Source organism: Calonectris borealis, unplaced genomic scaffold, assembly GCF_964195595.1.
Source record: "Calonectris borealis unplaced genomic scaffold, bCalBor7.hap1.2 HAP1_SCAFFOLD_40, whole genome shotgun sequence".
Lineage (NCBI taxonomy): Eukaryota > Metazoa > Chordata > Aves > Procellariiformes > Procellariidae > Calonectris > Calonectris borealis.
In genome coordinates, this window is record NW_027441454.1 from 259,342 (window position 1) to 330,155 (window position 70,814).

Genomic DNA, 70,814 nt, shown 5'->3' on the forward strand with positions numbered 1-70,814 from the left:
ACACTGCCAGGACATCCCCAAACCCCACAGGTCATGCACCAGACAGGGACAGGGCACCCCAAACCCCATGGGTCAGAGCCAAGATGGGGACAGGGCACCCCGAAACTCCAGAGGTCATGGACCAGACAGGGACAGGTTACCCCAAATCCTGTCTGTCAGGGCCAGGACAAGGGCAGGATATCCCCAAACCCCACAGGTCATGGACCAGACAGGTATAGGGCACCCCAAACCCCAGGGGTCAGGGCCAGGATACGGTTATGAGACCCTCAAACTCCACAGGTCATGGGCCAGACAGGGACAGGGCACCCCAAACTCCATGGGTTAGGGCCAGGTCACAGGCAGGACATCCCGAAACCGTACAGGTCATGCACCAGACAGGGACAGGACACCCCAAGCCCCATGGGTCAGCTGCAGGATAGGGATAGGCCACTCCCGAAAAAAGTTGCATATGGCAAGAGCAGAGGCAGAGAACCCCAAACCCCATGGGTCAGGACTAGGACAGGGACAGGCATCCCCAGACTCTGCAGTTCTATGCCAGGAGAGAGGAAAGCCACCACAAACCCTGATGTTCATGGCAGTTCACCCTAAAATCCAGTAAATGTCGGCAGCAGCAGGGAATCTCCAATCTCCAGAGGAAAGGGCCAGGACTGGGCCAGGGCACCTCATAACCCCATAAGTCAAGGCCAGGACAGGTGAAGGGAACCCCCAAACCCCATGGGTTGGTCAGTGAAGAAGGAAGGGGAGGAGGTGCTCCAGGCGCCAGAGTGGAGCTTCCCCTGCAGCCCCTGGTGATGACCGTGGTGAGGCAGGCTGTTGCCCTGCAGCCCATGGAGGTCCACAGCAGAGCAGATATCCACCTGCAGCCCGAGGAGGACCCCACACCACAGCAGGTGGATGCCCGAAGGACGCTGTCACCCCATGGGAAGCCCGCGCTGGAGCAGGCTCCTGGCAGGAGCCTCATGGAGAGAGGAGCCCATGCTGGAGCAGGTTTGCTGGTGGCACTTGTGACCCCATGGGGGACCCATGCTGGAACAGTCCATTCCCGAAGGACTGCACCCGTGCAAGGGACCCACGCTGGAGCAGTTCATGAAGAACTGCAGCCTGTGGGAAAGACCCACCTTGGAGAAGTTCGTGGAGGACTGTCTCCTGTGGGTGGGACCCCACGCTGGAGCAGGGGAAGAGTGTGCGGAGGAAGAAGTGGCAGAGACAATGAGTGATGAACTCATCGCAACCCCCATTCCCCGTCCTCCTGTGCCACTCGGGGGGAGGAGGGAGAGAAAATGGGGAGTGAAGTTGAGCCTGGGAAGAAGGGAGGGGTGGAGGGAAGGTGTTTGAAAATTTGGGTTTATTTCTCATTACCCTGCTCTGATTTGACTGGCAATAAACTAAATTAATTTCCCTGAGTCGAGTCTGTTTTGCCCGTGACGGTAATTGCTGAGTGATTTCCCCGTCCTTATCTCGACCCACGAGCCTTTCATTATATTTTCTCTCCCCTGTCCAGCTGAGGAGGGGGAGTGGTAGAGTGGCTGGGTGGGCACCTGCGTCCAGGCAGGGTCAACCCACCACACCACACTTCCTGAAACAGCAATGTAGGCACTTGCTAATTAATTGTACTATCACCCATATTATGTCATAATGAAGTATTTGAGCTCTACAAGCAGTTGGTAAGCTAACTTGAAGCAAGTGCAAAGAACTCCTGGGTGATTTCACACTTTCCCAGGAGCCCAGATGGGAGGATCACCAGCAAATGCTGCACAGTCAGGTGCTTTTGCTGCAAGAAAAGCAGCCCTCTCCCAGCCACGGCAAAGTAGAGCTTTGTAAGGAAAAAGGGGGCAGGGAGGGGTGGGGAAAAGGGAAACGGGTTTGTAGCTGATTTTACCACGGGTGTCCTCAACGTGCCGTACACCTCTCTGATCCTCATTTTACCTGGTGTTGCTGGGACTGAGTATTTGGGTGCAGGGCTGGTGAACTGGGCCATGACAGGGTCCCATGGGCGATGAGGTCTCTAGGGCCCCACCCAGGCTCCGTCCATGCTGGGAGATGCTTACAAAGCCTGAGGAAAGAGCGGAAGAGTTACTAACGGGCTTCCCTGAAAGCGGCCAGGTTTTGGTTTGTTTAGTTTTGTTTTTTTCTATTTCAGTTAAAATTTCTCCACTTGGTCTTGGTCCTGTACCATCCGAGTCCTGTCTTACCAGAGAATACCAATGCTCTTGGTAAAAGAACATTTTTACGATGAGGGTAACCCCTGGAACAAGTTGCCCAGAGAAGCTGTGGATTCCCCACCATTGGATTTGTTCAAGGTCAGGTTGGACAGGCTTTGAGCCACCGGATCTAATGAAAGATGTCCCTTTCACTAGGCAGGGAAGAGCATCTAAAGGCTAATTGGCTTGTGCTTGCCTCAGACCTGGATGGGTCATTTGCTCTGTGCACCCTGTAATGGGAGAGGAAGGAGAGTGATTGCCACCATTTCAGTCCTCCCTCTTAATAAAGAAGAGTCTGAAATTATTTCTCATCCTATAGAATAACATTCAAGCCTAGTGATGAAATTCCCATCAGGCACAATGGAGCTCATCATTGATGCTAAACTATGGCGAGGAAGGACGAGTCTCAGTTCTTCACCCAGCAGTTGAAGGGATGAGGACGACCTTGTCTGCGGCTTCTGCTCTCCGTCACTGAGCATGGGGAGTGGTGAGGGCAGGCAGAAATCCGGCAAGAGAGGTTGTGGTGTCAGCTGCCAGGTGACCTTGGGGAGAGCACGGGATCCTCACGGAAATGCACTATGACATCTGGAGCCTGGGTGATATAATCTGTGCTACTGCATCACCGGGCTGATGCGGGGCTGGGGATGTCCAGCCTGCAGGGCCAGACCTTCATGAGATCTGCTTGTCCTGTCTCAATGCATATTTTCAGAGTGCCCGCGAGACAGAGTTTGAACGTCAGCAGAGACCGAGGGAGCTTTCAAAAGCGCCTGGTTTTTGCACTGTCCTTGCACTCAGTGACAGAGGTGACAAGTGACGAGCAGTCGCAGAGGACAGCTGGGCGGCAGAGGGTTCGCCTGCTGAGTCTTCTGAGGAGACAGGCAACCCACAAACTGAAGTGAGGGAGGAAGGGAACCCGCACAGGTTTTTGAAGAAGAGAATGAGCACAGTAGTGCTGGTGCTGGGAGAGACTTTTCTGCAGGTGCTGGGTTGTGGAGAGCTGGTGCGCGGCAGCCAGAGAGAGATCGCTGCAGGGCTGAGAGCAGCTGAGCCCAGCTGAGCAGCGAGCCCAGCTGGAAGCTCCACAGCAGCATCCACTGGCAGTGTTGGAGGATCTGAAATGGGGATTTGCTGAGCCCAGAAATTAGAAGAAGGGAGAATCGGCGTAAAAGAGGTAGTGGCAAAAGAGCTTAAAGGAAAAGTCCTGAATCAGCAGGGAGTGGTGCTTCGCTCGTAGAGAAGGTTGTGAAATATTTCAGGAGAAACATGAGCAGCAGCTACCAGCAGTTTGTGAATAAGGAGGACAGGCCAGGAGTCAAAATGAAAATGCCTGAACACATTGATCTGAAAATCGTCTGCCACTCTGGCAGAGTTTCACATGCATGCCATCCCATGCTGTAAAAATAACGTGGCTTTTGGGGAAAAGGAGGAAAAAAACCGCACCAAACCTAAACCAGGTCTTTTTTTTTCAGACCAAACCTGCTGCCTGCCACACAAACCTCTCACTTGTGCTCTGGTTTTCCCTGTTGAAAGGCTTCGCTTATGCGGTTCTCTTACCCTCCTGCAACAACCACCTCTCCAGGACTAAAGCACTCCTCCTCTCATTTTACCGTCTCCCTCCTCTCCAAAAGCCTTGGCTTATCACAGGCGGGATGTTTCCTTTGGCCTTGCCCGCGTACCAGTTAGGAACTCCTTTGTCCTGGATTGACTTGGGTCTGGATCTGCAAATGGCCTCTCCTGTCCTGTGCTCCAGCCGTACCAAACCGCTAACAAAGTCCTACCGTAGCTGGAGGAGGAGCCTTTTTCCCAAGGTTGGGGAAGACTGTGCAGTGCAGGTGAGTAGGAAAGGAGGCAGCAGCGACTTTGGTTCTTGCTTCTGCTCCTCTGGTAAGATGGGGCAGTTCCCAACTCTGCTCTCACCTGGGCTGCAGAGGGAAGGGCCTGGGGGGAGCCTGGACTTGGATGATTTGCGATGGCAAACCGAACATTTCCACTTGAGCGCTCCAACTACAACGTCACGATCCCAAGCCTGTAAGATTCGGAAAGACTTAGTTGAGAAAATAATGAGCCCAAATGAACAGTAGCTCCACGGTCTGAGCACAGCACTACGCTGTAAGCTTTACTGACTGAACCTCCACTTTTCTACACAAATGCTAGTGATCTCCATAGAAAGAAAGCTGGTTTCGCCAGTTCTCCTCCAAAGCCCTCACATTGGTAAATCCAAACGAACAGGAAGACCCTTCTGCAGATAGCCAGAGCAAGCAGAAAGGCAATCCTTTGTTACATCCATCTGGAAACCCATTCCAGCAGAAAACAGAATCCTTACCGGACTGTTAGCAAAACTCCCCACATCTCCAGGCCAGAGGGACATCAGCAACAAACCTTTGACATTTGGGGTTGTTCTGGTTTTGGCTGGGATAGAGATAATTTTCTTCCTAGTCGCTGGCATATTGCTGTGGTTTGGATTTAGCATGAGAATGATGTTGATAACACACTGATGTTTTAGTTGTTGCTAAGGAGCGCTTGCCATGAGTCAAGGACTTTTCAGCTTCCCGTGCTCTGCCAGGTGCACAAGAAGCTGGGAGGGAGCATAGCCAGGATAGTTGACCTAAATTGGCCAACGGAATATTCCATACCATATGATGTCTTGCTCAGTATATGAACAGGGCAGAGTTGGCCAGGGAGTAACGATTGCTGCTCAGGGACTGGCTGGGCATCAGTCAGCGGGCGGTGACCTGTTGCATCACTTGTGGTTTTTTGCCCCAAGTTTGGATGCTCGCTCTCTCTCCCTCCCTCTCTCGTTGTTTTACTTTTCATTACAAGTAGTTGTTGTTGTTGTTGTTGTTGTTGTTGTTGTTATTATTATTATCATCTTTTATTTCAAGTGTTAAACTGTTCTTATCTCAACCCATGAGTTTTCTTACTTTTGCTCTTCTGAGTCTCTCCCCCATCCCACCGGCGGGTGGAGGGGGAGCGAGCGGCTGTGTGGTGCTTAGTTGCCGACTGGGGTTAAACCACGACAGGGGTCCACCACAAAGATGGTTTCCACTCTGTCACATCCTCTGAGTTAAAACTGTCGGCAGGAGCTGGCTCATCCTGGGACTTTGTGTCACCCACGCACATGACCTGCAGACCAGAAGTACCCCTGAAAAGACCTCAACGGCCTGCATTAACACACCAGCGTGCACCCGAGATGTAAACACTGCCAAGTCATCTCTTAGTTGCAACAGGTATAGAGGACCAAACTCAGCAAATCTAGCCTTACTTCTACTGAAACTTTCCTTACAGACAGCTCATCTTGTGTGTTTGTAAACTGTAGTAAAGACCTGTTCTAGAGCAAAGGTTTGAACCCTGCCTACGGTGAAGAAGCCCCAGTTTTCTTTCCTCCCTGCTGCCTTGCCTCCCAGAAATCAATCAATACCCAAAGCTCTGGATGAACACTGCATAAAAAAGCCAACTGCAAGTGCCTTTACTCGCTACTACTTTTGTGAGGCAGCATTCTAGGAAGAAACTAGCTTTTCCCACTAGTTTTGCTACAACTTCATTGCCTTTAAAGACGACACTTCTTACCTCCGCTATGCCAATACAGCCTCACAGCTCAGCAAAATCGTACTGCAGGTAGGAACCCTTCACCGTACAAAGACAGGCAGGCTACAGGAATATGTCACTCTCAAAGAACAGACTCTTTCAATCACTCTTCCCTTTGCTTACCAAATTTCAGAGAGCATTAGAAAACAACAACAAAAAAGCAGGGTTCTCTCTCACCTTTTACGGAGTCCATTATATCGGCTGTTCAACATTAAGTCCAACTCCAGCCTGAACCCCCGAATAAGAAATGCCATCTTAAAATTTCCAGAATGTGCTGGTGCATTTCCCCCCTTCTAGGATCTCAGGAACTCCTGTTAGGCCTTAGCCATTGTGTAACGAGTTGGGCAGCTGAGCGTCCCTTGACCGTAGCAGGCACTCTTGCATGGCTAAGGTGGGGAGCGACACTGATGGCACCAGGAACACCAGGTACCTGATCAAGGTAGGGAACAAGAGCAGGGGATAATTCGTCATCTCTGACAGCCCTGAAGCGTTCCCTACCTGGGTCATAGCTCAAGTGGAACAATACCATGGTTACCGTGGAACAATACCATAATTACTACCCCGGACCATCTCGGATAGTGGCCAAGATGGAAATTTACTGATGACTAAAGCCAATCGTCTTGCAAACCTATGAACAGCGGTCCCAAGCGAGACCCTTTGAGTTCTCCTGGACCGCAGCGGGCTGCGCCTAGAGCCCCCCCCTGAGTGGGACGCCTCTCAGAGTTCACAAACTCTCCAGTTTGTGATATTCAGAGGACGACTGGAACCTGGGCTGAAACACTCCTCGGCCGAGACACTCCTCAGGGTTCACCCCTTCGCCCACTGAGAAATGCCAAGGCATTTAACGTGAGTATTTCACAGACTCGAGGGGAATTTTTAACCGGTATCTTTATCTAGCTATAAGCCTTTGTCTGTCATGAATTTACCTAGCTATGGACCCCTGCGTGTGAATAGATCTATACTGTGTGTGTGTGTGTATTGATTTAGATAACTAACAATACGCATAATCTGTAATTTAGTAATTGTAGTAAACTTGATTAACTTGCTTTGTAACTGTTAAATTAGGCAATGATTAAGTGCTGTCAAAATCTTATGATCTACCTTAAAACTGTAAATGAACTTTAGATTGCTGCTGGACACTTTAAATTGCTGAACATATATAACCCCTTAGGCATAAACCGTTGCCCAAGTCTGAGACTAGGGGTAGATCCAGCCGCACCTGGACTCCTGTCTGAGAAGGAGTTTAGAAAGCCAGGGGGTCTACTCTGAACCTCGTGACTCAACGGGAGGGTCTTCCTTACCCTTTTTGTTCTTGGTCTTTCTATCAATCATTCCAACGTAATTCTGACGCGATTTTCCCTGTGTATACTTAATCCATGTAATGAGTAATAGAGTGAACCTTGCCATTGAATTCTGTTAAGTCGCGCTTTTACAAATTTCTATTAAAATCACCTTTTGCTGATACCTTTGCCACTGATTCTTTAAGTGGCCTCAAAACCACTCACTCGCAACAAATTGGCATAGCCGGCAGGATCCTAAATCAGTATTTCGCAACACGGAAAACGGAAGGGCTTTGAAGTGGCAAGACCAGAGCATGTTCATGAAAGCACCGTCATGCAAGTACACATCCCTTATCACAGACCAACTGCACCGTTACCTCAGTAAGTGACGTTGTCTGCTAATTTGCAGCTCAGGGTCTCTTCTTCATCAGCGCCGAGCAGTAGGTTGGAATTGGAGCTGGGAAGAAAACCATATGCAGTCAGTCTGGTCTCGTTCAAGTTCACATTTACTAGGAATCACAGCAGGTCCCATCTGTCTCTCCAGACCCCAACACCACTTCTGTGCAGCGTCCCGAGGAGCAATAAGCGCTCTTTCAACAGGACGCACAGAGCACCAGCTGAGAACAACCTCTGCTTTAACTATGCCTAGCTCCGCTGCCTACGTAAGGAGACCAGCTCCTAAATGATCCCTAGCCCTAAAACCACAGATCTTCCCTAGGGCAATGCTAAGGAAATACCAGAGCCCAGGGACACCTGGTCACTCAGCTTAAGTTGACGGGGAGAAGGACAGTGGACTAGAAAGAGAAAAATATGGTGAGAGAAAAGATAGAGGAGCTGAGAGAGAAAGAAAGGTACAGGGGAAAGGCTAGAGAGCTGGAGAAATCAAGAGAAATAGGGATGAGGAGCCCTGCAGAGAGATGGAGGAAGAAAAAGTAGGGTCAAGGAGCAGGACAGAGAGGCAGAGATGGGCGTGGGGAAGGAGAGGAAGAAGGAAGGGGGGGCTAGGGAAAGACAGGGACAGGGAGCAGGACGTCCAGATGGAGAGAGAGAAGGAAGGACAGGGAGCAGGACAAAGGGACTGAGAAATAAAGAGAGGGTCAGATCCTGATGAAGAGACCAAGAAGGGGGAAAAAATCAGCCACGGGCTTGAGGACAGAGACAGGGGAAGAGGAAAAGAAGGCTGAGAAGCAGAAAGAGGAAGAGAGGACAAATAAAAGGGAGAGCCAGCTGGACGGGGCGGCAGGGTATAACAAGAAGCAATGGGACAGGCAGCGGGACAGAGAAATAAAGACAGAAAAGATGGGGACAGGAAGCAGGGCAGAGGGACAGCGAGAGGAAAAAAGGGGCAGGGAGCAGGACAGAGGTGGAAAAAGAAGCAGCAGGAACAGAGGGGGAGAGAGAAGAAAAAAAAAGGTAGGAAGAAGGATGGGAGGCAGAGAGGGAAAGACAAGGAAAGGGAGTAGGACACGGATTGTCAGGGAAAGGCAAGGACAGGGAGCAGGACAGGGCGATACAGAGAGAGAAGAAAGGCACAGGGAGGCAGGACAAAGGGAAAGACAGGCAAAACTAAGGGACGGGGAGCAGGACACAGAAGGAGGTAAAAGAGCCTGGGCTGGGCAGTGGGACAGAGAGATGAAAGGAAAAAACAGCACTGGGCTGCAGGACAGAGATGGAGTGAGAAATAGCCGCGGCAGGGAGCAGGACAGAGTGAGAGAGAGGGGGGGAACCTGAAAAGGGAGTAGGACAGAAAAATAGTGGGGGGGAGAGACAGGGAGCAGGACAGAGAAACAGAGAGAGACTTAGAGGGCCAGGGAGCAGGACAGAGAGATGGAGCAAGAAGGAGAAAGAGATGGGCAGCAGAACAAAGGGAAGGAGAGACAAGAACAGCAACTGGGAGCAAGAGAAAGGGATGGGAGAAGAAAAAAATAGTGACAGGCTGCAGGACCGAGATGGAGGAATTAAAAAATGGACACAGGGAGCAGGCCAGAATGACTGCGAGATAAAAAAGGAACGGCGGACTGGACGCCATTGGAGGGCAACGCCAACTGTGATGGGCAGTGGGACAGAGAGATGAAGAAAGGAAAAATACAGAGCAAGAGAGAGAGGAAAGAAGGCACAGCCAGCTGGGCAGGGCGGGTAGTGAGAAAGGGTGGGACAGGGCATGGGACAGAGAGACAGAAAAGAGAAAAAGGACCGAAGGACAGCAAGAGAAAAAAAAGGACAGGGATCTGGACAGAGATGGAGAAAGAAGCAGCAGGGAAAGAGGAAGAGAGGCAGAAAGAGGGGGAGGGAGCAGGAGAGAGTGAGAAATAAGGACTAGGGGCAGGATAGAGATCGCAAGAGATGAACAGGAAGGAGGACAGGGACAGTGGGATACAGAATGGAAAACCGCAGTGACAGTGAGCAGGACAGAGAGAGAGAGAGAGAAGCAGAAGGAAGGAGAGAGGGGGGAAGACAAGGGCAGGGAGTGGGACATACAGGCAGAGAGACAAAGGACAGGGAACAGGCCAGAGAGACTGTGAAAAACAGAGCAGGATGCAGATCAGGACAAAGAGAGAAGAAAACAACAGCAATGTGCTGCAGGGCAGAGACAGAGGAAGAAACAAAGAGGGGCAGGGAGCAGGGGAGAGGGACAGCAAGAAAAAGACAGGGGCAGGTAGAGCGACAGGGAAAAGGGACTTGGGGAAGAGAGGACGGGGAGCAGAACACAGCAATAGAAGAAGAGAGGTTCAGGGAAGTGAAAAAAATGAGACAGAGGGAAGTGGGAGGGGAGGGCTGGGAGGGACTGAGATGCAGAGGAGGAGGGACATGGCCCCAAGGGCCTGGGACTCACCGCCTACACTTTTCCTTTTTTCCACCTTTTCTTTCTTCCCCTTTCTCCCCAGTTGCATTCCTTATTAAAAGTAATTATGATTTGGCTTTCTGGACAGATCATAGAGTAGGTAGCTACAGGATGTAAGTATAGACTGGTCTATACCTTCAGAGCAGTAGGCTATAGACTAGAGAGATATGGGCTACGAGTAGAGTTCCTGTTTGCTGATTATAATTTCTTTTCCATATTCTAAAATAGGTAAGCATGGGGACAGCTGTGCAGCCCTCCTGCTGAGAAGCTGGGCTCAGTCTAGAATGACAAGAAGCCCACCCTGCTGATAGGGTAGGAAGCGAGACAGAAAAGGAGCACAGCAGAGAGAGTCGTCAAAGTAGCAGCTGCAGGCCGGTCACTCGGGCATAGAAGGTGGGAAAGTGTGGGCTGGAGAGCCAGAGGGCTCTGCTGCTAACGCTGGCAACAGGTAAGCAGCAGGTCCTCTTCAGAGAAGGTGACATGCATGTGAGTCGTTCAAAAGGGACTTCATAATTGCTGAGAACTGGGGTCCTGCGACAGTGATGGTAAGGTCGTCAGCCTGCAGCTCTGCAGCAGTTAAAACCACCACTGAAACAGTTTTGCTGGTGGATGCTGGTCTGTGTTTCGTTGTGGGTACTCATTTTATTGAGCCAGAATTATTTCTTTGCAATTAGGTGACAGGGATCTTCTTGCACTGGTCTTCTCGTTCTGGAGCACGTCCTGACATCCTTTGTCATCCAGAACCTTCCCCTCTGTTCCCGAGAGGAGCGGTGGCCACAATGGGGAACGACTCCTGTGAGTAAGGGCTTCAGCAGCAGGCTTGGATTTTGTGAAGCCCAAAGGCGACGGACGTGGCTGGTGCTCCATCCCTGAATGTTGATGTGCTGCCAACCTAGAGTGAGTTCTGGGGTGTTTCCCGATAGCACCCAGACTGACCCAGGTGTTTTCTGTTAGACACAGAACTTAAAAATGACTTAAAACTGGAGAGTGTGAACACAAGAGAGCTTGGTGATGGGTGGGAAGTGGAATGGATTGTGTCCTTCTGCGGAGGCCATGGCAGTGGTCTCCCTGCAGGTGCTGGCTTGAGGCTGGACAAGCACACATCATCCTCTCTGCACCCTTGACGCACTCTCTTCCTTCTTTCTCCCTCAATACTCGTGTGACTCCTGGGCTGACGGGTTGTACTGTTGTCATTATGGATGACCCTGCACACCATCGGTAGCTGAACTGTGTGGTGCCACAGAGAAGTAGCTCTTGATAGCCCCGGGGATCCCTGGGAATGAGGGAAATGTTGGAAGGTGTTTCACCCTCCTGCTGGGAGCAGGCACCAGGGCTTTATTGTCAGAGAGGCCAGTGGGGAGTGCTCCTGGTTGGATGCAGCTCCCTCGGCAGATGCTTGTGCTCCTCTCTCGGCCCCCAGGTCTGATACGAGCCTTTCCCCACACCCAGGCTGTGCTGCCGGCTCTTGGGAAATGGGAGTACCGAGGGCGGATGGTTTTACCACAGCCGGGAAGTTCCCGTCAACCCGTCAGGGATGTTTTCTTGCAGTTACAGGTTTTAAAACAACCCAGCAAAGACTTTTTCCAAGGATACTGTCCCAAGGGAAGTGCAGGGTTTAGCTCTGATTGCTCTCTGTGTGAATTGTGCCTGTCCTCAGCCAGTTAGAGAGAGTGCCTGTTTGGGGGTTTTAGGAGTTTGAGGACTGTGGTGGTGCATTCCCCCTCCCCTCCCCTTCCTGGGCTGCTCCCCGATCTCAGAAACTCCCATTAAACCTTGGCCTTGGTGTAATGAGTCAGGCGGTGAAGCGTCCCCTTACTGTACCAGGAACTCCTGTGGAGCTGAGGTTGGGGAATGTACTCATTGTACCAGAATCTTCCGCCGCCTGGCCCAAGCGGAGGACGAGGGCAAGGGTAATTGTCATCCTCTGATACCCTTATCTGAGTCATAGCTCAAGTGGAACGATACCACTGAGAGTTTTGACGGATGGCTGAAGTCAATCATCTTGCGACCCTATAAACAGCGGTCCCAAGTGAGGCCCTCTGAGCTCTCCTGGACGGCAGCGGGCTGTGCCCAGAATCTCCCTCTGAGTGGAACGCTTCTCAGAGCTCGCGAACTCTCAAGTTTGCGATATTCAGAGGACCGTCACGACTGGCATGGGACCTGGGCTGCAACACTGCTCGGCCGAAACACCCCTCGAGGCTCAACCCTTCACCCGTTGAGAAATGCCAAGACATTTGACGTGAGCATTTCACTGAACTCGAGGGGAATTTTTAACAGGTATACCTTTGTATATTTATCTATTTTTTGTGTCTGTGTGAATTGATGGAGGTACCTACTAGCAAATATAGTTTGCTTAAATCTTATGATCTATCTTAAGATTGGGAATGAACCTTAGACTACTGCTAAACACATATCATCCTTTAGACATAAACCGTTGACCAAGTCTGGGACTAGAGGTGGATCCAGCCGGGTCTACTCTGAATCGTGTGACTCAATGGGAGGGTTTCTTTACCCTTTTTTTGTATTAGATATAAACCGTTGTCCAAGTCTGAGACTAAGATTGGATCCAGCTGGGTCTTCTCTGAACCTCGTGACTCAACAGGAGGGTCTCCCTTAACCTTTTCATCCTCAGCCTCTGTCTAAGTCATTCCAGCTCAATTCTAACACGATGTTCTGGTTTTGGCTGCGATAGAGTTAATTGTCTTCCTAGTGGCTGGTATAGTACTCTGTTTTGGATTTAGTATGAGAATAAGGTTGATAACAGACCGATGGTTTAGTTGTTGCTAAGTAGTGTTTACCCTAGTCAAGGACTTTTCAGCTTCCCATCCTCTTTTCCTTCGTGTGCTTCATCCGAGTAGTAAGTGATAGAGTGAACCTCGCTATCGAACTCTGTTAAGTCGCGCTTTTATAATTTTCTATTAAAATCACTCTCTGCTAACACCTTTGACAGTGATTCTTTGAGCGGCCCCTAAACCACTCATTCGTGACACCTCACCATGAGCTTCTGAACCACATGACTGCTGCTGGCCTTTCAGCTTCTCTGATGGACACGACCAAGGCACGTGCCTGCTACTGTCGCATCATGGACGCAGGTGGAATGGACGTGACAACTCGCATACAAGCCCTTTTCCTGGAGAGGGCCTATGGGTACTTTGGCAGAGGTACTTTCCCAGCCATGTTCCTGCTGCTGGCCTATCACCTCCAGAGACAGAACCGACCTCACAGTCCCCTTCACAGCCATGTGCTGGATTATGGGTTTCTGAGACACAGCTGACTTCATAATACCATACCCATCCATCACTCTCCTTGTGGCCCAGGACCTGACCAGATAAAAGTATGCTTGTTTGATCAAATCTATCAAATATATTTCCTACCAACGATTTGAGTGGAGAAATTTTCTTCACAGGAACTGCTGTATTTATGTTGACACATTTTATATCTCCTGTCTCTCTTTTTTTTTCTTCTTCCTCTGCCTATTCTGTCTTCAAAAATCTCTCCAAGGGAAAGATTCACTGAAGCATAGAATAACTCAGGAGGGGATCCCTGAACATCATCTTGTCCGACTCTCATGCTCAAGGCAGAGTGAACTAGACGAGGTTGCTCAAGGCCTCTGCCCAGCTTTGTATCATCCACAAAGGAGCTGAAAGTGCACTCCGTCACATCATACAGGGGGATAGTAAAGACGTTCAACAGTGTTGGCCCAAGTGCTGGTCACTGAGAGATGCCGACAGTGACTGGCTTCTAGGAGGACTTTGTACCACTGATGGCATTTGGGCCTGGTTATCCAGCCAGCTTCCCACCCCTCATAACATCCACCTCTTCAGCCCAGATAGCACCAATCTGGCTATAAGGACACCATGGGAGACCAGGTCCAAGGGCTTGCAAAATTCCAGGTACACAACATGCTCTTCTTTCCCCCGGACCATTTTGGTTCAGCAATCCCTTTCTTGTCCTTCAAGTGCCTGGAAATGGCTGCAGGAGGATGTGCACCATCACCTTGCCAGGGACGGAGGTAGGCTGACCAGTCTGTAATCCTCCCAATTCTTGCTCCTGCCCTTCTTGAAGATGGGTTTGACATCTGCCTTTTCCAAGGACCCCAGAACCTCTCTGATTGCTTCTGGCACTTCTGAGGGCATAGTCAGGAATCCCAGGCAAGGGTGACGTAGCAGACAGGAGCACTTGCAATGAACCTGTCCAAGGCAGCTGAGATGAATGTCACTGGGACAGTGGGGGTTGTTCCTGGAGAAACCCACAGAAATGTCAGGATTCTGTCAGGTGTCCACATCTGAGCTGCCTTTGTGCACTCCTTATGTACACAGGGGTGGTCAGAGACAGAGTCTTTCCCTTTTACACACAGAGGCAGTGCACTGCAGGAGTCACAGTGTCTCTCTGAATTCCTCCAGAGGATAGGAGACATCTCAGCCCTGCGGTGTATCGCCCTGCTCTGCACCCATCTGAGATCCCCCAAGGCATGAAGAATGGACACAGGGACCTCAATTCAAGGGATTTCCCTGGTTTCCCAGGGAAAGTTACTCTCAATGTGAAGTGACCTCAAGGCACTCTCTCTCAGGCCTTCATGGAACCCCTGGGAATAGCCGGTGGCATTTGTGCTCACTGGGGTTCATCTCACCTCACATACATGATGTGCATGCTTACGTCTCATCCCTACAATGCAAACAGGGACTTCTGACCTAGTCATTCGGTGTCCCTCCGTGGAGGGACAAAGGACCTCTCCGGGCTGGGGTGAGAGGCCAGTGCTGGAAATGGTGCTTTTGAGGGGCTCGTCCATTATGATTGCCCTGGGGCAGCTTCCCCAGGGTGTCCAGCGAACACGGGCACAGAGCATGCCCTGCTCTGCTGGTCCTTCAGGTCTCTCGCAGGAGGCCTGGCTGTGCAAGGACATTGCTGCATGCCCCAACCTTGCACACTCACATTGTTTAGCTGTTCACTGGTGTTTTCATCTGCGGGCCACTTGCTTGGGCATGTTCTTGAGCGCAGCTTTGGAACAAGACCTAAGCCTTCAGGCAGTGCCCTGAGAAGATCACCTTGCTTTATGGAAATGCTGTTGTGGAGGCCAGCTCTGTCCCAGAAGTGCCCATTGCCTGTCCCTGCCTGCAGTCACAGGACTACCACGCAGCAGGACTGTGACCAAGCTGCCAGAGCACTCAGGCCTTAACCAGTGCAAGAGCTGAGAAGGACAGAGTAGAAGTGGAAAGTGAGCAGCTCTGGAAAGACCAAGCACCGGTGCTCCCTGGCAGTGCTGCTGTGCTGGGACTCTTTTCCCCTCCACCTCTGCACACAGGCACTGCCCCTGTAGCTCCAGAGAAGGTCTCGAAGGAAGGATCTCAGACAAGACACTGTGGGGTTCATTGTTTTGTTTAAACACACAGACAGCACAGCTCCTTATTTACACAGACTCTGGGTAACACCAAAGTTGGATAGACACGTAATTAAAAATGGCACAAATAATGACATATCTTTAGGGACAACATTCTGTGAAGTAAAACAAAGCAAATAAACCCCAACCCCACAACCAAAACCAACAAAAACTACAGAAGATGGGCTTGGCCTGTAAGGAGTTACATTATGAGTGATTTGCAGAAGATGAAAAGCAGTTTATTGCTTTTGAAAATCATCTGGTCACCAGTCTCCACACTGCATCCTTGAGCTCCTTGTTCTTCGTGCTGTACATGACAGGGTTCACAGCTGGAGGCACCACTGAGTCCAGAACTGCCACCACCAGATCCAGGGATCGGGAGGAAATGGAGGGAGGCTTCAGGTAGGCAAACGTGCCAGTGCTGATAAACAGGGAGACCACAGCCAGGTGAGGGAGGCACGTGGAGAAGGCTTTGTGCCGGCCCTGCTCAGAGGGGATCCTCAGCACAGCCCTGAAGATCTGCACATAGGACAGCACGATGAAAACAAAACACCCAATTCTACGCAGATACTAACCACAATGACCCAAACTTCCCTGAGGTAGGCATCTGAGCAGGAGAGCTTGAGGATGTGGGGGATTTCACAGAAGAACTGGTCCCCAGCATTGCCTTGGCAGAGTGGTATTGAAAAGGTATTGGCAGTGTGTACCACAGGAGTGAGTAAACCACCACCCCAGGCAGCTGCTGCCATGTGGACACAAGCTGCCCAGGAGGGTCCCGTAGTGCAGGGGTTTGCAGATGGTAACGTAGCGGTCATAGGCCATGATGGTGAGAAGATAAAACTGCTGTAGCACTGAAAAAGAAAAAAAAGACCTGTGCAGCACATCCCAAGTAGGAAATGGCTCTGGTGTCCCAGAGGGAGTTGGTCGTGGCTTTGGGAACAGTGGTGGAAATGGAGCCCAGGAGGGAGAGGTTGAGAAGGAAGAAGTACATATGGGGGTGTGGAGGCGGTGATCACAGGCTACGGCGGTGATGATGAGGCCATTGCCCAGGAGGGCAGCCAGGTAGATGCCCAGGAATATCCAGAAGTGCAAGAGCTGCAGCTCCCGGGTGTCCGTGAATGCCAGGAGAAGGAACTGGGTGATGGAGCTGCTGTTGGACATTTGTTCACTCTGGGCATGGGGGACTGTTGAAAGAGGAGAAGACATTGACTTCTTTGAGCCAATCCTATGCTTGTTTCCCAAAAAATCCCCCCCAATTACTTCTCTTTCTTTGGTGTAACTTTGTTCCGCTCCTTATGGTGATCTCAGGTTTGTGCTGCTGAGTGCGGGCACTTTCTCTGAAGGGGCAGAAATCATCATCTTCCACATTGCTCTCAGCCTGAACGCTGGTGAGCCCTGAGGGACAAAAGGGTTCCCTGTGCCCCCCAGTGCAGAATCAGGAGAGCGGCTCTGCCCACGAGTGACCTCCTGATCACCACACGGGTGCCCTGTGCTTACACCATTCTCTGCTGCAGGATGACATCACTAACAACATACTTGAAGAAGAAACTGGACTTTTGTGAGCGTGGAAGAGTCCAGTTTCAAATTCCATTACTGTTCTCCTTCCCTGTGCAGCTGAGCAGAGAGGGATGCAGAGGGGTGGCATGGCTCCCTGCTACCTGGAGCTGTCCCTGATGGGAGCTGTTTCTCTGTCGCCAGCTCTCCTCCCTGTCAGTGCATCCCACCCGCTCTGTGCTCAGCTCTGCCCTGAAGACACCTGGCAGCAGGGCACTGCCCAGGGGCATCTCCCTGTTTTCAGGTCCTAAGGAGCAAATCAGACAAAACCTCAAGCCTCAAGCAAAGGCGATGTCGGTGCTGTCTGTAGGTAGAGAAGTGGTTGAAGGCACTTTCTGAGGTTTCTGGCAGATCTGCTAATCCCTCAGTGTAACAGTTCAGGAGTCTCGGAGACTTATTCAAACTTGACAGCCGCTTTCCCCTTTTCCTTAGAAGAAAGCTGAGATCACAGACCCTGAAAAGGTCCTCGTCTTTAAGGTAGCCCCTGCCTTGACTTTACTCTTGAAATGCGCAGCTTGAGGCCATTTCCTCTCGTCCTATCGCTGTTACTTGGCAGAAGAGACCAACCCCCACCTGGCTACAACCTCCTTTCAGGTAGTTGTAGAGCATGATAACGTCTCCCCTCAGCCTCCTCTTCTCCAGGCTAAACAACCCCAGTTCCCTCAGCCGCTCCCCATCAGACTTGTGCTCCAGGCCCTTCACCAGCTTCGTTGCCCTCCTCTGGACACGCTCCAACACCTCCATGTCCTTCTTGTCATGAGGGGCCCAGAACTGAACACAGGATTCGAGGTGCGGCCTCACCAGTGCCCAGTACAGGGGCACAATCACCTCCCTACTCCTGCTGGCCACACCAGTTCTGATATAGGCCAGGATGCCGTTGGCCTTCTTGGCCACCTGGGCACACTGCCGGCTCATGTTCAGCCGGCTGTCAACCAGCACCCCGACATCCTTTTCCTCCAGGCAGCTTTCCAGCCACTCTTCCCCAAGCCTGTAGCGTTGCCTGGGGTTGTTGTGGCCCAAGTGCAGGACCCGGCACTTGGCCTTGTTGAATCTCATACAGTTGGCCTCGGCCCATCGATCCAGCCTGTCCAGGTCCCTCTGCAGAGCCTTCCCACCCTCCAGCAGATCAACACTCCCGCCCAGCTTGGTGTCATCTGCAAACTTACTGAGGGAGCACTCGATCCCCTCGTCCAGATCGTTGATAAAGACATAGAACAGGACCGGTCCCAGTACTGAGCCCTGGGGAACACCGCTCGTGACTGGCCGCCAACTGGATTTAACTCCGTTCACCACAACTCTCTGGGCTCGGCCGTCCAGCCAGTTTTTTACCCAGCGAAGAGTGGACCTGTCTAGGCCGTGAGCCGCCAGCTTCTCTAGGAGAATGCTGTGGGAGACAGTGTCAAAGGCCTTACTGAAGTCCAGGTAGACCACATCCACTGCCTTTCCCTCATCCATGAGGCAGGTCACCTGCTCATAGAAGGAGATCAGGTTGGTCAAGCAGGACCTGCCTTCCATGAACCCGTGCTGGCTGGGCCTGATCCCCTGGTTGTCCCACACATGGCTCATGAGCGCCATCAAGACGAACCGCTCCATAATCTTCCCCAGCACCGAGGTCAGGCTGACCGGTCTGTAGTTCTCCGGATCCTCCTTCCGGCCCTCTTGTAGATGGGCGTCACATTGGCGAGCCTCCAGTCATCCGGGACCTCCCCAGTTAACCAGGACTGCTGGTAAATGATGGAGAGCGGCTCGGCAAGCTCCTCCGCCAGCTCCCTCAGTACCCTCGGGTGGATCCTATCCGGCCCCATAGACTTGTGAACATCCAGGTGGCGTAGCAGGTCATGAACTTCTTCCTCTTGGATTATGGGGGGTTCATCCTGCTTGCCATCCCTGTCTTCCAGCTCAGGGGGCTGAGTACCCTGAGGATAACTGCTCTGACTACTAAAGACTGAGGCAAAGAAGGCATCGAGTACCTCAGCCTTATCCTCATCCTTGGTGGCAACGTTCCCCCCCGCATCCAATAGAGGATGGAGATTCTCCTTGGCTCTCCTTTTGTCTTTAATGTACTTGTAAAAGCATTTTTTGTTGTCTCTCACAACAGTGGCCAGGTTGAGTTCTAGCCGGGCTTTTGCCTTTCTAATTTCCTCTCTGCACGACCTAACGCGATCCCTGTACTCTTCTTGAGTTGCCTGCCCCTTCTTCCAAAGGTGGTAAACTCTCCTTTTTTCCTGAGTCCCAGCCAGAGCTCCCCGTTCAGCCAGGCCGGTCGCCTTCCCCGCCCGTTCTTCTTGCGGCACATGGGGACAGCCCGCTCCTGCGCCTTTAAGACTTCCTTCTTGAAGAATGTCCAGCGTTCCTGGACCCCTTTGCCCTTCAGGACTGTCTCCCAAGGGACCCTCTTGACCAGTGTCCTGAGCAGGCCAAAGTCCGCCCTCCGGAAGTCCATGGGAGCGGTTTTGCTGGCCCCACTGCTTACTTCACCAAGTATCGAGAATTCTACCATTTCATGGTCGCTAAGCCCAAGCCGGCCTCTGACCACCACATCTCCCACCAGCCCTTCTCTGTTCGTGAACAGCAGGTCAAGCGAGGCACCTCCCCTAGTGGGCTCGCTTACCAGCTGCGTCAGGAAGTTATCCTCCACACACTCCAGGAACCTCCTCGACTGTTTCCTCTCTGCCATGTGGTATTTCCAGCAGACGTCCGGAAAGTTGAAGTCCCCCACGAGAACAAGGGCTAGCGACTGGGAGACTTCTGCCAGCCTCTGGTAGAATATTTTGTCTGCCTCCTTGTCCTGGCTAGGTGGTCTATAACAGACTCCCAGCAGGACATCTGCCTTGTTGGCCTTCCCCCTCATCCTTACCCACAAGCACTCGACCTCATCATCACTACCATCGAGCTCTAGACAGTCGAAGCATTCCCTAACATACAGGGCTACCCCACCGCCTCTCCTTCCTCACCTGTCCCTTCTGAAGAGCTTATAGCCATCCATTGCAGCACTCCAATCGTGAGACTCATCCCACCATGTTTCCGTGATGGCCACTAAGTCATAGCTGCCCCGCTGCACAATGGCTTCCAGCTCCTCCTGTTTGCCGCCCATGCTGCCTGCATTGGTGTAGATGCACTTGAGCTGGGCTGCCGATTTCTCCCCCGACATTGGCGTGCGGTCCCTAGGCTCTTCTCTAGTGAGCCTGGTTTTACCCCCTTCCCCCTTCGAACCTAGTTTAAAGCCCTCTCGATGAGCCCCGCCAACTCATACGCGAGAATCCTTTTCCCCCTGCGAGACAGCTGAACTCCGTCCGTCGCCAGCAGCCCCAGTGCCGTGTAAACCTCCCCGTGGTCAAAGAAGCCAAAATTCTGCCGATGGCACCAGCCCCTGAGCCACGTGTTGATCCGATGAGTTTTCCTGTTCCTTTCAGTGTTCTGCCCTGCCACTAAAGGGATCGAGGGAAACACTACCTGTGCTCCCGATCCTCCCACCAGTTTAAACGTGTCTGCTTAGTGCTGTCTTGTCAGTGCATCCTCTGTTTCGGGCACCCTCTCCTGGTATTGTAATGCTACCCTAAAATGAGAGGATAGATGCGGCTAGCATCAAAGGTCAAATACATACCTGTATGTATAAGGGGATAAGGAAGGAACGGCACCGCTGTTCTAGCGCTGAAAATTAACCAGGCAGATTAGCTTTCTAGTCTTTCAGCTGTGAACATTGCAGAAACAACTGGTAGAGTGGTGGATGTTTGGGAATGATGAATGTACGCGGTAATGGTGGAGAGGCCTTCAAAAATGCGTTACTCTCCTTTTAGTACGCTCTTGAAGGTCAATGTATGAAGAATCCATGCTGTGGTAATCTAAAGGATGTCCTTGTACTTCCTCAACTTCAGGAGGTACGTGGCTGTCATTGCGAGCCTGGTGGTGTTCTAGCAGTGGCAGGGAGCATGCGCCTTTCTATTTGTACACCAGTTGCACAGCAGCCTTTGAATTGCCTCTGCTCATAGGACACTTTGGATGATGTGTGAATTGTTTGTTAACGATATCAATGGTTGCATGGCTGATTCATGATGAGTAGCGTGCAGATACAGACCTATGAGTATGTGGAATCTCAGCAAGTTTTCAAATTTAATAAATATTTCCTAAAATATTGTAGCGTTTTCAAGATTATCTTGAAACAAATACTGGCAAAGACCTTTTTTCTTTTGTCACAGGTCTCCTAAATCGCACAAAGGCCTAGGACCTGCTTTCAGGTGACATTTCTACCACTGTTTTTAGTCAATATAGCATATGTAACACATTTAGTATTTTGGCACTTTCATGGCTAAGCCAACAGTGCTTGGGCTTCCACAGAGAAACCCTGTTCTAAAGACGATGCTGCTGACATTGTTGTTATTTGTCAGGTGACTGGTTTATTTCACTTAAGTAAACGTGCACTTGGAAGTGTCTAGACTATCACTGTTCTTTCTTAGAAACTAAAGGACTCTATCTGGTACCTATTTGTAATACTAGCGATAGACAGGTTGGCTAAAGTTACCTTCGTATTTTGATGGTTATTTAAGAACACAGAACTGTTGTACAGACTTCATATTTTTGATACTTACATAGCAGAGACAAAATATTTGAGGACTTCCTCTTGCACTGTTGTGTTCTATATCTGTAAGTCTTAGAGTAATTGGTGACAAAGTCGAAATAGGATTTTGGGGGTTTTTTTTAGTTGCACTGAATGTACCAAGAGAGAGCAGGTTATTTATACGAATAAATTTCCACATTCACTAGACTATCAGAACATAATGTTTTGATGTTCAGGTTTTATAATCTGTTTTCACTGCTTTATGTTTTTGGTACAAGTGCTTTATTTGAAGTTCTGATCACCTTTATTTCTTCTTCTAGAAGTCAAACTGAGCCAGGGAGTGGAACACCAAAAGCAGTAGGTAAAAACACAATCTCACCCTTTTTTCTGCACACTGCACTTAATTCTAAACAATGTAGCCTTGGATTAATTTTCCAAACATGAACTTAATATATGTTCCAGTAAAACATAGTATATGTTGTAAATACAATGTATTTGATTCAGCATAGTCAAAACTGAGTAATGCCATCATTTGCACAGTTCCAATGTGGCTATTGGTGTTTGTGCCTAGTAATGCATTGTATTTCATATTGGATACGCCAGACTATTTCCTGAATGACTTTGTGTTCTGCAGGTAATGCACGATCGTTTTTAGATCACGCAGGTTCAAGGTTTGCACAACTGAACATGGTGCCATGTCCTACATCTGCCCGTGTATAGCTAGGAATAAGTATGTTTGTGTAGCTTGTTGTGTGCTTTTTGCTCCTTGCAATAAAAATTGTTTGGAGTGTATTTTTTGCCATTCTGACGTTGTATCACTTAGGTTTTGTTTTTAAATACTTTTTTTTGCCTACTGGTTTTTGAAAATGTTATCAAAAACCACTGAGAAACCATTATTGTTAAACTTGGTACTGTTTCTTACTTTTGACTTGGGGGTTCAAACAAATACCAAAACCAACATATCCCATACGTTCTGAGGACAGTTCCATGCAGCTGAATGCTTCCTTTTCATGTCCTTAAAGACTTGGGTATTTGTTCCTAAAACTGTATTAATTGAAGTGATATTGTTTGGGCCCCTCCGAGTGCATAAATGTCTTTAATATATTGCCGTGAATGTAAATATCGTTGCTACACAGAGTGGTATGCTAAAGTTCTGCATTTGATCTTTCCACTTTATCGGTCGAAGCAGTTTAGTTTAATAGTTTGTTTGCAAATGAGAACACCTAAAACCCAGTGTACAAATTTTGGCACAAGGTTAGAGCCTGGTGCACTTGTAAAGGGTAAAATCCCTGTCATTTTTCTTAACCTCCGCCTGCAGTACATTTTTGGATCTGGGTGACTTCAGGGCTGGATGCTGCTTTAATTTCCCAAAGGCTAAGCTTTTCTTTAGGATACTGCCACTTTGAATTTACATTTGGAAAAGGGGCAGCATTTTTCTACAGGTTTGAAAACACTGCCGTTCTGCTGCTAAAATAGAAATAAGTAACACAAGGAAATACTTGGCTGGTAATGGTCTAGATCTTGATTTGCCACTTGGGTCAAATACTATCTGTAACTACACATTTCAAAATAGTCCTTATAGGATAAAAATTACTATGTGGTATTTTTTATTTAATCTTTAAGTATAACTGCTTTTTCTTCACTAGAATAGCGTGAGGCATTACACTGACCCTGGATCACTGGATCTGATCACTTGATAAGCTGTTAGGATAACTTAATCTAGAAATTCATGAACTCTGGGTCTGTGTTCTGTGAAGAATACAGCCTCTGATTCTCGTGGAATGGTATACAATCAACTTAAAATCAAAAACTTTTCGTAGGTAGGTCTGAAAGCACTAAGTCTAAATCTGGCATCCGTAATTCCATCACTGACTGGTTTGAATTCCTTTTTGGACATGACTGCCTCTCATTGGGAGTTTGAGTTAGTTTAACAGTGACCCTAGCAGTTAATGTAATGCATTTATGTAAACCGCATTTAAAGTATTTGATCTGATTCAGATGGGGTTTTCTTTCTTGACAAGTTATTTTTCTCTTTGTTTGCTAGCATGTGCATAAACACAAATCACATGTTCATAAATAAAGTTAACATTCCTTTAGTTACGTGTGTTCCCTGGCATGTCTGTATTACATGTCTAAGTGGCACCTTGCCATAAGCTAACATAGATGTCTCAAAAAAAAATTAAAAAAAAGGAAAAATCCTGGAATGGGAGGGAAGACTTAGTGTTAGTTAGAACTAATTAAAGTAAAGGAAAGACAAAGCAAAAACATTCCTTCTTGTTTGCTGTGACTGTACCTGATTTGGGTTGTGGGTAGCCATAGGGAGGGTGGAAGCCTTGCATCTCTCTTTACACGTCCTCTCTCTCTCTCACTGTAGAAGCACTGCGGCCTCAGGTGCTTCTGGTGTTGGAGACACAATTAGCTTTATTCTTAAAGCTAACTCAGGTCTTGGTCTAAAGTGTGGTGGGTTTTTTTTTGTTGTTTTTTTTTTTTTTTTAAATACACATATTTCTGTATGTATTTCAAAGCAGAACCTGGATCTTAGTGTGGTAGGAATAAATCACTGCAAAGCTCGCCAATTATTGTTGAACAGTAAAGCAGCAAAATTAAAATTAGTTGAGATTTTTTAAAAAAGGATGCACAAAAGGTTATACTTTGAATATTTCTTCATTGTCTTGCTCTTCTGTTAGCTGTCATTCTACACTTCCAAATTTGTGCTGCTGTCCTACTGTTACTACAGCCAAATCAAGAAAGTGGATCCTTTTTGTTTTAGTGTTACTAGTTCAGTAACTGCAAGGGTCTCTGGTTGGTATTTGTCCTTACAGGCTGCAGAAATGCAGAGTCATGCCCGTTGTTTTAGCGCCGTCCAGCACCACTGTGATCCTTCCTGGCTGAAGCTTTAGTTTAGCCAAGCTATCGGGTTTTAGGAAACCACTGTAATTTAAATGTAGCACTCCAGCAGTGAGACCAGCTTGTTCCTCCTATTTCCTGTCCCCTTTCCCACTTGCTTTGTGTTAGTTTCTGTTTAGTCTTCTGTTTGAAATGGGAGTGAATACATTGACTGTCGATGCTGGGGTTTTGGGTTTGGTTTTTGGTTTTGGGGTTTGGTTTTTTTTTTCCAATTCTTCTGCAGTATTATCTGAGGGCTGTATACAAGTTCCATGGAGATGTTGTTTCTACTTGACTGATTGGAGGAACTGGCAGGAAGAAATTCTACTTCAGTAGAAATTTAAAGGGAAAAAAAAGACACAAGAATGTAGGATCATTGGAAGATGGCCTTTGGGCAAACGTACTAAATAGTACATTAATTATCTATCTGCTGCTTTTGATAATTGTTGTTATGCAATCATCTCCTTTAAGAAATTAGTCTGTTGCCTGCAGGCCATATAATAACTGCTTCCTAAAAAAGACAAGAACTAGTTAATAGTTTATGAACTGTTCTGTTTCAGTTACTGGTCAATACTAGACTGTTTCATGCTAGACTTCAACAGAGAGCTTTCCTAACTTCTTGTTTGCTTCTGAAAAACCACTAAATGACAGTGGTTGTGCCTGCCATGAGGGAACATAGGCTGTTTTTCCACATGTAAAAAGGAGTGGCATATGGAGCGTGAAGCTGCAAAATACTTGATCAGCCTTCCTTTTTATCATAACTAGGTACAAAACATTCTGAAAAGAAGGAAATTTGAAAGAAGGTCTTTTTTTCCAGATCTGGGTGCTCCTCTCCAAAGGCCCATTTTCAAGAACTCTTGAGTTCGTAATACAGTACTGTTGGATGTGCTTTCCTAAACGTATAGAGAAGGCGTGATGAACTGGAGTGAGGAATCATCTTCTGCATGTAGATTTTTTTTTTCCCCAGAGTCTGCAAAAACTGCTCCCTTGAATTCTTCCACTGCATTAGGTAATAAAGGACAAGAGCTTTTTCCAAGGAAGGGTTTTAATCTCTCTTCTGATCAGTTTAGTGACCTCTTGAGGAGAGCAGTTGCATTTACATTCTATGTTTTTGAGGCATAATAAGCAGTGATTCAAGTGTCTTTCTGATAATGTTTTACTAGGGTCAGCTTAACTGCTGCTTGTGGCGTAATATAATTCAATATACTGGAAAAGGAACAAGATACGAGTTACCCTTTTTACTTGTGGAAAAACTGCACGTCAGTATTAGTCCTCAATAAGCACTGCAGCCCATTACTAACCAGTGGCCTGAGGACTTTGTTCCTGCAAGCTCTTCCAGTAGGGAGCTGGGAGGCAGGAGTGTGGTTGCAATGGAGAAAAAAATCACAGGATTGTGCTCTGAACCCATGTTTTCATCATTATTAAAAATTGGTTTGGGTCTGATAGCAAGGAGAATACTATTAAATTCTCACACTGCCCAAACTATTTGGATAGTACGGCCTGTGGCCTAATAAAATACAAGAAATCCGTTTTGTCAGTTTTTGAAGGCTACTCCTTCACGGTAAAGCCCTTTAATTCAATAATTTGAGCAGTTTATTCTTTTTCTAGACAAAGTGGTGAGTTCCTTTTATGGCTGATGTCTTGGACTGGTGTTTTTATTTGGGTTTTGTGGGGTCTGGTGAGGTTGCATTTTTAAACTTACTGACAGGAGGGGCAGAGTTCATCTTTCAGGGCTGATACGGCTGTGCTTTACTTTGACAGGCAACTACTGTGTTCCTAAAAGCATAACCATGTGCGTTTACAAATGATGAGACGTTAACTGATTAATTTACAAGCCACACTGAAAAGACGTTTCCTGTAGTGATGCTTCCTTCTCAAATAAATATATATTTTAAAATCCTTTTTAGCTGAAAATTGAAAGCTTCCTTACCCCTTCGACTTTTAAGCAGCTGTGAACATTTGACAAGGGTCCCTCTCTGAGATATTCCGGAGGAAAAGGACCTGGGGGTGCTGGTTGACAGCCGGCTGAACATGAGCCGGCAGTGTGCTCAGGTGGCCAAGAAGGCCAACGGCATCCTGGCCTGTATCAGAAATGGTGTGGCCAGCAGGAGCAAGGAGGTGATCGTGCCCCTGTACTGGGCACTGGTGAGGCCGCACCTCGAATCCTGTGTTCAGTTTTGGGCCCCTCACTCCAAGAAGGACATGGAGGTGCTGGAGCGTGTCCAGAGGAGGGCAACAAAGCTGGTGAAGGGCCTGGAGCACAAGTCTGAGGAGGAGCGGCTGAGGGAACTGGGGGTGTTCAGCCTGGAGAAGAGGAGGCTGAGAAGAGACCTCATCGCGCTCTACAACTCCCTGAAAGGAGGTTGTAGCGAGGTGGGTGTTGGTCTCTTCTGCCAAGTAACAAGCGATAGGACGAGAGGAAATGGCCTCAAGTGGCGGCAAGGGAGGTTTAGACTGGACATTAGGAGAAATTTCTTAACTGAAAGAGTGGTCAGGCCTTGGAACAGGCTGCCCAGGGAAGTGGTTGAGTCACCATCCCTGGAAGTATTTAAAAGACATGTAGATGAGGCCCTTAGGGACATGGTGTAGCGGGTATGGTGGTGTTACACTGATGGTTGGACTCGATGACCTTAGATGTTTTTTCCAACTTTAATGACTCCATGATTCTATGATATCCACAAACCCCAAAGGCCATGGAACAGAAAGGGACAGGACACTCCAAACGCCGTGGCTTAGAGCCAGGACAAGTGCAGGACACCCGCAAACCCCACAGGTCATGGACCAGAAAGGGACAGGACACCCCAAACCCCATGGCTCAGCGCAAGGACACTGGCAGGATATCCCCAGACCCCACAGGCCATGGACCAGAAAGGGCCAGGGTACCCTAAACCCCGAGGCTCAGGGCCAAGACATGTGCAGGACACCTCCGAAATCCCAATGGTCATGGAACAGACAGGGACAGGACACTCCAACACACGTGGGTCGCACCTAGGACACTGGTAGGACACTCCCAAACCGCAGAGGTCATGGACCAGACAAAGAAAGGGCACGCCAAACCCCATGGGTCACAGCCACGACATGGGCTGGACAAGCCCAAAACCCACAGGTCATGGACCAGAGAGGGACAGGGAAATCCAAATCCTGTGGGTTTAGGCCAGGACATGGTCTGGACACCCCCAAACGAAACAGGTCATGGACCAGAGAGGGACCCGGAACCCCCAACCCCGTGGCTCAGGGCTGGGACATGGGCAGGAGATCCCCAAATCCTACAGGTCATGGACCAGATAGGGACCCAGAAGCCCAAAGCCCGCGGGCCAGGACAATGATATGGGCAGGACACCCCCAAACCCCACAGGTCATAGACCAGATAGAGACGGGCAACCCCAAAACCCGTGCGTAAGGGCCACAATGGGGACAGGACACTTCAACACACCAGAGGTCATGAATCAGACAGGGACACGGGACCCCAAACCCCATGGGTCAGAGCCAGGACACGTGCAGGACACCCCCAAACCCCACAGGTCATGGAACAGACAGGGACAGGACACTCCAAAAGATGTGGGTCACAGCTAGGACACTGGCAGGACACCCCCAAACCGCAGAGGTCATGGACCAGACAGGGACAGGGCACCCCACACCCCGTGACTCAGGTGCAAGACATGTGCAGGACACCTCCAAACCCCACAGGTCATGGACCAGACAAAGAAAGGGCACCCCAAACCACATGGGTCAGAGCCACGACATGGGCTGGACAAGCCCAAACCCCACAGGTCATGGACCAGACAAGGACAGGGAACCCAAAACCCCGTGGCTCAGGGCCAGGACATGGGTAGAACATCCCCAAACCCCAGAGATCATGAACCAGACAGGGACAGGGCACACCAAACCCCGTGACTCAGGCGCAAGACATGTGCAGGACACCCCCAAAACCCACAGGTCATGGACCAGAAAGGGACAGGACACGCAGAATCCCATGGCTCAGCACAAGGACACTGGCAGGATATCCCCAAACCCCACAGGCCATGGACCAGACAAAGAAAGGGCACCCCAAACCCCATGGGTTAGAGCCTCGACATGGACTGGACAAGCCCAAAACCCACAGGTCATGGACCAGACAGGGACAGGTCACCCCAAACAACATGGCTCAGCGCAAGGCCAATGGCAGGATATCCCCAAACCCCACAGGCCATGGCACAGAAAGGGACAGGACATGCCAAAACACGTGAGTTACAGCAAGGGTACTGGCAGGACACCTCCGAAACCCCACAGGACATGGACAGTCAGAGAAAGGGCACCCGAAAACATGTGGTTCACAGCTCGGGCACTGGCAAGACGTCCCCAAACCCCAAGGTCATGGACAGACAGGGAAAGGGCACCCTAAACCCCATGGGTCGGAGCCACGACATGGGCTGGACAAGCCCAAAACCCACAGGTCATGGACCAGAGCGGGACAGGTAACGCCGAACCCTGTGGGTTAGGGCCAGGACATGGGCTGGACACCCCCAAACCAAACAGGTCATGGATCAGACAGGGACCCGGGACCCTCAACCCCGTGGCTCAGGGCTGGGACATGGGCAGGACATCCCCAAACCCCACAGGTCATGGACCAGACAGGGAGAGGACACACCAAACCCTGTGGGTCAGGACAAGGATATGGGCAGGACAACCCCAAACCGCACAGGTCATGGACCAGACAGGGACGGGCCACCCCAAACCCCGTGTGTAAGGACCACGATGCGGACAGGACACTTCAACACACCACAGGTCATGGACAAGACAGGGACAGGGCACCCCAAACCCCATGGCTGAGGGCCAAGATACGTGCAGGACACCCCCAAACCCCACAGGCCATGGACCAGAAAGGGACAGGGCACCCCAAACAACATGTCTCAGCGCAAGGACACTGGCAGGATATCCCCAAACCCCACATGCCATGGACCAGACAAAGAAAGGGCACCCCAAACCCCATGGGTCAGAGCCACGACATGAGCTGGACAAGCCGAAAACCCACAGGTCATGGACCAGACAGGGCCCCGCAACCCCAAACCCTGTGGCTCAGGGCCAGGACATGGGCAGGACATCCCCATACCCCAGAGATCATGAATCAGACAGGGACAGGGCACCCCAAACCCCGTGACTCAGGCGCAAGACACGTGCAGGACATCCCCAAACCGCACAGGTCATGGACCAGAAAGGGACAGGACATCGCAACACACGTGGTCGCAGCTAGGACACTGGCAGGACACTCCCAAACCCCACAGGTCATGGACCAGACAAAGCAAGGGCACGCCAAACCCCATGGGTCAGAGCCACGACATGGGCTGCACAAGCCCAAACCCCACAGGCCATTGACCAGACAGGGACAGGACACGTCGAACCCTGTGGGTCAGCAGAAGTATATGGGCAGGACACCCCCAAACCTCACAGGTCATGGACCAGACAGGGACGGGCCACCCCAAACCCCGTGTGTAAGGGCCACGATGGGGACAGGACACTTCAACACACCACAGGTCATGAACCAGACAGGCACAGGGCACGCCAAACCCCGTGGCTGAGGGCCAAGATACGTGCAGGACACCCCGAAACCCCACAGGCCATGGACCAGAAAGGGACAGGGCACCCCAAACCCCGTGGCTCAGGGCCAAGACACGTGCAGGACACCCAAAACCCCACAGGTCATGGTCTAGACAGGCACAGGACACCCCAAACAACATGGCTCAGCACAAGGACACTGGCAGGATATCCCCAAACCCGACAGGCCATGGACCAGACAGGGACGGGCCACGCCAATACACGTGGTTCGCAGCTAGGACACTGGCAGGACACTCCCAAACCCCACAGGTCATGGACCAGACAAAGAAAGGGCACCTCAAACCTCTTCAGTTAGACCAATGAAATGGGCTGGAGAAGGCCAAACCCCAGAGGTCATGGACCAGAGAGGGACAGGGAAACCCAAACCCTGTGGGTTATGGCCAGGCTATGAGTCTGACAGCCCCAAACCCCAAAGGTCGTGAACCAGACAGGGACAGTGAACCCATAATACCGTGACTCAGTTCCAGGACATAGGCAGGACATCCCCAAACCCCACAGGCCATGGACCAGACAGAGAAAGGGCACCCCAAACCCCATCGGTTAGACCAACGACATGGGCTGGACAAGCCCAAAACCCACAGGTCATGGACCAGACAAGGACTGGGAAACCCGAATCCTGTGGGTGTGGGCCAGGACATGGTCTTGACACCCCCTAAGCCCACAGGTCATGGACCAGACGGAGACGGGCAACCCCAAAACTCGTGCGTAAGGGCCACGATGAGGACAGGACACTTCAACACACCACAGGTCATGAACCAGACAGGGACAGGGCATCCAAAACCCCGTGGCTGAGGGCCAAGATACATGCAGGACACCCCGAAACCCCACAGGCCATGGACCAGAAAGGGACAGGGCACCCCAAACCCCGTGGCTCAGAGACAAGACACGTGCAGGACACCCAAAACCCCACAGGTCATGGTGTAGACAGGCACAGGACACCCCAAACAACATGGCTCAGTGCAAGGACACTGGCAGGATATCCCCAAACCCCACAGGCCATGGACCAGACAAAGAAAGGGCACCCCAAACCCCATGGGTCAGAGCCACGACATGGGCTGGACAAGCCCAAAACCCACAGGTCATGGACTAGACAAGGACAGGGAACCCAAAACCCCGTGGCTCAGGGCCAGGACATGGGCAGAACATCCCCAAACCCCAAAGATCATGGACCACACAGGGACCCGGAACCCCAAACCCTGTGGCTCAGGGCCAGGACATGGGCAGGACATCCCCAAACCCCAGAGGTCATGAACCAGACAGGGACAGGGCACCCCAAACCCCATGACTCAGTCGCAAGACATGTGCAGGACATCCCCAAACCCCACAGGTCATGGACCAGAAAGGGACAGGACACCAAAAACCCCATGGCTCAGCGCAAGGACACTGGCAGGATATCCCCAAACCCCACAGGCCATGGAATAGAAAGCGACAGGGCACTCCAAATCCCGAGGCTAAGGGCCAAGACAGATGCAGGACATCCCAAACCCCACAGGTCATGGTCTAGACAGGGACAGGACTGCCCGAAACACGTGGGTCCCAGCTAGGACACTGGCAGGACACTCCCAAACCCCACAGGTCATGGACCAGACAAAGAAAGGGCACCCCAAACCACATGGGTCAAAGCCACAACATGGGCTGGACAAGCCCAAACCCCACAGGTCATGGACCGGAGAAGGACAGGGAACACAAAACCCCGAGGCTCAGGGCCAGGACATGGGCAGGACTTCCCCAAACCGCAATGATCCTGGACCAGACAGTCTCCCGGAATCACAAACCCCAAGGGTCAGGGCAAGGATATGGGCAGAACAACCCCAAACCTCACAGGTCATGGCCCAGACAGGGACGGGCCACCCCAAACCCCATGCGTAAGGGCCACGATGGGGACAGGACACTTCAACACACCACAGGTCATGAAACACACAGGGACAGGACACCTCAAACAACATGGCTCAGAGCACAGGCACTGGCAGAATATCCCCAAACCCCACAGGCCATGGACCAGAAAGGGACAGGGCACCCCAAACCCCGAGGCTCATAGACAAGACACGTGCAGGACATCTCCGAAACCCACAGATCATGGACCAGACAGGGACAGGACACCCCAACACACGTGGGTCGAAGCTAGGACACTGGCAGGACACTCCCAAACCCCACAGGTCATGGACCAGACAAAGGGGACCAGAACCAGAGAGCGACAGGAAAACCCAGACCCTGTGAGTTAGGGCCAGGACATGGTCTGGACACCCCCGAACTCCACAGGTCATGGAACAGACCTGTGGAAGCCCTGTCTGCGAACGTGGAAAACCAGGACAAAATGTTAACTTCAGAAGAAGATGTGCGTGGGGACACTATGGAAAAGAGGCAAAAGGAATCCCCCAAAAAATCACGTGAGCCAGACAAACCAGCCAATGAGCCCATGAACTCCAAACTGGATTTCGAGGTGCCAAAGAGAGAGGAAGGGTGCTGGTGGGGAACTCCCTTTCCCCGTGGTTGTGGGGGATCTGACAGGTACCTGTAAGACCCCTGTGGGGTGCAGGTGGGGGCTATATAGGTTTCCTTGTCCTTAGGTTGATGACCTGATTGCATGTTTCAAAAAGCTCTGGCTGACTGAGTGAGGGGAGAAGTCAGGAGGGTGCTGGCACTTGCCCATGTCCACCTGAGGCACACCAGCCAAACCCAGTATGCTGTGTGCATGTCATGCCAAGGGATGGGGAAGGGAGTGGTGGTGGTGGATGTAAATGTACTGAATAATGTAGGACCTGAGCAGGATGCACACGGTAGGGAATAAGGGGTGGAGGTTGTACTGGGTCTGGCTGGGATGAAGTGAATTTTCTTGCTAGCAGCCCCTCTGGTGCCGTGCTTTGCCTTGGTGGCCCAAACAGCTCTGATAACACACTGACATCGTAGCTATTGCTGAGCAGCGCTTGCCCAGCGTCAAGGCCTGCTCTGTTTCTCCCTCTGCCCCAACAGTGAGGGGGCTGGGGGTGGCAAGAGGCTGGGAGGGGACAAAGCCAGCACAGCTGACCCCCAAGTGACCAAAGGGATATTCCACACCACGTGATGTCATGGTCAGCAATAAAACTGGGGAGGAGGGTGTGTTCTTTGAAGTGTCCTTTACTCAGAGACTGGCTGGGCATTGATCTCCTGCTGTGAGCGATTGATTCTGCACTTATTAAACTGTCTTCATCTCGACCCAGGAGATTTTTTTTTCTCGCTTTTTTTCTTCCAGTTCCCTCCTCCATCCCACTGGTGGGGAGTGAGCAAGTGACTGGGTGGGGGCTGCCACATGGGGCCACTCCACCACGTGGGCACATAGCAAATAGGTTGGTATGTGCTTGTGAGGTCCCTGGTGCCTAAGTAGATCATAGGCCGAGAGCTGGCACATGGCTTGTGTAAGTGGTTGTGACACTACTGATACCTGAGTAGCTGATAGGCCAAGAGTAGGCACGTAGCTTGTGAGGTCACCTGTACCTTCACATCTCGTAGGCGAGTAGGTAGCAAGTAGGTGGCTTTGTGGTGGTCAGGTCACTGATGCCTGAGTAGATGATAGGCAAGAGGGAGGCACATGGCTTGGGTATGTACTTGTGATGTCACTCTTGGCTGAATAGCTGATAGGCCAGGACCAGGTGCATGGCCTTTCTAGGTGCTTGTGAGGTCACCGGAGGCTGAGGCCCTCAACAGCAAGTACATGGCAAATGGGTGTACATGTTCTTGTGAGGTCCCTGGTGCCTGAGGAGCTGATAGGGCAGGAGCAGGCACCTGGCATTGTACTGGTTTTGGCTGGGACACAATTAACTTTCTATTTAGTGAAACAGTGAGCGCGCGACTGTATGGGACTTAGCTGCTGGCCGGGGTTAAACCACGACAGGTACGTGTAGGTTGTTTTGAGGTCACTGGTGCCTGAGGAGCTGATAGGGCAGGAGCAGGCCCATGGCTTGTGTCTGTGCTTATGAGGTCACTCACGCCTGAGTAGCTCACAGGCCGGGAGTAGGCCCATGGCATGTGGAGGTGCTTATAATGTCATTGCTGCCTGAGGAGCTGATAGGGCAGGAGCAGGCCCGTAGTTTCTGTAAGTGGTATGACGTCATTGGTGCCTGAATAGCCCATAGGCCAGGAGCAGGCCAATATGAGAGGCAGATGCTATGACATCATCTGTGGCTGAGGAGCAGATAGGCCAGCGGCTGTGTATGAGCTTGTGTTGTCACTGGTGCCTGAGTAGCTGATAGGCCAGGAGCAGGCCCATGGCTTGTGTCTGTGCTTATGAGGTCACCCATGCCTGAGTAGCTCACAGGCTGGGAGTAGGCCCATGGTATGTGGAGGTGCTTATAATGTCATTGCTGCCTGAGGAGCTGATAGGGCAGGAGCAGGCCCGTAGTTTCTGTAGGTGGTATGAGGTCATTGGTGCCTGAATAGCCGATAGGCCAGAAGCAGGCCAATATGAGAGGCAGATGCTATGACGTCATCTGTGGCTGAGCAGCAGATAGGCTATGGCATGTGTAGGTGCTTATAATGTCATTGCTGCCTGAGGAGCTGATAGGGCAGGAGCAGGCCCGTAGTTTCTGTAGGTGGTATGAGGTCATTGGTGCCTGAATAGCCGATAGGCCAGGAGCAGGCCAATATGAGAGGCAGATGCTATGACATCATCTGTAGCTGAGTAGCAGATAGGCCATGACATGTGTAGGTGCTTATAATGTCATTGCTGCCTGAGGAGCTGATAGGGCAGGAGCAGGTCTATAGTTTCTGTAGGTGGTATGAGGTCATTGGTGCCTGAATAGCCCATAAGCCAGGAGCAGGCCAATATGAGAGGCGGATGCTATGACGTCGTCTGTGGCTGAGTAGCAGATAGGCAAGGAGCAGGCCAATATGAGAGGCAGATGCTATGACATCATGTGTGGCTGAGGAGCAGATAGGCCAGGGGCTGTGTATGAGCTTGTGTTGTCACTGGTGCCTGAGTAGCTGATAGGCCAGGAGCAGGACCATGGCTTGTGTCTGTGCTTATGAGGTCATCATACCTGAGTAGCTCACAGGCTGGGAGTAGGCCCATGACATGTGTAGGTGCTTATAATGTCATTGCTGCCTGAGGAGCTGATAGGGCAGGAGCAGGCCCGTAGTTTCTGTAGGTGGTATGAGGTCATTGGTGCCTGAATAGCCGATAGGCCAGGAGCAGGCCAATATGAGAGGTAGATGCTATGACGTCATCTGTGGCTGAGCAGCAGATAGGCCATGGCATGTGTAGGTGCTTATAATGTCATTGCTGCCTGAGGAGCTGATAGGGCAGGAGCAGGCCCGTAGTTTCTGTAGGTGGTATGAGGTCATTGGTGCCTGAATAGCCGATAGGCCAGGAGCAGGCCAATATGAGAGGTAGATGCTATGACGTCATCTGTGGCTGAGCAGCAGATAGGCCATGGCACGTGTAGGTGCTTATAATGTCATTGCTGCCTGAGGAGCTGATAGGGCAGGAGCAGGCCCGTAGTTTCTGTAGGTGGTATGAGGTCATTGGTGCCTGAATAGCCCATAAGCCAGGAGCAGGCCAATATGAGAGGCGGATGCTATGACGTCGTCTGTGGCTGAGTAGCAGATAGGCAAGGAGCAGGCCAATATGAGAGGCAGATGCTATGACATCATGTGTGGCTGAGGAGCAGATAGGCCAGGGGCTGTGTATGAGCTTGTATTGTCACTGGTGCCTGAGTAGCTGATAGGCCAGGAGCAGGACCATGGCTTGTGTCTGTGCTTATGAGGTCATCATGCCTGAGTAGCTCACAGGCTGGGAGTAGGCCCATGGAATGTGGAGGTGCTTATAATGTCATTGCTGCCTGAGGAGCTGATAGGGCAGGAGCAGGCCCGTAGTTTCTGTAGGTGGTATGAGGTCATTGATACCTGAATAGCCGATAGGCCAGGAGCAGGCCAATATGACAGGTAGATGCTATGACATCATCTGTGGCTGAGTAGCAGATAGGCCATGACATGTGTAGGTGCTTATAATGTCATTGCTGCCTGAGGAGCTGATAGGGCAGGAGCAGGCCCGTAGTTTCTGTAGGTGGTATGAGGTCAGTGGTGCCTGAATAGCCGATAGGCCAGGAGCAGGCCAATATGAGAGGCAGATGCTATGACATCATCTGTGGCTGAGTAGCAGATAGGCCATGGCATGTGTAGGTGCTTATAATGTCATTGCTGCCTGAGGAGCTGATAGGGCAGGAGCAGGCCCGTAGTTTCTGTAAGTGGTATGACGTCATTGGTGCCTGAATAGCCCATAAGCCAGGAGCAGGCCAATATGAGAGGCAGATGCTATGACATCATCTGTGGCTGAGTAGCGGATAGGCCAGGGGCTGTGTATGAGCTTGCGTTGTCACTGGTGCCTGAGTAGCTGATAGGCCAGGAGCTGGCACATAGCTTGTGTAGGTGCTTCTGATGTCACCAGAATAATATTCAGGCCATGCCCAAATGCGGCTTTTTGGAAGAACCAAGGTCAGCAGAAGTCCGTACGCCGCGCACACGTGTGACAGCGTAACTCGTACACACGGTGTCGGCAGTAGGAGGGTGTGAGGTCACCACCAGTATAACTCATGGGCACGCAGCAGTGGCAGGAGGAGGGTGGCAGCAGCCGTGGCACCGATGGCACCCCGTGGCTGTGGGGCTCGGTGCAGAGCGGCCGTGTGCTGCCACAAGGGCATCCCGGGGGATGGGAGCTGCCCGGCCCTGTGTCTGCGAGGCCGAAGGAGCAGCCCCTGCAGCCCTGGCTGGAGCAGTCGGGGTGGGGGTGGCTCGGGGGCACCCCAGGGCTGTGCCCGGGCACGGTGCCACGAGGAAACCACAGACTTCCTGCCTGGGCGCTGCGGGGGGAGCGCGGCGAGCGCCGTGAGGCCACGTGGGCTGTGGTTTGTGCACCTGCAGGCTGCGGCTCCCGATGCGCCGGCGGGGAATAACGGCCCCGTGGTGACACGCTGAGAGCCAGGGATGTGTCTGAACCTCTGGGCTGTTCGTCTGCTGCCAGGGCAGGGACGTGTCCCAGCGCTGGCTCCTGGGAGGGGTCTTCCATGGGCTCTCCAGGGAAGGAAGGGGGAGCCAGCACTGCTGGGATGAGGTTCTGGCCTGGGCTAAGGCCCATTCGCAGCTGCTGCTGCCAGCAGAGGGGGGTCTGTAGCAGGGGCAGGGGCTGTTTCCTTCCCTTCCTGACACAGACCCTGCTGCAACCCCAGCCCTCGGGTCCCCCTGGCACGGGGACGGCTGGACTCTCTCACCTTGGGCTCTTGGATGGGCCTGGCGTAGGAGATGCTCAGTACTCCTGGTCAACACAAGAGGGTTCCAGGGGTGAAAACCCCATTTCCCCCCCAACAACCTGCCCTGTCCTGTGACGGCCCCCCACCACAGTGACGTGACACCTGCAGCAGAGCCGTCTCTCATATATGGTCACGAACGGCGCTGGAGAAGTTCATTGGAGGGCTGGGCTGTGTCGGAGGGGAGATAGCTCCCGATAATGTCTAAAAAGGTCCTGCTGCTTTGATTGGCTCCTCCTGCAGCTGGGCTGGGATCTGCAGAGATATATTGCCCTCCTGTCATCATTGTCCCCAGGAGGCCCCAGGAGCTGAGGCAGGCAGCGTGGCGCAGCAGGGATGTGCTGGCAGGGCAGGAGGCTCAGGATGGGCACAGAGGGACTCCTGTGCCCTCAGATGCTCTGGTTGCTCCTCTGGGTACAGCTGTGCAGCGGTAAGTGCCCGTTCCCTTGTCCCACAGCCCAGGGCCAGCGGGCGCCAGCATGGTCATAGGATCTGTCTGGGAATGGGTTTCTTTGAGGTGCTACTGAGCTGAGGGTCAGAAGGTGCTCGAGTCCATGGACCCTGTGCCTGCCTGTCTGGGTGGGAGAGAATCTCCTTTTCCAGGGCTCCGGCGTTTAGGGCAGCCTGTGCCTGGCTGGATTCATAGACGCTCGTAGACACCCTTTTGGGACCCTCTCTTCCCCAGCCGGTGGTGGCCTCTGGAGCCAGTGGTGGCGCAGCTGGCGATGGCAGCACGCAGAGATGCCCAGGGCACTGTCAACCTCTGGGGTGCCCCGGAGGGTCTGTGTGCTGCTCCCTGCCTCCCGGTTCCAGGGGAGCCCTGACCCCCTGAGGGCAGTTTGTGCCCCGAAGAGAGAAGGGGACGGGGACATCTGCGTCGAGAGACATCCTTCCTGGGGGGCCCGGCCCAGCGCAGGGGCTGGGCTGACAGCAGGGGCAAGGAGGGGCTGTGGGTGGGGAGATCGTTGGAATCGTCTCGGTGGGAGCTCGGAAAGCCCTGGGGGTGGGGGTGGGTTTGGATGGTGCGGGGGCAGGTGGTTTGCATGGGAAGCCAGCCTGGGTAGACGGGGCTGTTCAGGGGAAGAGGGGTGGGCTGGGGAAGAGCGGGTGCCCTGTGCAGGGCTGGGCACAGTGTGGAGGTGTGCGTGGGCAGGGGGTAGGTGGTCGTTGGGGTGGGCAAAGGTGCCTTGTGTGGTGGGATGGTGAATGACCCGGCAGGGCCAGAACTGCACACCCCCAGCCTTGTGCAGCGCGTGGGGATAGAAGGGACCCCTGCACTACACTGGGGACAGCCTGGAGGGGAGTGGGCTCCCACCCTGGTATCTCGGATATGGCCAGGGCGTTCCCCCAGACCTGCAGAGCTGGGCCTTGGCACTCTCCTGACTGGTCCCATGTTGATATTTGAAGGGGCTGCAGAGGTGAGGCTGGTGGATGGCGGCAGGCGCTGTGCTGGGAGAGTGGAGGTGAAACAACAGGGCCAGTGGGGGACCGTGTGTGATGACTACTGGAGCATGAACGATGCGGCAGTGGTTTGTAAGCAGCTGGGCTGTGGGTCTGCTGTTGGAGCTCCTCAGTACGGACACTTTGGGCAAGGATCTGGCCCCATTTGGATGGATAATGTTGGCTGTAAAGGCACCGAATCTGCCCTGTCTGACTGCCCACACAGAGGATGGGGTGAAAATAACTGCGATCATGCTGAGGACGCTGGAGTGATGTGTTCAGGTAAGGGCAGAGCCTATTCCCCGTCTGTGGGGCTGGGACAGGGGAAGAGACCTGGCTTTGCCCTCAGGGAGCAACAAGTGGGCACCGGAGCATTGTTCAACGTGGCCGGTTGCACTGCCGAGCTGGGACTGTCATTGCTGCTGTCCCCGGTCCCTCGGGATAGCCCATTGCGAAAGTGCCCAAGGGTGCCCATACCCTGCCTGGCCCCTGCACTGGCTCAGATTAATCCCCCACCCTGCCCTGCATTGTCTGTTGATTCCCATCTTTCTCCTCCTGTTCACCCAGGACCTGTCTGGCAGTGCCAAGGGCCAGGTCCCCCCATGCAGAGGCACCAAGAGTGACTCCTGTGGCCACCCACAGTACCGGGGAGGGGCGTGAGATGGCTAGCTACTTTGGGGTTGTGCTCCCTAGCAGACACAAGTCCCTTGGCTGAATCAAAGGGGTTGCTTGGAGAGGAGGAGCGCTTGGCCTGGTCTGAGGAGCGGGGTGGCATGTGGCACCTTTCCCAGGGTCACCCCATGAGAGCCTGCCCGTGGGGACATGGCCCCGTCCAGGAGGGCTGAGCTGCTGCCCAGCCTCTCATGTCTGTCCCAGCCCCTGGCTGCCTTGCACTTTTGGGTTTGCCAGCATTTACTGGCACTCCCCTGTGCCTGCCCTTGCACTGGGAGCTCGTGTAAGCCCAGGGTTGCTCTCTGTCCACTCTCCTGGCCTCCGCCTGGCTGTTGTCCAGGGACATGAGCATCCAGCAGCGCACTCTGGCCATGGCTGAGGACCTTTTTGCTGGGCAGGTGCTGGAGCAGGGGCTGGCACAGACACCCACCGCAGGTACAGCCTCACTCTTCTTTTGCCCTGTGACATGTCCCATCTACCAGCAGTGCCCCACAGCCCAAGGTCCCCCTGGGAACAGGGCACGTTTCTGGTGGCACCAAGAGGTTCCTCATGCCTGGCCCTGAGCTCCATGGGGCAGAGCAAGCTGCAGCAGGCAACAGCGCCTGGGCTCATTTCCCTGGAGCCCAAGTGCTCTGGGAGCTGCAGTGCCCAGGGACCAGTGCCGGGCAGCCCAAGGCCTGTGGGGCAGCAGCAGTTTGTCTGAGCAGTGCCTGTGGCAGTGGGTTTGGGAGAGAAGCAAGCCCACAAGTGCTGGGCTGATTTCTGAGGAGCGGCAGGCGGGCCCTGCTCTGTTTGTGCCATCAGCACCCCCTGAGAGCCGCTGGGGTGGTCGTGGGGCTTTTTGCCTTTGGCCACCTTGGACGTGGGATGTGGTCAGGGGACTGCCAGAGGGCTGTGGGACCTCCCAGGGGTCTTTGGTTGCTCCGGGATCTGGCTGGTTGGTCAGAGGGAATAGCCCCTGCTAAGGACATATAGTGATCCATGACGGGGACCCTTGGAAAACTGTCTGTGACTCACACCTTGGTCCCAAAGGTGCCACCATGGTCTGCAGCGTCTGCTGTGTGTCTGCAATAGACACATACCCTTGAGTGCTGTGATGGTGTAGAGAAGGGGTGCTGGGGGTCTGGACGTGTCTGTGTCACCAACAGTCGCCCAACAGCTTCCTCTGGGATGCACAATGGGTAATTTGGTCACAGCTTGCTTGGAGGTGATGTGGGAAAGTGGGCATTTAACTGCCAGAGAGCTCTCAGTTGGTTTGGTTTCTCCAGGATTTGTCCGGCTGGTGGAAGGGAAGAACCGCTGCTCAGGACGTGTGGAGGTCCATGACGGGGACCAGTGGAAAACTGTCTGTGATTCCCACTTTGGTGCCAAAGCTGCTGGTGTGGTCTGCAGGGAGTTGCAGTGCGGTGTGGCCCTGCCTGTGGCTGGGCCAGCTCCCTTTGAAGAAGGGGTGGGTCCCATCTGGGCCGGAGAGCTGCAGTGTGTGGGGAATGAATCCCTCCTCGCCTCCTGCCCCAGGGGGTCCCCCAGGGACCAGCCCTGCACCCGCATGAACAGCGCTGTTGTCACCTGCACAAGTAAGGACTCAGGGTGGGGTGCTGAACACTGGGGTGAGTTCCAGCTTGAGGGGGGGCATGCTGTGCCTGTGGAGACAAGGGAACTGGGGGGTGTGTTCCCACAGGCTGGCAGAGAGGTGACCTTCTGGGGGATCCCAGACAAGGGCAGGGCTGGGCTGATGCCCAAGGACAAGGAGGGGCCATGGGTTGGGAGGGCTCACTGGGATCACCATGTTGCACCGCAGGGGACACAGAAAGGCCTGAGGGTAGAGGATGTCCTGGCAGATGCCCAGGGCAGGCTGTGGTCCAGGGGAGCTCGGGGCCCTGGGCAGAAGCAGCAGTGTGTGCTTGGGGGAGTCCTGGTGGGGGCAGGTCTCTTCTCGGGGTGCTGGCTGGGGAGGAACGGGTGCCCTGGGTGGGCATGGGCCGGGGGCAGGTTGCAGGGGGCCGTTGGGGTGGAAGGAAGGCTGGGGTGCCAAAGTCTGTGGGGCCACGAATGAGCCAGCAGGGCTGGAGCTGGTCATCCCCAGCCTTGCACAGCCCATGGAGATAGAAAGGACCCTGCACTACCCCGGGGACAGCCTGGAGGGGAGTGGGCTCCCACCCTGGCACCTCTGACTCCACCCGGGCAGGGGTTCCCCCAGACCCACAGTGCCGGGGGGCTCAGCGCTGTCCTGACTGGTCCTGTGTCAGTGTTTGAAGGTGCTGTGGAGGTGAGGCTGGTGGATGGCGGCAGGCACTGTGCTGGGAGAGTGGAGGTGAAACAACAGGGCCAGTGGGGGACCGTGTGTGGTGACGACTGGGACATGCACGATGCGGCAGTGGTTTGTAAGCAGCTGGACTGTGGGTCTGCTGTTGGAGCTCCTCAGTACGGACACTTTGGGCCAGGATCTGGCCCCATTTGGATGGATGATGTTGGCTGTAATGGCATCGAATCTGCCCTGTCTGACTGCCCACACAGCGGATGGGGTGAAAATGACTGCGATCATGCTGAGGACGCTGGAGTGATGTGTTCAGGTAAGGGCAGAGCCTATTCCCCGTCTGTGGGGCTGGGACGGGGGAAGAGACCTGGCTTGTCCTCAGGGAGCAACAAGTGGGCACCGGAGCATTGTTCAATGTGGCCGGTCGCACTGCCAAGCTGGGACTGTCATTGCTGGTGTCCCCGGTCCCTCGGGAAAGCCCAGTGGGAACCTGCCCAAGGGTGCCCATACCCTGCCTGACCCTGCGCTGGCTCAGATTAATCCCCCACCCTGCCCTGCATTGTCTGTTGATTCCCATCTTTCTCCTCCTGTTCACCCACGACCTGTCTGGCAGTGCCAAGGGCCAGGTCCCCCCATGCAGAGGCACCAAGAGTGACTCCTGTGGCCACCCACAGTACCGGGGAGGGGCGTGAGATGGCTAGCTGCTTTGGGGTTGTGCTCCCTGGCAGACACAAGTCCCTTGGCTGAATCAAAGGGGTTGCGTGGAGAGGAGGAGCGCTTGGCCTGGTCTGAGGAGCGGGGTGGCATGTGGCACCTTTCCCAGGGTCACCCCATGAGAGCCTGCCCGTGGGGACATGGCCCCGTCCAGGAGGGCTGAGCTGCTGCCCAGCCTCTCATGTCTGTCCCAGCCCCTGGCTGCCTTGCACTTTTGGGTTTGCCAGCATTTACTGGCACTCCCCTGTGCCTGCCCTTGCACTGGGAGCTCGTGTAAGCCCAGGGTTGCTCTCTGTCCACTCTCCTGCCCTCCGCCTGGCTGTTGTCCAGGGACCTGAGCATCCAGCAGCGCACTCTGGCCATGGCTGAGGACCTTTTTGCTGGGCAGGTGCTGGAGCAGGGGCTGGCACAGACACCCACCGCAGGTACAGCCTCACTATACCTTTGCCCTGTGCCATGTCCCATCTACCAGCAGTGCCCCACAGCTCAAGACCCCCCTGGGAACAGGGCACGTTTCTGGTGGCACCAAGAGGTTCCTCATGCCTGGCCCTGAGCTCCATGGGGCAGAGCAAGCTGCAGCAGGCAACAGCGCCTGGGCTCATTTCCCTGGAGCCCAAGTGCTCTGGGAGCTGCAGTGCCCAGGGACCAGTGCCGGGCAGCCCAAGGCCTGTGGGGCAGTAGCAGTTTGTCTGAGCAGTACCCGTGGCAGTGGGTTTGGGAGAGAAGCAAGCCCACAAGTGCTGGGCTGATTTCTGAGGAGCGGCAGGCGGGCCCTGCTGTGTTTGTGCCATCAGCACCCCCTGAGAGCCGCTGGGGTGGTCGTGGGGCTTTTTGCCTTCGGCCACCTTGGACGTGGGATGTGGTCAGGGGACTGCCAGAGGGCTTGGGACCTCCCAGAGGTCTTTGGTTGCTCTGGGATCTGGCTGGTTGGTCAGAGGGAGTAGCCCCTGCTAAGGATATATAGTGATCCGTGACGGGGACCCTTGGAAAACTGTCTGTGACTCACACCTTGGTCGCAAAGGTGCCACCATGGTCTGCAGCGTCTGCTGTGTGTCTGCAATAGACACATGCCCTTGAGTGCTGTGATGGTGTAGAGAAGGGGTGCTGGGGGTCTGGACGTGCTTGTGTCACCAACAGTCCCCCAACAGCTTCCTCTGGGATGTGCAATGGGGGCGATTGGGTCACGGCTTTATTGGAGGTGATGCAGGATGTGGTCATGAATCTGTCAGAGGGCTCTGGGAACTCCCAGTTATTTTGATTTTTTCCAGGATTTGTCCGGCTGGTGGAAGGGAAGAACCGCTGCTCAGGACGTGTGGAGGTCCATGACGGGGACCAGTGGAAAACTGTCTGTGATTCCCACTTTGGTGCCAAAGCTGCTGGTGTGGTCTGCAGGGAGTTGCAGTGCGGTGTGGCCCTGCCTGTGGCTGGGCCAGCTCCCTTTGAAGAAGGGGTGGGTCCCATCTGGGCCGGAGAGCTGCAGTGTGTGGGGAATGAATCCCTCCTCGCCTCCTGCCCCAGGGGGTCCCCCAGGGACCAGCCCTGCACCCACATGAGCAGCGCTGTTGTCACCTGCACAAGTAAGGACTCAGGGTGGGGTGCTGAACACTGGGGTGAGCTCCAGCTTGAGGGGGGGCAGGCTGTGCCTGTGGAGACAAGGGAACTGGGGGGTGTGTTCCCACAGGCTGGCAGAGAGGTGACCTTCTGGGGGATCCCAGACAAGGGCAGGGCTGGGCTGATGCCCAAGGACAAGGAGGGGCCATGGGTTGGGAGGGCTCACTGGGATCATCATGTTGCACCGCAGGGGACACAGAAAGGCCTGAGGGTGGAGGATGTCCTGGCAGATGCCCAGGGCGGGCTGTGGTCCAGGGGAGCTCGGGGCCCTGGGCAGAAGCAGCAGTGTGTGCTTGGGGGAGTCCTGGTGGGGGCAGGTCTCTTCTCGGGGTGCTGGCTGGGGAGGAACGGGTGCCCTGGGTGGGCATGGGCCGGGGGCAGGTTGCAGGGGGCCGTTGGGGTGGAAGGAAGGCTGGGGTGCCAAAGTCTGTGGGGCCACGAATGAGCCAGCAAGGCTGCAGCTGGTCATCCCCAGCCTTGCACAGCCCATGGAGATAGAAAGGACCCTGCACTACCCCGGGGACAGCCTGGAGGGGAGTGGGCTCCCACCCTGGCACCTCTGACTCCACCCGGGCAGGGGTTCCCCCAGACCCACAGTGCCGGTGGGCTCAGCGCTGTCCTGAGTGGTCCTGTGTCAGTGTTTGAAGGTGCTGTGGAGGTGAGGCTGGTGGATGGCGGCAGGCGCTGTGCTGGGAGAGTGGAGGTGAAACAACAGGGCCAGTGGGGGACCGTGTGTGATGACTACTGGAGCATGAACGATGCGGCAGTGGTTTGTAAGCAGCTGGACTGTGGGTCTGCTGTTGGAGCTCCTCAGTACGGACACTTTGAGCAAGGATCTGGCCCCATTTGGATGGATAATGTTGGCTGTAAAGGCACCGAATCTGCCCTGTCTGACTGCCCACACAGCGGATGGGGTGAACATAACTGCGTTCATGCTGAGGACGCTGGAGTGATGTGTTCAGGTAAGGGCAGAGCCTATTCCCCACCTCTGGGGCTGGGACGGGGGAAGAGACCTGGCTTGTCCTCAGGGAGCAACAAGTGGGCACTGGAGCATTGTTCAATGTGGCCGGTCGCACTGCCAAGCTGGGACTGTCATTGCTGCTGTCCCCGGTCCCTTGGGAAAGCCCATTGCGAACTTGCCCAAGGGTGCCCATACCCTGCCTGGCCCCTGCACTGGCTCAGATTAATCCCCCACCCTGCCCTGCATTGTCTGTTGATTCCCATCTTTCTCCTCCTGTTCACCCAGGACCTGTCTGGCAGTGCCAAGGGCCAGGTCCCCCCATGCAGAGGCACCAAGAGTGACCCATGTGGCCACCCACAGTACCGGGGAAGGGCGTGAGATGGCTAGCTACTTTGGGGTTGTGCTCCCTGGCAGACACAAGTCCCTTGGCTGAATCAAAGGGGTTGCTTGGAGAGGAGGAGCACTTGGCCTGGTCTGAGGAGCGGGGTGGCATGTGGCACCTTTCCCAGGGTCACCCCATGAGAGCCTGCCTGTGGGGACATGGCCCCGTCCAGGAGGGCTGACCTGCTGCCCAGCCTCTCATGTCTGTCCCAGCCCCTGGCTGCCTTGCACTTTTGGGTTTGCCAGCATTTACTGGCACTCCCCTGTGCCTGCCCTTGCACTGGGAGCTCGTGTAAGCCCAGGGTTGCTCTCTGTCCACTCTCCTGCCCTCCGCCTGGCTGTTGTCCAGGGACATGAGCATCCAGCAGCGCACTCTGGCCATGGCTGAGGACCTTTTTGCTGGGCAGGTGCCGGAGCAGGGGTTGGCACAGACACCCACCGCAGGTACAGCCTCACTCTACTTTTGCCCTGTGCCATGTCCCATCTACCAGCAGTGCCCCACAGCTCAAGACCCCCCTGGGAACAGGGCACGTTTGTGGTGGCACCAAGAGGTTCCTCATGCCTGGCCCTGAGCTCCATGGGGCAGAGCAAGCTGCAGCAGGCAACAGCGCCTGGGCTCATTTCCCTGGAGCCCAAGTGCTCTGGGAGCTGCAGTGCCCAGGGACCAGTGCCGGGCAGCCCAAGGCCTGTGGGGCAGCAGCAGTTTGTCTGAGCAGTGCCTGTGGCAGTGGGTTTGGGAGAGAAGCAAGCCCACAAGTGCTGGGCTGATTTCTGAGGAGCGGCAGGCGGGCCCTGCTGTGTTTGTGCCATCAGCACCCCCTGAGAGCCGCTGGGGTGGTCGTGGGGCTTTTTGCCTTCGGCCACCTTGGACGTGGGATGTGGTCAGGGGACTGCCAGAGGGCTGTGGGACCTCCCAGGAGTCTTTGGTTGCTCTGGGATCTGGCTGGTTGGTCAGAGGGAATAGCCCCTGCTAAGGACACATAGTGATCCATGACGGGGACCCTTGGAAAACTGTCTGTGACTCACACCTTGGTCGCAAAGGTGCCACCATGGTCTGCAGCATCTGCTGTGTGTCTGCAATAGACACATGCCCTTGAGTGCTGTGATGGTGTAGAGAAGGGGTGCTGGGAGGCCTGGATGTGTTTGTGTCACCAACAGTCCCCCAACAGCTTCCTCTGGGATGTGCAATGGGGGCGATTGGGTCACGGCTTTATTGGAGGTGATGCAGGATGTGGTCATGAATCTGTCAGAGGGCTCTGGGAACTCCCAGTTATTTTGATTTTTTCCAGGATTTGTCCGGCTGGTGGAAGGGAAGAACCGCTGCTCAGGACGTGTGGAGGTCCATGACGGGGACCAGTGGAAAACTGTCTGTGACTCCCACTTTGGTGCCAAAGCTGCTGGTGTGGTCTGCAGGGAGTTGCAGTGCGGTGTGGCCCTGCCTGTGGCTGGGCCAGCTCCCTTTGAAGAAGGGGTGGGTCCCATCTGGGCCGGAGAGCTGCAGTGTGTGGGGAATGAATCCCTCCTCGCCTCCTGCCCCAGGGGGTCCCCCAGGGACCAGCCCTGCACCCACATGAGCAGCGCTGTTGTCACCTGCACAAGTAAGGACTCAGGGTGGGGTGCTGAACACTGGGGTGAGCTCCAGCTTGAGGGGGGCAGGCTGTGCCTGTGGAGACAAGGGAACTGGGGGGTGTGTTCCCACAGGCTGGCAGAGAGGTGACCTTCTGGGGGATCCCAGACAAGGGCAGGGCTGGGCTGATGCCCAAGGACAAGGAGGGGCCATGGGTTGGGAGGGCTCACTGGGATCATCATGTTGCACCGCAGGGGACACAGAAAGGCCTGAGGGTGGAGGATGTCCTGGCAGATGCCCAGGGCAGGCTGTGGTCCAGGGGAGCTCGGGGCCCTGGGCAGAAGCAGCAGTGTGTGCTTGGGGGAGTCCTGGTGGGGGCAGGTCTCTTCTCGGGGTGCTGGCTGGGGAGGAACGGGTGCCCTGGGTGGGCATGGGCTGGGGGCAGGTTGCAGGGGGCCGTTGGGGTGGAAGGAAGGCTGGGGTGCCAAAGTCTGTGGGGCCACGAATGAGCCAGCAGGGCTGGAGCTGGGCATCCCCAGCCTTGCACAGCCCATGGAGATAGAAAGGACCCTGCACTACCCCGGGGACAGCCTGGAGGGGAGTGGGCTCCCACCCTGGCACCTCTGACTCCACCCGGGCAGGGGTTCCCCCAGACCCACAGTGCTGGGGGGCTCAGCGCTGTCCTGAGTGGTCCTGTGTCAGTGTTTGAAGGTGCTGTGGAGGTGAGGCTGGTGGATGGCGGCAGGCGCTGTGCTGGGAGAGTGGAGGTGAAACAACAGGGCCAGTGGGGGACCGTGTGTGGTCACCACTGGAGCATGAACGATGCGGCAGTGGTTTGTAAGCAGCTGGACTGTGGGTCTGCTGTTGGAGCTCCTCAGTACGGACCCTTTGGGCAAGGATCTGGCCCCATTTGGATGGATGATGTTGACTGTAATGGCACCGAATCTGCCCTGTCTGACTGCCCACACAGCGGATGGGGTGAACATAACTGCGTTCATGCTGAGGACGCTGGAGTGATGTGTTCAGGTAAGGGCAGAGCCTATTCCCCGTCTGTGGGGCTGGGACAGGGGAAGAGACCTGGCTTGTCCTCAGGGAGCAACAAGTGGGCACCGGAGCATTGTTCAACGTGGCCGGCTGCACTGCCGAGCTGGGACTGTCATTGCTGGTGTCCCCGGTCCCTCGGGATAGCCCAGTGGGAACCTGCCCAAGGGTGCCCATACCCTGCCTGACCCTGCACTGGCTCAGATTAATCCCCCACCCTGCCCTGCATTGTCTGTTGATTCCCATCTTTCCCCTCCTATTCACCCACGACCTGTCTGGCAGTGCCAAGGGCCAGGTCCCCCCATGCAGAGGCACCAAGAGTGACTCCTGTGGCCACCCACAGTACCGGAGAGGGGCGTGAGATGGCTAACTACTTTGGGGTTGTGCTCCCTGGCAGACACAAGTCCCTTGGCTGAATCAAAGGGGTTGCTTGGAGAGGAGGAGCGCTTGGCCTGGTCTGAGGAGCGGGGTGGCATGTGGCACCTTTCCCAGGGTCACCCCATGAGAGCCTGCCCGTGGGGACATGGCCCCGTCCAGGAGGGCTGACCTGCTGCCCAGCCTCTCATGTCTGTCCCAGCCCCTGGCTGCCTTGCACTTTTGGGTTTGCCAGCATTTACTGGCACTCCCCTGTGCCTGCCCTTGCACTGGGAGCTCGTGTAAGCCCAGGGTTGCTCTCTGTCCACTCTCCTGGCCTCCGCCTGGCTGTTGTCCAGGGACCTGAGCATCCAGCAGCGCACTCTGGCCATGGCTGAGGACCTTTTTGCTGGGCAGGTGCTGGAGCAGGGGCTGGCACAGACACCCACCGCAGGTACAGCCTCACTCTACTTTTGCCCTGTGCCATGTCCCATCTACCAGCAGTGCCTCACAGCCCAAGACCCCCCTGGGAACAGGGCACGTTTCTGGTGGCACCAAGAGGTTCCTCATGCCTGGCCCTGAGCTCCATGGGGCAGAGCAAGCTGCAGCAGGCAACAGCGCCTGGGCTCATTTCCCTGGAGCCCAAGTGCTCTGGGAGCTGCAGTGCCCAGGGACCAGTGCCGGGCAGCCCAAGGCCTGTGGGGCAGCAGCAGTTTGTCTGAGCAGTGCCTGTGGCAGTGGGTTTGGGAGAGAAGCAAGCCCACAAGTGCTGGGCTGATTTCTGAGGAGCGGCAGGCGGGCCCTGCTGTGTTTGTGCCATCAGCACCCCCTGAGAGCCGCTGGGGTGGTCGTGGGGCTTTTTGCCTTCGGCCACCTTGGACGTGGGATGTGGTCAGGGGACTGCCAGAGGGCTGTGGGACCTCTCAGGGGTCTTTGGTTGCTCCGGGATCTGGCTGGTTGGTCAGAGGGAATAGCCCCTGCTAAGGACATATAGTGATCCATGACGGGGACCCTTGGAAAACTGTCTGTGACTCACACCTTGGTCGCAAAGGTGCCACCATGGTCTGCAGCGTCTGCTGTGTGTCTGCAATAGACACATGCCCTTGAGTGCTGTGATGGTGTAGAGAAGGGGTGCTGGGGGGCCTGGACGTGTCTGTGTCACCAACAGTCCCCCAACAGCTTCCTCTGGGATGCACAATGGGTAAATTGGTCACAGCTTGCTTGGAGGTGATGTGGGAAAGTGGGCATTTAACTGCCAGAGAGCTCTCAGTTGGTTTGGTTTCTCCAGGATTTGTCCGGCTGGTGGAAGGGAAGAGCCACTGCTCAGGACGTGTGGAGGTCCATGACGGGGACCAGTGGAAAACTGTCTGTGACTCCCACTTTGGTGCCAAAGCTGCTGGTGTGGTCTGCAGGGAGTTGCAGTGCGGTGTGGCCCTGCCTGTGGCTGGGCCAGCTCCCTTTGAAGAAGGGGTGGGTCCCATCTGGGCCGGAGAGCTGCAGTGTGTGGGGAATGAATCCCTCCTCGCCTCCTGCCCCAGGGGGTCCCCCAGGGACCAGCCCTGCACCCACATGAACAGCGCTGTTGTCACCTGCACACGTAAGGACTCAGGGTGGGGTGCTGAACCCCAGGGTGGGAAACAGAGCAAGGACCGTGCTGGGCCGGGCACGAGGACAGAAGGGGTGATGGGTTGTCTGCAGCATGAAAATAGGGCAGAAGGAGAAGAAAGGCATGCTGTCCCGCTGGCCGCTCCGCCAGCTACCGAGGGTACAAGAGCACCGGTCCACCCTCAGTTCTCCTCCTCTGTCCCCAGAGTACACAGGGTTCAGGCTGGTGAACGGCAGCACGGCGTGTGCGGGGAGAGTGGAGGTCCAGGTGTTGGGGACCTGGGGCACCCTCTGTGCCTCCCGCTGGCATCTCTCGGATGCCCACGTTCTCTGTCGTCAACTCAACTGCGGGTTTGCTGAGTCCATTCCTGGAGGAGGGCATTTTGGGAGAGGAACCGGACCTGTCTGGAGAGACTCATTCCACTGTGACGGGACTGAAGCCCACCTGGGACAGTGCCCAGTGATCACCCTGGGGGCCTCACCCTGCTCCCATGGGTACAACGCCGCTGTCATTTGCTCAGGTGAGTGCCGGGAAAATGCTGCATTAACTCCATTTGCCCTTTGTGTGCGACATGGCCACCCAAAGCAGGGCTCCCAGAGCAGCCCCAGGCTGAATTTCTCCCTGGAGAAACCCTTGCTTCCCCAGGAGCCTTCTGGAGGGCTTTGCCTGCTCAGACTGACTGCTCTACTGGGGGAGAGCTGAGGGCTGAACGGAAGCAGGCATCTGCCCCCAGGGCAGCGCATCTGCCAGGCCTGGCCTCCTGGCTTTTCCTACTGTGGGATGAATCCAGGGCAGGGCTGCGGGGCTCTGCTCCACCCCCTGGCTGCAGACAACCACATCCCACCTCCACAGAGCGCCCTGCAGAGCTTCATCCCACCACCCAGGCAGGAGCTCCTGGGTGCCCCCAGCAGCAGCAGAGCTGGGTGTGAGCTGCAGAGCGGGCCCATGCTTTGCCCTCACTTCTCGTCAGCCCAAGGCTCAATCTTGTCCTGTTTGGTCAGAGAATTCCCCCTCACCCTGCTCCTGAAGGGTGCCGTGCTCCCCAGTGCCGCCAATGGCCGTGGCATCTCTGCTCTCCGCAGGGTCAGCCGGCTTTGCATCCCTGCGGCTGGTGGGTGGAGGGAGCCGGTGCGACGGGCGAGTGGAGATCTTCCAGCGCGGGACTTGGGGCAGAGTCCTGGATGACCAGTGGGATGTGCAGGAGGCCAACGTGGTGTGCCGGCAGCTGCAGTGCGGACAGGCAGAGACAGCCTACAACCCCCCAAAGCCTGAGCGAGGGACGGGCCCCGTAGGGCTGCGAGGGGTCCGGTGCGCAGGGCATGAGACCAACCTGAGCCTCTGCAACACCTCCCTGCCCGAGAGTGCGCTGGCAGCAGGGGTTGCGGAGGACGTGGGAGTCATTTGCCGGGGTGAGCGGCACTGCCCGGGCCCCCCAGATGATGGGGTGGGTGGGCAGCCAGCCCCTGGCAGCAACTGGGGTTTCTCCCCACTGCAGGGAGCCGACAGGTCCGGCTGGTGAACGGGGCCGGGCGCTGCGCCGGGAGAGTGGAGATCTACTACCAGGGCAGCTGGGGGACTGTCTGCGATGATGGCTGGGACCTCTCTGATGCTGCCGTCGTTTGCCAGCAGCTGGGCTGTGGAGGGGCGGTGGAGGCGGCCGGCTCCGCTCGGTTCGGGGAAGGCTCTGGGCAGATCTGGATGGGTGCCGTGAATTGCTCCGGGGCCGAAGCTGCTCTCTGGGACTGCCCTGCCGGGCCCTGGGGGCAGCACGACTGTGGGCACAAAGAGGACGCGGGAGTCATCTGCTCAGGTCTGTGCTGGGTGGTGTGGTGGGAGCCTGGTTCCCGGGGAGGCCAGGACATGGGGAGAGCCGTGCATGGCCAAGGCTGTCCCTGGCTGCTGTCCCTGGCTCCTGCCCGAGCCTGTCCTGCGGACCCTCAGTCCCCCTCAGGGACCTCCCTCTGCCCCTGGGTGCAAGGGGGACGTGCTGGCCGTGCCCCTGCCTGGCTGAGGGCCCGGCGAGTGCAGAGGCGTCCCCTCTCCCACAGCCCCAGACCAGCCTCTTCCCCCTTGCTGCCTTTCCTCCCAGAGTTCATGGCCCTCAGGCTGGAGAACAGCGACGGCTGCTCCGGGCGCCTGCAGGTTTTCTACAACGGGACGTGGGGAAGCATTTGCTCCAACTCGATGACTCTCGATACGGTGTCGCTGGCATGCAAGGAGCTGGGTTGCGGGGACGGAGGATCCCTGGAAACACGCCTGCCCTATGGCAGGGTGTCTGGCCCTGCGTGGCTGGATAATGTGCAGTGTGGGGAGAAAACCAGCTCCTTCTGGCAGTGTCCCTCCACTCCCTGGCACCCGCAGTCATGCGAAGACCTGCGAGACGAGATCCACATTACCTGCAAAGGTAACTCTGAGCCACTCGGGCACCAGTGTCACCCCAGATCCTGCTCCCCGCTGCCACAAAGGCAGAGAAAGAGCTTGGAGGGGCTTTTCCTTTCCATGTCACCCCGGTGGCACAAATGTGACCACAGCCACACACATCCAGCAGCAGTTGCCACCCAGGTTGCCAGCAGCGCCTGGCGGAGGCAGAGGCATCCCCAGGTGAGGTCTCAGAAGAGACCAGACAGGGCTCAGAAGAGCCTCCCCTCCACAGACACACTACTGCTGCTCTGTGAACCAGGGACCTTTAGGGGCTGAGCAATCAGGGTCCCCCCAGGCCTGCGCATGCCCGCTGAATGACCGGGGTTCAGTTGCTGCCGTGACAAAGATGGTACGGGGAGGCACAAGCAGAGCTCAGCCTCGCTCTCTTCTGCACCATCCCCCAACCAGCCCCTTCACTACAGTGTTTCTCTCTTCAGGGGGACGCCCAGAAAGGTCCCCGGCCCCATTGGCCCCGTGCCCCAACTCCACGAGCTGCACAGGTATTGAGCTGCTCCTCTGTGCACCCTTCTTGTCTGGCAGGGCTCTGCGGGCTGTCTCAGTGCCTTGGGAGGTCTTTGCTTTCTCCAGACAGGGAGAAGATTCGTGCCGTGGGAGGCGAGGATGGGTGCTCAGGCAGAGTGGAGGTCTGGCACCGTGGCTCCTGGGGGACGGTGTGCGACGACTCCTGGGACATGCGGGATGCCGAGGTGGCGTGCAGGCAGCTGGGCTGTGGCCCCGCGCTGTCTGCCCTGAAGGAGGCTGCATTTGGGATGGGGCAAGGCCCCATCTGGCTGGAGCAGGTGGAGTGCCAGGGGACGGAGCCGTCCCTGCAGGACTGCTGGGCCCGGCCCGGGGATGGCGGAGCTTGCCGGCATAAGGAAGACGCGGCCGTACGCTGCTCAGGTGAGCGGCAGGGCTGGGACCCCTTGCTCGGGTATTGGCAGGGAGCTGGGGAAGGCCTTTCACCCGCTTGGTCCTGGCATGGCCCCTGACCTGCCAAGAGCACGAAGGTTCCTGCAGTGAGGAGCCTGGTACCAGGTGGGGAGCAGCCGTGGTGGGACTGGGTGTCCTCCGGCCACTGCCCATGGGGCCCTGCAGCCCCAGGGCTATGCCCTGGGCTGCCTGTGCCATCCTGCCTGCTGCCCAGAGCAGCGGCGCTGGACCCTGTCCCGGCCTCCCTTTCTAGCACTACCAGAGGGGCAATTTGGGTGGGATGTGCCAGGGACATCTACAGACACACACACAGTGTGTTGGGGAGGAGGCTCCCCGGTACCCACACCCCCACCCTCTCAGCCCAGCTCTCCTTTTCCTCCTCTGCAGCTACACCCAGGACAACAGCATCCCCACCCCGAGCAGGTAATTTGTCCTCCCGCTGGGGCTGGGTATCCCCGGGGCCAGGCTGTGCCCCACTGCTGGATGGAAGGGGCTCCTTGCTGGGGTGTGAAACTCCCAGGAGGAGGCACTGGGGTGGTGGTGGGGGTTGGGGAGGGTTTTAGTTTCCTCAGCAGGGTGGAAGCTTCCCCATCACTCAGCCCTGGGGCTCTGCACCCCCTGCTGCCGTGTGTGATGGGAGTCAGGAGTGGGGCTGCCCCCACCTCTCCAGGCCTGGTGCTGCCCCTTCCATGTTCTCGCCCATGCAGATCCCACCCGGGGCCGTTTGAGCAGCAGCGGGAGAGTCTCAGTGCCCATCATCATCTGCATCATCCTGGGGGCCCTCCTCTGCCTGCTCCTGGCCTTCCTGGCCGGGCAAGTGCTCCGTGCCAGGGCTGGGCACAGAGGTGGGTCCTTCCACAGCGGTGCCAGGGGGAGAAGCCTGCTGGAAGGGCTGTGGGGTGCTGCGGGCTGTCAGGCACAGGCAGGGCTGGGGGGATGAGGCTGTGTGCTGCCATCTGCCTCATGCACCACCCCACTGACTGCCTGGCTGTGGGGCACGAGCAGCAAGGGGTGGAGAGAGCCCGGAGGCGGGGGGAGCTCGCGATGGGGCGAGCAGGGAAATGGCAGAGTGGGGATGACCAAAGCTGGCAGCGCTCTGGGTAGTGCTGGAGGGGGCTCTGGGGCAAGGGAGAGAACAGGAGGAGCGTGAGGCAGTAAGGTCCATCTCCGTGGTGTCAGCCCCCCAGGCTGTCCCTCTGCCCAGCCCTGCCCACCACCCGGCAGGACAGGGGCCCTGCTATAGACCCGTGGGGCAGATAGGGGGCAGCTCCAGGTGGAGAGGAGACATGGGAGCTGCTCCGGGGTCAGACAAGGGAGGCAGGACCCAGGGGCCAGAGGGGCATGGCACTGTCTCCGAAAGGATGATGCAAGGGTGACGCTGCCCCAGATAATCTCCACAGCAACGTTGCCCTCACTGGGGATGTGCCTGGACGGCACAGTTGGGCTGTGCTGTCGGACCAGTCCTGGGCTGGCCAAAGGAACAGGTTTGGGGGAGCACAGTGGGGTCCCATCCCCCTCTGCCTTTCCCTGGGCCAGCCCTGTCTCTGTCCACAGGCTCCAGGAGAGCTCAGGAGCTCTTCCCCGAGGCTGTGTATGAGGAGATCGGTTACAGCCCAGCGTGGGAGAAGCAGGAAAGGTTTGGTCGCTCAGGTGGGTGGGGGTCCTCCCTGAGCGGGAGGCACATCTGCAGGACCCTTTCCCCTGGCCCCAGCCAGAGCTGATCCCCTGAAGCCCCCCAGCCCATGGTTCCTGCAGCGCTGGAGAGAATCCAGGTCCTGGGCCTGGGAGAGGAGCTTCCCCCAACCAGCTGGACAGCCCCTCTCTTCCTGCCCCTGCACCCAATGGGGCACCCGAGGAGTGAGGGAAGGGGCTGTCCTAGGGCAGCTCTGGGAGCAGCTTTGAGACAGTGTTTGTCCCAGGGGAGCAGGGTCAATTCCCAGCCTTCCTCCCCATGCAGCCCCAGCTCTGTGGGTCCCCCTTCCCCCGCGGTGCTGACCATGCGGCAGGGCAGTGGGGCTCACTCCCTGACCCCCGCTGTGCATCTCTCCAGACTCCTATTCAGAGGAATCCCCGAGCCAGCTGCAGCCCTACCCTGGGAACACCGAGGAGGAGGATGGTCTGGGATCAGCACCAGGTAACGGAGGCAGGAAGGGGTTGACCTCCCTGCAGACATGTGATAGACAGGAGTGTCACTGAGCGTCACCGTCAGAGATGGGGAGGACATGGTGCTGCCAACAGCAGTGTCTCAGCCCTCTGTCCCTGCTCATCCTCCCCTCCTCTGCTCTGCAGGACCTATCTTCTCACTGTCACCAGCTCCCCTCTCCTTTCAGATGTTCTTGTCCTGCCCGGAGGTGACCCAGCAGATGGCTATGATGATGCCAGGGAGGTTTCTGACCCTGGCGATGATGCTGCCCCTGGGCAGGGAGCTTGGGAAATGCCCAGGGCACCAGAGGAGGGAGCAGGGCCCAAGGATGCACTGGGAGGTGAGAGGGAAAGAGAGCGCTGCTGGTTCCTGGGGTGCCGTCCCTGGTGCCACCCAAGTCTCTACTGTACTGACACCCAAACCCCCTGGGAAGGGGGAACGTGACCCAGGAGTTTTCCTTGGAGGGACTGGGCGTGGGAGAAGGAGCTGAATGTGGTGAGGAGCAGGGAGGAAGGTGATGTACAGACCCCATGGGACGAACTGCAATGTCCTGCCTTGCTGCTTGCAGGGGGTAGCCTGTGCTCCCGGAGAAGTGACGGGGTCCCTGGAGCTGAAGGTGACACCTCATCCCTGACCCTGGGGAGCATGGGCTATGACGATGCTGAAGAGGTGTCCCTGGCACATCCCCGTGAGGACACAAAGGCTGTGACACCAGAGCTTGCTACGCAACCGTCCCTGAGCCCCAGGCCAGCAGAGCCCATCTCTGCTGTGCCGCTGGGTGCCGCCAGGAGGGAGGAGAGGTCTGTGCAGCTGGGAGAGCTGTGAGCTGTGAAACATCTCCCTGTGCCATGGGCAGCAGAAACCGCCTGGCGTTTCCTCTATCTTTATTCCCATTTTTACACGGTGCATCCATATTTGTTCCTATGAAAAGTCTGTGAGGGCTTTGACCCAGAGCTGGTGCTGGCGGGCCCAGGTGTCGGGTTGTCTCCCTGAGTCTGATGAGGGGGCGCAGAGAAGAAGGACACGGTGGTAGGGAAGGGGCGCGTCTCAGGGACAGCAGGCTTGGGGTCAGGCTGTGGGGCTGCGAGAGCCCATGGTCCCTGGGGATTAATCCTGCTGGGCTTGTGTCAGGGCAGCACTCGTGTGCAGGTACAGGAGGGATGGGAGCAGGGGGCTTGGGGGCACCTTTCCCTCAGCACTGTTGGAGGGCCACGGGGATGGAGAAAGGATCCCCGTGAGACGCGTGCAGCCGCCAAAAGCCATGGCCTAGCCCCTGGCCTGGAGAAGGGCCCATCCAGGAGGACGCTCATGCGGGAACGTTTCTGTGGCAGAGGAGATTTTGTGTCCCTCCCCTAAAAGAGGTGCTGCTGGGAGCTGAGCCAGGGTCCCTCTCCCTTGGCCAGGGCTTTCACCAGCCCCAGTGCCCATGGGCAGAAAACCCTCTTACACAGGAGTCAGGCGGGGAGAAGGCTTTGACCCTTGGGCAGGACCTGGAGCCCAAAGGGCCCTCCCTCTCCCGCTGGTGGGTCTGCACACCCTCTGGCTCCTCCCTGAAAGGCTCCTCTGCTGCAGGCTGGAAGGTGCGTTGGCTCCCTGTGGGGAGCTGCTGCAGCTCAGGACTGCTGCAAACAGCAGGGTCTGGCCCTGGAGGAGGAGAGGGCAGGAGGCAGCTCTTGCCAACATCCTCTCCCACTTCATCATTGCCCCGTTCCCTGCTGGGAGCTACTCCACCCCTGGGGTCACCCTGGGGGGATCTGGAGGAAGCCCAGGCTGCCACATCCCTCTGCTCCATACCCTGGAGCCTTTTTGCTGGCAGCCCCTGTGGGAGAGCAGCGTGCCCAGGGTGAGACTCCCACGGTGATGGGTGACACACATGGGCACTGCAAACCCAGCCTACTTCCCCTGGAAAACTCCCACTAGGGTAAGCTCCAGCCCTGCATCTCGGAGAAATACGGTATAAAAGTGAAGTAAAGAAGAATCGGGGAGTGTTCTCTTCTGAAGGCAGGACGGTGGGGGCCTATGGGCAGCATGGACATTGACCTGCAGACTCAAGGTGGCCCAAGTGGGGACCAGGGAGAAGAGCCCAGTGCCTGTCCTGTGCCACCTCTCCACCAGCTCTGCCCTCCCACAGGTGGAATATTTCTCCCTTACTCTGGCACTTGGTAAAGGTTTGCCTCCTATTCCTCGTGGAGATAAGCCACAGGCCTGGGTGTGCTTGGGGGGCAGCACACCTGAGCAGAAAGAGCCTGTTTCATGGCATTTTGGGGCCTGAACAGTCTGGCCCTGCAGGCTGGGTCCATTCTCTGCAGCAAAGCAGGATTGTCACTGTGCCCCAGACCGGTGGTTTCTCCTGCAGCTCCCGAGGGGGAACTGAGGGTGGTCACAGGGAGACCAACCCTCAGCACTGCTGCCCCACGCCAGGCAGAGCACGGCTGTGGAAAGCCCATGGCAGAGCAGCCTTATTGCTCTTAGTCTGGGGTCACCATTCCCAGGGGCTGGGCACCCTGCAGTGGAAGGTGCCTCACACCCCATTTTTGTTGCGGGTGTTTTTGCCGGGGGAGCAGCCGAGGCACCATCTGGCCCTCCCCGCCTGTGCACGGCTTTGGACAGGCCTGTGCCTCCCTGATCCCACCGGCACAGCGTCGACAGAGACACCAAACACCCCAGGAACATGAGGTGGGCACCGGCCCCACCAGTCCCACCTCTGCAGGGCTGTGCCTGACCTCAGCAGTTCCAGGTTCCCTGAGCTGAAGCTCTGCTCAAGCCAGCGGTGATGGTGGAAGAAGGACCTGGAGACAGGCTCAGGGTAAGAAATGTCATTCCTCCAGCTGGGAGTCCCACAGCCCTGCCCAGGCTTGTCCAACTCAGACGCCCCTACCTGCTGGCACAGAGGGGTGCTTCCCATGTGGTATGGGATCTCCACCTGGAGACAATCTCAGAGCCTTACCCCTGGAAAGCCACCAGGGCAGAGTGGCCCTGGTCCCAGAGGACACCTGGGCTGGACCCGCACCCTCACACCACATCTCTCGGTGCAGCCAGAAAGGATTGTAGTGTGCTGCTGACATCTGTCCCCTCCCTGGGTCTCCCCACAAGCACACTCTGCTGCCAAGCATTGTCCCTGGGCGGTGGGTGGGGTGGGTCTGTGGCGCAGGGCAGTACCCTGAGCTCAGGTCCAGCACAGCTTCTCCTCCAGGAGAGGACTCAGCAGGGCACACAGCCCTCCCACAGCCCTCCTCACCTCACAGCCAGCCCTGGGTGGGCAGGAGGACCAGTGCCCAGCTCCAGCCCACACCTGCCTGAGGCTGGGGAGTCAGGGCAAAAGCACCCCTGGAGATGCTGGGGGTTGAACCCAGGACCATCCACATGCGAAGCAGGCGCTCTGCCACTGAGCTACATCCCCTTGACACCGGCCAGCGGCAGAGACACTCTCCTCCCGTGACGTGTCTATGACAGCACAGCCCTGTTGTCCCCTGGGTGCCCAGGGACCCTCTGCAGAAAACAGCACTTGAATCCTCCTGAGATGGCAGAAGCTGGGACTGCATCTCCGCTGGGGTCTGATCCTGGCACAGGGCTGCACTGCAGAGCGCTGCCCCTTCAACGTCTCTGCAGGGCAAGGGGGCAGGAGAAGGCTCTTGCTGCGGGTGCTGCTCCCACGCTCGGGCCCACTCCAGCATGGGTCAATGAAGAGGAGAAAACCCCTTCCCCTGAGCCTCCTCTGCCACCCAGAGCAACACCCCTTTGGGCCACATCTGTCCCGAACTCCACAGCAGGAGCAGTGCAGCAGGGTGAGGGAAATGCGCTCCCTGGGTTGATGTGCCCCCAGGCTCTGATGGCAACCCAGGGCATGCCATGGAGGGGACATGGAGGCAGACATCTTACACGCCCTCCTCCGGGCACCGGGCCTCCCCCTGCACCCCTCTGTTCCCAGCCTCCCTGGAGGTGAGTTGGACCACAGGCTTCCATCTCCACGGGGCTGGGGATGTGGGTCTGGCTCAGGGACCTTCCCGTTCCTCCAGCACTGGTGACTGTCCTGACAGCAAAGCAGTGCCCTGGACGGCCCTGGCTGGGGTCTCTGTGGCAGGGGGGGTGGGCATGTGCAGCTCTTAACTCAAAGGTGAGGGTTTGACCGCTGGAGTGGTTTAACCCGGCAGGGAGCCAAACACCACACAGCTGCTCGCTGAAATTTAACTCTATGCCAGCTGAAACCAGGACAACCACACGCAGGGATGGTGTCCTCATGGTGGTACAGCTGGGGCAATTGTGTTGCCCAATGCCATAGATTTTTCCCTGCTGAGCCCCTGCCTAGCAGAGAGGGTTTAGGGGAATCAAAACCAGACCACAGTCACTGTGAACTTCTGGAGTCGTTGAGTGGAGTTAAGGGGATGGACTGCTCATCTCTTCTGCTTTGCATACATGGCCTCAAAGCCTATCCTCAGCAACGACTCTCCCGTTCTTGCTCCAGAAAGATCTAGAAGGACTCTTTTGGAGCAGTGATAATCCTGCAAGCACTACCCCTGCGGCCAAGCATTTTCAAGCTCGTGCTCAAAGCTGACGAGACAGTAACTTTGCTTGGACAGACCGTCTCTCCCTCTCCCCTCCTCGCACTTGCACTCACTCACGACAAAAGCCAAACTTCTCTGGAGGTGCATCCCTGAGGAGCCGGCTATGAGGCACCAGAACCGCACAGGGTTAGAACATGCACGTTGCTGTGGGACTATAGCCCAGTATGTGCCATTCCTTGGCCTGACTGGGGAGAGGCTGAGACTGGAGACAGAGGGAGACGGTCTGGGTCACAGCTGTCACTGTGTTCCTGATGGGCGAGCAAGGCTCTGTAACAGCAGGAGGCTGCAAGAGGGGAGCCCCGCAGCTTGTTGGAGCTCGTGAGCAGGTCTTTCTTCCTCTGTGCAGGGACTGATGGCTGTGGGGGGCTGCGGCTGGTCTAGACAGTCCAGTCTGGTGGGTGAGTATATTTGGGCATGGCTTTGTCCTCTGTCCTTGGCACGTCAGAGGTCTTGCTGTGACAAGAGGGAGGGAGGATGCTGCCATTGGGGCCTCAGCTCCAGGGAGTGCGTCTCCCTGGGACTGGGGGGACAGTGGCCTCCCCGATGGGCAGTATGTTCTGGTCTGGGTACTGCCAGGTGAAGGTCCAGGCGAAGGATGTGTGTGAGGATGGGAGCTGTCTGCGCACCATCAAGAATGACAAAGAGGAGAGAGACAAGGTCTTTGCAGAGACCCCACAACGGAAAGATCCCAGTTGCTGTGGAGCAGGGAAGGAGCGACAGATGGAGACCACCCCAAAGAAGCACTGAATGTAGAGTCCTGCCCAGAGGGAGGCTGGGGACTTGTGGTGCAAGAGGAAGGCTCCTTCTAACCCGCAGATCTGCAGCTACAGTGCAGGGGCAGTGCTCTGGCAAGAGGTGAAGGAGCAAGGAGGGCCAGGGTAGGCTGGAAGAAGGCAGAGAGGCTCTGCAAAAAACTAAGGGAGGAAACTCCTGCAGAAGCCCAGGGTTGAACCAGGGACCTTTAGATCTTCAGTCTAATGCTCTCCCAGCTGAGCTACTTAGGCCCTGTTCCAGCAGCCCTTGTCCCAGTTCCACCCCTGCCAGGCCACACGCTGACACATGTGAGGAGCATTCCTTGGGGAGGTTCCCAGGGAGAAGCTGTTCCCAGCCCTGGGCAGAGGGGACCTGGCCTCTCCCTGCCTCCATGGCCCGGTGGGCTCCAGATTTGGGTGGAGGCCAGCTTACACTGGCCATGCCAAAATGTGTGGGGGACTTTAGGACCAACACGACAGTGGCAAAGCAAGGGGGCAGGCCAAGCACTTGTAACTGCACAGGCTGAGGGTGGAAGAAGTGTGGGGCTGTTGGAAGACCTTATCTCCTTCCCCATGGAAGGCCTCCTCCCCACCCTTTTTGCCCCAGCTCAACTTCCCTCCTTTGTTCCCAGCTCTTCTACCTCTTCCCCCTTGAGCAGCGCTAGCAGATGGGGAATGGGGGTTGTAGTCAGGCCATAACAGTTCCTCTCTGCTGCTCCTTCCTTCTCACACTTTTCCCATGGGGTCCCTCCTACAAGCTACAGTCCTTCGAGGTGAACCTGCTCCACTGTGGGCTCTCCACAGGCCACAGTTCTTCCAGGAATTATTCAATTTCTCTGGTGTTGGCTCCTCCACGGACTGCGGGGATTACCTTCTCCACTATGGTCTTCGCCATGGGCTGCAGGAAAAGACCACACCAACACCGTGTTGGTCACAAATCCCAACCATAGCACCTATGGTCTGTGAGAGCTGCAGAAAATTAACTCTGCAGAAAATTAACTCCATCTCAGCCAAAACCAGTGCAATGTACCTGGAAATATTTTCCAGGATTAGGTGCTCTATCACCTTCCCAGGGATCGAGGAGAGGCTGACTGGCCTGTAGTTCCCCAGGTCCTCCTTCTTGCCTTTCTTGAAGATAGGAGTGACATTTGATTTCTTCCAGTCTTCCGGCACTTCCCCCAGTTTCAATGATTGATAAAAGATTATTGAGAGTGTCCTCACAAGGACATCTGCCAGCTCCCTCAGCACTCATGGGGGCATCGCACCAGGGCCCATGGACTTATGTATATCCAGGTCACGTAAGTACTCCCTGACCTGATCCTCTTCCACCAGGAGTATGTCTGCTGGGCTCCAGACTTGCCCCCCTCATCTCTGGCACCTGGTATTCCTGAAGGCCGGTCTTGCTAGTAAAAGAGGAGGTGAATCGGAAATGTAAGAGTGAGAAAAACTCGTGAGTTGAGATAAAGACAGTTTAATGGAACAGAAAAGGGAAAATAATAATGATAATGATAAAATATACAAAAGGAGTGAGGCACAATGCAATTGCTCACCACCCGCGCTGACCGATAACCAAGTAGCGATCGGTACTTCCTGGATCACGCCTACCGTTCATATACTGAGCATGACGTCACATGGTATGGAATACCCCGTTGGCCAGCTGGGCTGGCTGTCCTGGCTGTGTTCCCTCCTCCCAGTCTAGCTTGGTAGCAGAGGGTAGTTGTCCTTGACAAGATACTTAGCAACAACTGAAAACATCAGTGTGTTATCAACATTCTCCTCATACTGAATCCAAAACACAGCACTAGGAAGAAATTTAACTCTATCCCAGCTGAAACCAGGACAGTATCCACCCCTTATACTATACCATTTACGTCATGCTTAGGTTTCACGATTTCCAATACATTCTAATTAATCACCATCACCTTTCTTGTCTTTATATTTATATATACACACAGATATGATTCCCTTAGTCCAAGGGACATCCCTCTAAAATGTCCATTGAGTTCATTTAGTCCATGACTTTGGGCTCCATCTGTCATAACAGTCTTTCAGGGCAGGAGAGATGGTGTGTGGTGTTGGGCCGTTGCATCCTGAAGCCAGTTCTCATTTTGGTACTGCTGCGCTCGCCTGGTTCTATCATCGTTGCACTTTGCTCGGTTTCATCAGAGTTAGTTCATTCTTCATTAATCTGGGTGATTTTTACTGCTATACCATTGATAGCAACCATAGAAATAATGATATACAATATCATATAACATTTAACACCATACATTCAGTTCATCGGCTATTTTCACCCAAAATCAAATCCCCTTGAGGTACACACCGGACTTCCCCATCCTTTCGCATCACCCACCAAGTGCACCCAGGTCCTTGAGCAAAAGCAATCCCACGGATGGGTTTTCCCTTGCCAGAGGCAGGAGTAACCCAGACTGCCTTCCCCAGCATATTTCTTATGTGCACGACAGGGACTTTATCCCCCTCTACAGTACGTAAGAGTTTTGATTGGGCAGGGCCAGCTCGAGTGACAGATCCCCTAGTGTTGACTAATACCAGGTGGCCTTTGCTAAATGTGTGTCCCAATGCTTGAATGTCCCACCACCCATTGCCCTCAGTGTTGTCTTTAGCAGTCCGTTGTATCGTTCGATTTTCCCAGAGGCTGGTGCATGGTAGGGGATGTGATAGACCCACTCCATGCCATGCTCTTTGGCCCAGGTGTCTATGAGGGTGTTTTGGAAGTGAGTCCCCTTGTCTGACTCAATTCTTTCTGGGGTGCCATGTCGCCATAGGACTTGTTTTTCAAGGCCTAGGATGGTGTTCCTGGCGGTGGCATGGGGCACAGGGTATGTTTCCAGCCATCCGGTGGTTGCTTCCACCATGGTGAGTACATAGCGCTTGCCGTGGTGGGTTTGTGGGAGCGTGATATAATCCATCTGCCAAGCCTCCCCATATTTATATTTCAACCATTGTCCCCCATACCAAAGAGGCTTTACTCGCTTGGCTTGCTTGATTGCAACACATGTTTCACATTCATGGATAGCTTGTGCAATAGTGTCCATGGTTAAGTCCACCCCTCGATCACGAGGCCATCTATATGTTCTCTCATATGATGTTCTCTCATCTCTTCCTTGATGGCCCAAGGCGTCATGGGCCCACCGAGCAATAAATAATTCACCCTTATGTTGCCAGTCCAGATCCACCTGAGCCACTTCAATCTTAGCAGCCTGGTCCACCTGCTGATTGCTTTGATGTTCTTCAGTGCCCGACTCTTGGGCACGTGAGCATCTACGTGACGTACTTTTACAGTCAGGTTCTCTACCCGGGCAGCAATATCTTGCCACAATGCGGCAGCCCAGATGGGTTTACCTCTGCGCTGCCAGTTGTTCTGCTTCCACTGCTGCAACCACCCCCACAGGGCATTTGCCACCATCCATGAGTCAGTATAGAGATAAAGTACTGGCCATTTTTCTCGTTCAGCAATGTCCAAGGCCAGCTGGATGGCTTTCACCTCTGCAAACTGGCTCGATTCACCTTCTCCTTCAGCACTTTCTGCAACCTGGCATATAGGACTCCATACAGCAGCTTTCCACCTCCGATGCTTCCCCACAAGGCGACAGGACCCATCAGTGAACAGGGCATATTGCTTCTCGTTTTCTGGCAGTTTGTTATACAGTGGGGCCTCTTCAGCATGCGTCACCTCCTCCTCTGGGGATATTCCAAAATCTTTGCCTTCTGGCCAGTTCGTGATCACCTCCAAGATTCCTGGGTGACTGGGTTTCCTATTCGGGCCCGTTGTGTGATCAGTGCGACCCACTTACTCCACGTAGCATCGGTTGCATGATGTGTAGAGGGGACCCTCCCTTTGAACATCCAGCCCAGCACCGGCAGTCGGGGTGCCAGGAGGAGCTGGGCTTCAGTACCAACCACTTCCGAAGCAGCTCGAACCCCTTCATATGCTGCCAATATCTCCTTCTCAGTTGGAGTGTAGCGGGCCTCCGATCCTCTGTATCCCCGACTCCAGAACCCTAAGGGTCGACCTCGAGTCTCCCCTGGGGCTTTCTGCCAGAGGCTCCAGGTAGGGCCATTCTCCCCGGCTGCGGTGTAGAGCACATTCTTCACATCTTGTCCTGCCCGGACTGGCCCAAGGGCTACTGCATGAACTATCTCCCGTTTAATTTGTTCAAAGGCTTGTTGTTGCTCGGGGCCCCATCTGAAGTCGTTCTTCTTCCTGGTCACGTGATAGAGAGGGCTTACGATCTGACTGTAATCTGGAATATGCATTCTCCAAAAGCCCACAACGCCTAAGAAAGCTTGTGTTTCCTTTTTGCTAGTTGGTGGGGACATGGCTGTTATTTTGTTGATCACATCCATTGGGATCTGACGACGCCCATCTTGCCATTTTATTCCTAAAAACTGGATCTCCTGTGCAGGTCTCTTCACCTTACTTTGTTTTATGGCAAAGCCAGCCTTCAGAAGGATTTGAATTATTCTCTCCCCTTTCTCAAAAACTTCTTCTGCTGTGTTGCCCCACACGATGATGTCATCAATGTATTGCAGGTGTTCTGGAGCCTCACCCTGTTCCAGTGCGGTGTGGATCAGTCCATGGCAAGTGGTAGGGCTGTGTTTCCACCCCTGGGGCAGTCGGTTCCAGGTGTACTGGACACCCCTCCAAGTGAAAGCAAACTGTGGCCTGCACTCTGCCACCCAAGGAATGGAGAAGAATGCATTAGCGATGTCAATGGTAGCGTACCACTTGGCTGCCTTTGACTCCAGTTTGTATTGAAGTTCTAGCATGTCCGGCACGGCAGCACTCAGTGGCGGCGTGACTTCGTTCAGGCCACGGTAGTCTACTGTTAGTCTCCACTCTCCATTGGTCTTTCGCACTGGCCATATGGGACTGTTAAAGGGTGAGCGAGTCTTGCTGATCACTCCTTGGCTCTCCAGTCGATGAATCAGCTTATGGATAGGGATCAGGGAATCTCGGTTGGTGCGATATTGTCGCTGGTGCACTGTTGTGGTAGCGATTGGTGCCTGCTGTTCTTCAACCCTCAGCAACCCCACAACAGAAGGGTCCTCCGAGAGACCGGGCAAGGTGGACAGTTCTTTAATTTTCTCTGTCTCCAGGGCAGCTATACCAAAAGCCCACCGGTACCCTTTTGGGTCCTTAAAATACCCTCTCCTGAGGTAGTCTATGCCAAGGATGCACGGAGCCTCTGGGCCAGTCACAATGGGGTGCTTCTGCCACTCATTCCCGGTCAGGCTCACTTCGGCCTCCAATACAGTTAACTCTTGGGATCCCCCTGTCACTCCAGAAATACAGATGGGTTCTGCCCCTTTAGAGCTTGATGGCATCAGGGTACACTGTGCACCGGTGTCTACGAGAGCCTTATACTCCTGTGGCTCTGATGTGCCAGGCCATCGAATCCACACAGTCCAGTAAACCCGGTTGTCCCTTCCCTCCACCTGGCCGGAGGCAGGGCCCCTCTAGTTCTGGTCATAGTATCTGCTTCTCACTTCTTGCAAACATGAGTCAAGAATTTCTTCATCATGATTACAATCCAAAGTAAGATCAGCCCTTCTACTCTGTCTGGGGAACTGCTCACTGGAATCTGACCGTCGTGAGACAGATTTTTCCTGAAAACTGGAGCAGCATTCTTCCTTGGAGAACCCCCTTGTGTCACTGTTTTTCCTTGCAACTCGCGTACCCGTGCCTCTAGGATGAAGGTAGGTTTTCCATCCCACTGCTTCATGTCCTCTCCGTGGTCACGCAGGTAAAACCACAGGGTGCCCCGTGGTGTGTACTTTCTATATCCTCTCTCTTGAGTAGAAGAACGCTGACTCCTAATGGCTGAGATACTGGTCCGTACAAGTGGCGGATAGGACCTGTTGTCTTTGAGTTGCTGGAGCTCTCGGGACAGTTTCTCTACAGCTGAGACAAGGGAGGAGGCGACAGTTTCTTCGAAATCCCAGAGTCTGCTAACCACGTCATCCACCATTGGTGCTTCTTCCTTTTTCCAGCACAGTACTGCCAACGAACTGGCATGCGATGCTGGTGCACTCCGTACAAACTTCCACCACATGGGTCGTGTGCACTGGACTTCATCTGGATCTTTGGGCATTTGGTTGTTGTCCAGGTCACTATAAACCACCTCCAGCACGCCTAATTCTCTCAGGTACTGGATACCTCTCTCCATAGTGGTCCATTTGCCTGGGCGATATATAACATCTTCTTTGAAGGGATACCTTTCCTTCATGCCTGACAGCAGTCGCCTCCAGAGGCTGAGGACCTGTGTCCCTTTTCCAATTGCTTTGTCAATACCTGCTTCCCTAGCAAGGGATCCCAGCTGTTTGGCTTCCTTCCCCTCTAATTCCAGGCTACTGGCCCCATTATCCCAGCATCGGAGCAGCCAGGTAACAATATGCTCATTAAGGGATAGGGATCAGGTGGTTTCCGTTTCGTTTATGAGTTCTTCCTCTTCTTCCTCCCCTCCTCGTGATGCCCCTGCTTTTCCATTATCCCTTTCTAAATGACCTGACCTCTGCTTCCAAGATTTCTTCTTCTGTACAGGGGCGATGGATACCAGCAAGGGTTGGTCCTCTGATTCAGCTGTAGTGCCTGTTGCTGGGTTTTGGGTAGCTGCAGTGCTTGTCATGGGGGTTGGAGTAACTGCAGTGACTGTTGCCAGGGTTTGAGTAGCCATAGTGGTTGTCGTGGGGGTTGAAGTAGCCACAGTGCCTGTCGTGGGGGTTTGAGTAGTCACCGTGTCTGTTGCCGGGGTTGATCTCTGGACAGTATTCCTGAATAGTTGTTTAACCCTAAACAAGACCTGAACCACATTCAGGAGACATAGCAATATGAACATGCTTGTTTGAACATCCCAAGGATATTCAAAATTCTCAGGGAATATTGTGGACATCTTCGTGAAGAGGATAGAAGAAAAAGGAGTTTCTGACAATATGGAAGGGAAGATGAACAAGTGGGAGAAAGTGTCCCATCCCGTCTCCCCCTTAAATTCATTCTCCGAGGAGAAACAAGTGCAATTACCAATAATTTCTAAGAGGTGGTTCCCGAGGTACAGAAATGACGGCAGTGCCAAGTGCAGATACCAGATTAGACTTATGACCAATGATTTTATCACCTCATAAAACAGCAACAAAATGATAATCTTGACCCAGTTCCGAATAATGATAAACAGCACAAACGGGAACATATACTGCAAGCAAGGTATTACATGACCCAACATTGAGAGCCAGCCCCACAACTTTGACAGCCAATACATCAACATTGTGACCAATCCATATAATGGATGTTTATAACAATTTTGCCTTAACACACTTTGGTCAGATCTATCGTTATCTCAACCCTTTGAGCCCCACGTTGGGCGCCAAAAAGGACTGTCGTGGTTCAACCTGGCAGGCAGCCAAATACCACGCAGCCGCTCACTCACTCCCCCCATCCCCAGCGGGACGGGGAGAGAATCGGAAGGGTAGGAGTGAGAAAAACTCATGGGTTGAGATAAAGACAGTTTAATAGAACAGAAAAGGGAGAATAATGATAATAAATAATGATAGAATATACAAAATGAGTGATGCACAATGCAATTGCTCACCACCCGCGCTGACCGATAACCAAGTAGCGATCGGTACTTCCTGGATCACGCCTACCGTTCATATACTGAGCATGACGTCACATGGTATGGAATACCCCGTTGGCCAGCTGGGCTGGCTGTCCTGATTATGTTCCCTCCCATCTTGTGTACCTAGCTCAGTCAGTAGGCACGGGAGCTGTCCTTGGACTAGGAGGGCACTTAGCAACAACTGAAAACATCAGTGTGTTATCAACATTCTCCTCATGCTAAATCCAAAACACAGCACTAGGAAGAAACTTAACCCTATCCCAGCCGAAACCAGGACACTCCGAAACCCACAGGTCATGGACCAGACAGGGACAGGACACCCCAAACCTGGTGTGTCAGGGCAAGTATATGGGCCGGACTCCCCCAAACCTCACAGGTCATGGACCAGACAGGGAGAGGGCACCCAAACCCTGTGGCTCAAGGCGAAGACACATGCAGGACACCCCAAATCCCACAGATCATGGTCTAGACAGGGACAGGACACCCCAAAAGACGTGGGTCACAGCTAGGATGCTGGCAGGACACTCCCAAACCCCACAGGTTATGGAACAGAAAGGGACAGGGCACCCCAAACCCCGTGGGTCAGAGCCAGGACATGGGCTGGACAAGCCCAAACGCCACAGGTCATGGACCAGAGAGGGACAGGGAACGCCAAACCCCATGGGTCACCGCCCGGATGGCACACAACACCTCCAAAACCCACAGGTCATGGACCAGACAGAGAAAGGGTACCCCAAACCCCATGGGTCAGAGCCAGGACATGGGCTGGTGTGGAGGAATCAATGTCTGAGAGTACAAGCAGTATCATAGCGTTGGTAAACAGGAAGCCATGGGAAGATGGGAAGTGAAAGAAGCCCTGGGAAAAAGGGAGATAAGAGGTGGCAGTTGACGGTTCTGAGGGCGTGACAAAGATAAGGAAATTAGCGGAAGAGTGTCGAGATGACCTTTGCTTAGGGGATGTACTAGGGAATTCTTTGAAGTGCATACGTGGCATAATGTGAGGTATAAAAAGGCGCTTGTGCTGTATAATACGGGATTTTCATCTACGTCTTTGTGCCCTCTCAGACGGAGTCTGTGTCCTTATTCACCACAAATGGCGCCCGAACAGGGACAGGGACATTCTGTCTGAAAGGCCATAAAGTCGGCAATTGCCGATCCGGTGACGATCCCCCGCTTAACTGCAAAGCCGTTGAAAGGAAACGGGATAAAAGCTATTGAAAGGAAACAGGATAGTGACGTCGCGTAATTGTCTCTGCAGAACAGAGGTGAGCAGCGGGGGGCGGTAGTCATGGGTTTAAACATGACAAAGGAGGAAAAAACTTTTTGCAGGACCATGGAATTGATCCTGAAGAAATATCAAGTAACCATGGATAATGGGGACTTGAGACGACTCCTGAAGTGGGTGACAACCACCGTTAAGGGAGTCGATTCTACTAACATTTATGATCCAAAAATTTGGGATGAAGCAGGCACCCAGCTTTGGGATGCTGCCACTCGTTCGGACTCGGTGGCTGCGGGACTGCTAGCGCCTTGGAGGACTCTGAATGAGACCCTAAAAAAGCATGTCAGTGCTAAAGACAAGCTGAGAGGTGAAAACTCAGGAGGGAGTGCATCTGTGGCCAAAGGGCCTTCTGTGCCCCCGGCCACTGAGGCTGGAGCGGTGGCTGCCTGCGGGGAGCAGGGTAGCGGCAGTGATGATCTCAATCCGTTCGATCCGGGACCAGTCGATCCAGAGAAAGAGCCGGATTTATATCCCCCGCATCTGCATGATGTGTGGAAGAGGATTCAAAGGGAGGCACAGAAAGAAGGGGACTCTGACCTCGCAGTTAAGCTCCGTGAGGTCCGGGCCTTCCCGGTGATTTATGAAGCTCATCAAAGGCCCCAGTGGGAGGCTCTGAATTTCCAAGTAGTGAAGGAGTTGGGAAGGGGAGTGATTGAATTTGGCCTCAGTGCCCCCTACTCTGCGAACATGCTAGGGTCGGTCATGAGGAGTCATACGTTGTGTCCGCTCGATTTTAGAACGCTGGCGCAGTTGTTGCTCTCCTCTGCTCAGTTTATGCTCTGGAATGGGGAGTGGCGGCGACGCTGTGAGGCAAAAGCACTGGAATATTCGGAGCGTCCCGCGGCAGATCCAGTGAGATTCTTGGGAGTTAACGCATTGGTAGGAGAGGGTCGATATGCCACTGCCTCTGTCCAGGCACAACTCCCGATGGAAGCCCTAAATGATTCAAAGAATCCTGCCTACCTAGCATTTATGAAGGTCCCCAATGTAGGGAAGCCCCAACGCTCATTTACTAATATTAGGCAGGGACCGCAGGAACTGTATATGAAATTTATCAAGACATTAAAAGATGCTTTGGACAAACAAGTAGAGAATGAGGAAGCGCGGAAAATATTATTACAAAAATTGGTGATTGAAAACGCTAACGCAGATTGCCAGAGGGTGCTCCGTCCGTTAAAAAACCCTACGGTAGTTGAAATGATAGAGGAATGCAACTGTGTGGGGATCACGGAGCACCAGGCTGTGGCGATGGCTACTGCTTTTGCAAACTTTAAGTTTAGTCAACAGCTGTGCTTCACCTGTGGCTGCACCGGTCACTTTAAGAGGCAGTGCCCGCA

At 54.6% G+C, this 70,814-nt stretch overlaps 2 non-coding genes and 1 pseudogene across 2 annotated transcripts; 1 reads left to right on the forward strand and 2 right to left on the reverse strand.

Annotated features, from left to right (window-relative positions):
• The first annotated feature begins 10,687 nt into the window (after positions 1-10,687).
• LOC142076270 (scavenger receptor cysteine-rich type 1 protein M130-like) lies at positions 10,688-56,134 on the forward strand (annotated as a pseudogene).
• A 2,441-nt stretch (positions 56,135-58,575) lies between these two features.
• On the reverse strand, positions 58,576-58,647 carry TRNAA-CGC (transfer RNA alanine (anticodon CGC)). The gene has a single exon. It is a non-coding gene; the product is annotated as a tRNA-Ala (tRNA).
• Positions 58,648-60,740: 2,093 nt separating this feature from the next.
• TRNAF-GAA (transfer RNA phenylalanine (anticodon GAA)) lies at positions 60,741-60,813 on the reverse strand. The gene has a single exon. It is a non-coding gene; the product is annotated as a tRNA-Phe (tRNA).
• Between the last annotated feature and the right edge of the window lie 10,001 nt (positions 60,814-70,814).